General features: G+C 36.3%; 10 protein-coding genes and 1 pseudogene across 17 annotated transcripts in view; 4 read left to right on the top strand and 7 right to left on the bottom strand.

Annotated features, from left to right (window-relative positions):
- The window catches only part of LOC117630762 (ATP-dependent DNA helicase RecQ-like), a 9,708-nt gene extending 4,512 nt beyond the window's left edge, over positions 1-5,196 (top strand). The window contains exons 11-20 of the mRNA XM_034363527.1: positions 138-274; positions 865-973; positions 1,792-1,834; positions 2,041-2,212; positions 2,681-2,751; positions 2,883-2,976; positions 3,796-4,008; positions 4,099-4,308; positions 4,466-4,858; positions 4,956-5,196. Coding sequence (XP_034219418.1) covers positions 138-274; positions 865-973; positions 1,792-1,834; positions 2,041-2,212; positions 2,681-2,751; positions 2,883-2,976; positions 3,796-4,008; positions 4,099-4,308; positions 4,466-4,858; positions 4,956-5,081 — 1,568 coding nt within the window. The 3' untranslated portion in view covers positions 5,082-5,196. The remainder of the gene's footprint in view (positions 1-137; positions 275-864; positions 974-1,791; positions 1,835-2,040; positions 2,213-2,680; positions 2,752-2,882; positions 2,977-3,795; positions 4,009-4,098; positions 4,309-4,465; positions 4,859-4,955) is intronic.
- Positions 5,197-5,419: 223 nt separating this feature from the next.
- LOC117630763 (calcium uniporter protein 6, mitochondrial-like) lies at positions 5,420-8,241 on the bottom strand. 2 transcript variants are annotated; one of them, XM_034363529.1, is made up of 3 exons: positions 7,881-8,241; positions 7,078-7,742; positions 5,420-6,211 (listed from the first exon to the last, which is right to left on the bottom strand). In XM_034363529.1, the coding sequence occupies exons 2-3, from the start codon at positions 7,570-7,572 to the stop codon at positions 5,726-5,728; spliced, it is 981 nt and encodes a 326-aa protein (XP_034219420.1). In that variant the 5' UTR covers positions 7,573-7,742; positions 7,881-8,241; the 3' UTR covers positions 5,420-5,725. The 2 variants fall into 2 exon arrangements, with proteins under 2 accessions (XP_034219420.1, XP_034219419.1); XM_034363528.1 differs by having other exon boundaries at positions 7,078-8,241.
- A 4,018-nt stretch (positions 8,242-12,259) lies between these two features.
- Positions 12,260-16,215, bottom strand: LOC117633087 (TLC domain-containing protein 4-B). 4 transcript variants are annotated; one of them, XM_034366765.1, is made up of 10 exons: positions 16,036-16,214; positions 15,794-15,864; positions 15,481-15,626; positions 14,623-14,711; positions 14,366-14,504; positions 13,485-13,559; positions 13,079-13,200; positions 12,922-12,997; positions 12,718-12,777; positions 12,260-12,626 (listed from the first exon to the last, which is right to left on the bottom strand). In XM_034366765.1, exons 3-10 carry the CDS (start codon positions 15,595-15,597, stop codon positions 12,489-12,491), a joined length of 816 nt encoding a protein of 271 aa, XP_034222656.1. In that variant the 5' UTR covers positions 15,598-15,626; positions 15,794-15,864; positions 16,036-16,214; the 3' UTR covers positions 12,260-12,488. The 4 variants fall into 4 exon arrangements, with proteins under 4 accessions (XP_034222656.1, XP_034222660.1, XP_034222657.1 ...); XM_034366769.1 differs by having other exon boundaries at positions 15,794-15,861; XM_034366766.1 differs by having other exon boundaries at positions 15,794-15,858.
- A 3,343-nt stretch (positions 16,216-19,558) lies between these two features.
- Positions 19,559-22,537, bottom strand: LOC117630802 (CBS domain-containing protein CBSX3, mitochondrial). Of its 2 annotated transcripts, none has more exons than XM_034363588.1 (6): positions 22,440-22,537; positions 21,208-21,474; positions 21,016-21,097; positions 20,267-20,340; positions 20,064-20,124; positions 19,559-19,949 (listed from the first exon to the last, which is right to left on the bottom strand). In XM_034363588.1, the coding sequence occupies exons 2-6, from the start codon at positions 21,463-21,465 to the stop codon at positions 19,807-19,809; spliced, it is 618 nt and encodes a 205-aa protein (XP_034219479.1). In that variant the 5' UTR covers positions 21,466-21,474; positions 22,440-22,537; the 3' UTR covers positions 19,559-19,806. The 2 variants fall into 2 exon arrangements, with proteins under 2 accessions (XP_034219479.1, XP_034219478.1); XM_034363587.1 differs by having other exon boundaries at positions 21,208-21,470; positions 22,440-22,531.
- Positions 22,538-27,441: 4,904 nt separating this feature from the next.
- Positions 27,442-31,503, top strand: LOC117632616 (probable protein phosphatase 2C 6). Its single transcript, XM_034366155.1, has 5 exons — positions 27,442-27,953; positions 28,853-29,242; positions 30,006-30,123; positions 30,247-30,470; positions 30,550-31,503. The coding sequence occupies exons 1-5, from the start codon at positions 27,672-27,674 to the stop codon at positions 31,090-31,092; spliced, it is 1,557 nt and encodes a 518-aa protein (XP_034222046.1). The 5' UTR covers positions 27,442-27,671; the 3' UTR covers positions 31,093-31,503.
- Positions 31,504-38,704: 7,201 nt separating this feature from the next.
- On the top strand, positions 38,705-40,395 carry LOC117632346 (scarecrow-like protein 18). The gene has a single exon (XM_034365793.1). The coding sequence runs from the start codon at positions 38,971-38,973 to the stop codon at positions 40,393-40,395; it is 1,425 nt and encodes a 474-aa protein (XP_034221684.1). The 5' UTR covers positions 38,705-38,970.
- A 4,120-nt stretch (positions 40,396-44,515) lies between these two features.
- LOC117629823 (peroxisome biogenesis protein 5) lies at positions 44,516-54,715 on the bottom strand. 2 transcript variants are annotated; one of them, XM_034362449.1, is made up of 15 exons: positions 54,340-54,715; positions 54,077-54,208; positions 53,832-53,994; positions 52,491-52,684; positions 51,775-52,026; positions 51,011-51,133; positions 50,258-50,425; positions 49,285-49,478; positions 48,445-48,691; positions 48,135-48,219; positions 47,825-47,934; positions 46,837-47,061; positions 46,021-46,086; positions 45,106-45,200; positions 44,516-45,009 (listed from the first exon to the last, which is right to left on the bottom strand). In XM_034362449.1, the coding sequence occupies exons 1-15, from the start codon at positions 54,457-54,459 to the stop codon at positions 44,931-44,933; spliced, it is 2,253 nt and encodes a 750-aa protein (XP_034218340.1). In that variant the 5' UTR covers positions 54,460-54,715; the 3' UTR covers positions 44,516-44,930. The 2 variants fall into 2 exon arrangements, with proteins under 2 accessions (XP_034218340.1, XP_034218342.1); XM_034362451.1 differs by lacking the exon at positions 52,491-52,684 and having other exon boundaries at positions 54,340-54,456.
- A 795-nt stretch (positions 54,716-55,510) lies between these two features.
- On the top strand, positions 55,511-59,092 carry LOC117629822 (COP9 signalosome complex subunit 6a-like). The gene is made up of 9 exons (XM_034362448.1): positions 55,511-55,930; positions 56,038-56,126; positions 56,418-56,511; positions 57,376-57,437; positions 57,529-57,607; positions 57,737-57,829; positions 58,090-58,190; positions 58,339-58,394; positions 58,855-59,092. Exons 1-9 carry the CDS (start codon positions 55,585-55,587, stop codon positions 58,934-58,936), a joined length of 1,002 nt encoding a protein of 333 aa, XP_034218339.1. The 5' UTR covers positions 55,511-55,584; the 3' UTR covers positions 58,937-59,092.
- Positions 59,093-59,548: 456 nt separating this feature from the next.
- LOC117629598 lies at positions 59,549-60,380 on the bottom strand (annotated as a pseudogene). The gene is made up of 2 exons (XR_004586125.1): positions 60,077-60,380; positions 59,549-59,975 (listed from the first exon to the last, which is right to left on the bottom strand). The product of XR_004586125.1 is annotated as a putative 4-hydroxy-4-methyl-2-oxoglutarate aldolase 3 (transcript).
- A 961-nt stretch (positions 60,381-61,341) lies between these two features.
- Positions 61,342-63,988, bottom strand: LOC117631064 (F-box protein At-B). The gene is made up of 4 exons (XM_034363996.1): positions 63,469-63,988; positions 63,158-63,363; positions 62,983-63,073; positions 61,342-62,859 (listed from the first exon to the last, which is right to left on the bottom strand). The coding sequence occupies exons 1-4, from the start codon at positions 63,652-63,654 to the stop codon at positions 61,480-61,482; spliced, it is 1,863 nt and encodes a 620-aa protein (XP_034219887.1). The 5' UTR covers positions 63,655-63,988; the 3' UTR covers positions 61,342-61,479.
- A 110-nt stretch (positions 63,989-64,098) lies between these two features.
- LOC117631065 (putative 4-hydroxy-4-methyl-2-oxoglutarate aldolase 3) lies at positions 64,099-66,447 on the bottom strand. Its single transcript, XM_034363997.1, has 2 exons — positions 66,164-66,447; positions 64,099-64,760 (listed from the first exon to the last, which is right to left on the bottom strand). The coding sequence occupies exon 2, from the start codon at positions 64,751-64,753 to the stop codon at positions 64,253-64,255; it is 501 nt and encodes a 166-aa protein (XP_034219888.1). The 5' UTR covers positions 64,754-64,760; positions 66,164-66,447; the 3' UTR covers positions 64,099-64,252.
- Positions 66,448-67,753: the final 1,306 nt, after the last annotated feature.

The raw sequence follows: 67,753 nt of genomic DNA, 5'->3' as shown, positions 1-67,753 counted from the left end.
AAATGTTTTTAAGCTACAATATTAAAATAAAAAATAATTGTTTTACAGCTATAGCATCATATCAGTATTCCACTATAAATAAGCTTTCAGCTTAAATTGAACCAATTATTATGTGATTGATTGAATTGTTCTTGTAGGCACTTGTGATAACTGCATTTCCTCAAAGAGGGAGCGGGACATGTCTAGAGAAGCATTTCTTCTAATGGCCTGCATTCAATCATGTGGGAGTAAATGGGGTCTCAATATGCCTGTAGACATTCTTCGTGGCTCTCGAGTAAGTTTTTATCTGTTTTTATTTTGAAACATATGTTTATCATTGATAAAGGTGCATAATTAGTTCATTCCTTCTTTTTGATTGGCTTTTGGTCTTTTTCATTTGTTACTTTTAGTGGCTTAAATCAAGAATCTCAAATGTAAATGTTTAGCTTTCAATGATCCAGGAGTTCAAAGAGTTGAAAATGCTTTAGTATGGATAAATTTTGCTTTGGCCTTTGATCTCATGGTCTCATTCCTATCTAAGATATTTCCTCAACTCTGCCACCCAAAAAAAATAGATAAAAAAGAGAAGCTCGGAGAAGGAGAAACTTATGTTTTTGCTAGTGATCGAGTTATGTGAGTGACAGTAGCTGACAATTGTAACTTCTTTGTTATTAAAAAAAAATAAAATAAAATAGGAGTGGAAGTTTGTAGTGTTTGATAGGCATTGCTGAAGTCTGGTTTAATTGTCACAGTTGTATACAATTAGCTTCTGTCAACCTCTGTTCTCTCTGAAAGCTCCCATTATTTTTCATTTCCTGTTTCTTTTTCAACTTTTGCGTGGTTGTTGTGTTACTGATGATAGTGACTTTTCCCTATGGCATACAGGCAAAAAAAATTATTGATCCCCAATATGACAAGCTTCCACTACATGGACTTGGGAAGGACTATTCTTCAAATTGGTGGAAAGCACTTGGTTACCAATTAATTTCATCTGGTATATGAGGACACACTTCTCAATTATAGTGAACTGTAATTAATGCACAACAAGATCTTTACAAATTATTAATACTCTATCAATGGGTCTCATTGCTCTAAGTATAATGTTTGACTTTTTAATACTTTAGTCGTATGAATGCTTAAGAAATTCACCAATTCTTATGTGTTACGTCTAGGGGTAGTTTTATAAGTTGGACTATTGGGTGTTAACGATGTAATGGGCACATTGCCTAGGATTGTAGCTTGACATGAACTTTCTACCAGTAGAATGTGGAACCAGGTTCAGATTAGTGGGTTCTGCCTTCCATATATCTGTTTATTACTGTACCCTTGGTGAGTTCCATTGGGTTATTTTGTCATTCAGTTGAAAGTTTTGTTACACTTTTGCTCCATAAAATGTAGAGTCTGGGTTGTATGACTGACATGTTTTGAAACTTGATACCTCATATATCATTTAAATAAGAGTTTACTAGGTTAGCGCTATCCTCTTTACCATTACATTGAGGTGACAATTTCACATCCCTCAGAATCATTGGTATTTGGATTGTTTTAGCTTGCAAAGGGTGTGATATAGCTTTTACTAGGACATACATATATCTATTGATGGATTTAATTTCATTCACTATGCATCTGTAGAATTTTTAGAAGTCTTAGCTATGTAGTTACAACTGATAAGTAGTGAGACTGAGAAATAAGCAGTTTGTTTTATTAACTACATAAGTTCATTGTCATTGATTATTCATCTGATTTATATGTTGAGGCTTCATGTATTCAGTTCTTGCCCTAAATGGAATTTAATTTCTCTGCATAATACAGGTTATTTGATGGAAACAGTAAATGACATATACAGAACTGTAAGGTACAGTGTTCTCTCATTTATACTGTTTTTGTAAAACGTAAAACTTTATAATGATTATTTTCCAAGTCTATGCTTTTTAATGATATTGGATGCCATCAGAAAATGACACTTCTCTGTCATCGATAATATGTTCCTTTCTCTTTTTTTAAAATTACTTTTACAAAACTCAAAAAAAATTTGATAGAATTTTTTTTCTCATGCATCAGTGTTAGTCCAAAAGGGTACCGATTTCTTAGTTCTGCTGGGCCTGATCATCAAGCACCCCTAATCTTGCCAGTGACCAGTGAAATGGTAGATGATGAGGACAATAAACATGCCTCAGGTGAAGTTGGAGAAATTAAAAGTTTGGCTACTGTGGAATGTGAAGGATTTTCAGAGGTTGGTAATTTCAGCACTATTATGTTCATTCACCTCAAATATTTGATCTTTTCATCGTTGTCTGTTGTCATCCTTGACTGTATAAATTGAGTCATTGAGAAAATGTTGGCATCAGATCTGCCCAAAAAAGTTTCTTGTTTTGCATGCCTTAACAAACACGCTATAACCATGGAAAGTTAAAAATATGATCTCTTTTCTCGACAAATCTAGTAAATCATCCTTGTCCTTTTTATTCAGTAGTTTTTCCTTTCCTTCAGCTTCCTTTGAAACGTTGCCAGAAAAATTTAGATGACTGAACCAGTGAGGCATGTGTACTTGAAAAACAACATAAAGTTGTTATGGTTGCTCTTGGCATATTGATAAATGTGGGTCCGAAGTTTTTCTTTCACATGTTTGTTTTGCATCTCTCTGTTTTATTATTTGGTCATTCATACTTTTACCTTCTTTATGCATTTTTATTGCTCTCAGGCTGAGAAACAACTCTACCACCTGCTTCTAGAAGAGAGAAGGAAGCTTGCAAGAGCCATTGGAACTGCAGCGTAGGATCTCTTTTTAGTTATATAATCAAGGCGACCAATCTAAATAATTTATTCAATAATTTGTCTAGAAAGCTTTTTTTTTTTTTTTTTAAACCAAACATTGAGTTTCATCCATATTTTTCTCTTTGCAGATATGCTATTTGTGGTGATCAAACTATCAAAAAAATTGCTTTAACAAGACCATCTACCAAAGCAAGGTTGGCAAACATTGATGGTGTCAATCAGGTATGTCTTGTAGGGGGCAATAGCAAAGCTTTCTGTATATATGACTATCACCAGTGCGATAGCAAATCATTTCTTAACCAGGATCTTAGCTTTGAGTAGCAAACTAATTAAGCCCTCGTAGTTAAACAATTTCTTTTCAAAATTGCAAATTCTTAACTATGAGGTTTTGATACATTATCAAAGTTTCACATTTATGTGAAACAGGTTTGGAGACTGATACGTCTTTTCAGTTCTGCCACACTTTTACTTATGGCTTCTAGTGCTATCCGGAATATTTACTGGACATGGGCACAACTAACTAGCCAAAAGTTTTTGGGCAGGTTTGAACACTACAGTGCCTTGCCAAGGCAAATAATAATAATTATAAACTCACAGTATATTAAATAATCTTACTGGAGTAACATGGAATTTCTACACACGCTTTAATGCATGGTTCAATTCAATACTAGAAGCATTCTTTCGGCAAGAGTTGAATTTTGTAAATGCCTGAATGTTTTTCAAATGCCTCAAAAGCAGATCAAATGTAGAGAAGTGTTGTACTTCTAAGCAAGAGAGTACATAATATGCACTAAACTTCTGCTGGTCCTTAACAATATCCTGGTTCTGTTTCCTTCACGGAACAAACAGTTGGTTGGGCTCTCATTCCACCTAGTCATAGCTTAGTGCATCCTGCAATTTTTATATATAATTGAAGATTCAATGACTTCATCCGAGAAAAAATATAAAAGGAACACCCTTTTTTTTCATTTAACTTTTCCTGCTCTTTCAACTTTTTCTAATATATATGAAGGCTAAATGTCAACTTTATATATGTTGTAGCACCTTGTAGTGGCACATGGAAACAATTTTCTGCGTATCATCCGGGATCTATCACAAGGACTAAATCTTACGTTGGATGGAGAGGCAACTGTACAAACAGCTTTTACAAGAAAAGTCTATCCAGTATCCAACCAACCAAAAAAGTTAACGCCAGCAAAGTTTGAAGCTTGGAAGATGTGGCATGAAGAGGGTCTCTCAATTCGGAAAATTGCTGTATGCTTTTCAATATTCAGTATTTACTACGGTTTATTACCTTTCTTTCATGCTTCAATCCTATGTAACTTTCAATTTTTTCAATCATAGAACTTCCCTGGTAGACCAGCTCCTATTAAAGAGCAGACTGTTCATGAATATCTGATGGAGGCTGCTCAAGAAGGATGTGAAATTGATTGGATCAGATTATGTGATGAGGTTGGGCTGACGCGTAAAATTTTCTCAGATATTCAGTGTGCCATTTCAAAGGTTGGCTCTAGTGAAAAGTTGAAGCCTATCAAGGAAGAATTACCAGAAGATGTGAGCTTCAAAACCTTTCCCTTGTTTTGGGAGTTCTCGTTTAATTATGGTGATTAATGTGTCTGTGTCACTTGAATCTATTTTTATATGCACTTAAGACTTATATATACAGGCCATTTAGTTCCAGAATCTGATTGAAACTGTTTGACTATGCCAGATAAGTTATGGACACATCAAGACTTGCCTGGCAGTGCAAAAGTATGGCATATCTCTGGACGTGATTCCATCTAACCTCCACAATGCACAAAAAGCTGGTCAACTTTTGAACAAGGAAACAGAATCGTCACCATGTTCTACTCGTACATCCCCCATGGAAGGACCTTGTGAAGCTGAAACCTTGGTCCAAAACTCAGTTGCAACCTTGGGTGAAAATGAAGAAACTGCTTCTGTTCCCTTAACCTGGGGACAAACAGTGAAGCTACCCAAAGTACATTTTGAGGATGCACTCTCAAAGAAACGCCAAAAACTAAGTAGTCCAGATGACGGAAATTCTATTGCATTGAAGGCAACAGAGAGTTCCTTATTCAATTGGCTTAAGAACAAAGATGGGGTAAGTCAACTTAGTCAAATGAAAATATTTATCATCCTCACTCGTTGACAGCATGGCAATGTAAAAACTAAATAACAAAAACGTGAATGCTTTGCAGGTTACTCTCGCAGAGATTTTGGAGCACTTCAATGGATCTGAAGAGAAATCTGTCATTGATCTACTCAGTTGTCTTGAAGGTGACTTTCTGATATATAGAAAGAACAACATGTATATGATCATCTAATTCTCCTTTTTTTTTAAGGTTGTCAAATTGCTTAATGGACTTGTCCTTTGAAACATGTTTTGGTTACTTGATAGCGAGAGACAATATGATTATAATTTATTTGCAATGTTCAGCAGCTGCTGTTCTTTCTTTCCCTTTTCAGTAGACCTGAAATTTGAACTTGATATGAAAATAACACAACAATCTAAAGTTAGAAAAAGGTAAACTGTTTGAATCAGATTTCACATCTCTAAAACTCATCTGATCCGTATCCGTACAAGTGGTCATACTTGTATCAAAGATGTGGTTCATAATGTGATCCCCTATAATATTACCCAAGGCAAGGAAAAAAATAATGATAGAAAGTAATGAGCAATACTGGATTTGATACAGGCAGCATTGTGCATTCTTACCAATAAGAGAACACAGTGGATGCAACTAGTTAAGCAAAGCAGTATCCATTACATTCTTCCTAGTTAAAGCAGAAGCTGCATGACATTTAGTGCCAAATAATTGAAGGGTAGGTCAGAAACAACGGGTTAAATTCAAAAATTATGGGCCCTACCTACATAAAAACAGGAGAGGCCAGATTGGAACCAACAGAAGTGTTAATAACCTCCTGCGTTTTTTCCCAACCCCCGCCAAAAAAATCAAAATGGAAAGTGTTACTCCCTATGCAAAGCATCGTCCAGCTCCACTTCCATGCCTACCCGATTCTTAATCGAGGCACTCGCATGTAGAGGTGTGCCGCATTTTTTCTGTATCTCTTTGAATCTTTCAACATCAAAATTATGCCTCTTGATGAGTTTCCTCTGCCTCCTGAGAAAAAGCCTCTTCATCAGATCTTGGTAAGTCGGATCTCTTGAAGTGATCAAGAAGTAGGCATAGCCTATGCCTATGCAAGTTGTTGTTGTGAAATATGCAAGTGGTTCCACTACATCCCACGAGAAGTCCCAATAGGTTAGCCTGAAAAAGAGCCCGAGTTGTGCCACAACTAGCACCAGACCGGACCAGAGAATGCGCCGAACCTGCTTATGTGCCTGCACATCAATTTCTTCCTTCTTCTCCTGCAGCACCTTTAACTCCTCCCACATGGGGTCATCTTCAGGAGTCAGGACAAGGGGTACTGCTCTTTGAACCAGCTCCACAACCTGAACATTTAGGAATGAAATGGAGCAGCACGAGTCAACATAACGTAAGGCCTTCGAAAATATATATTTGTATTTAAGAAAACTCTCAAGACTAGCTCAAATTCTTCTCATCTTTTAAAAACACTAGACCACAACATGGACATAATTGGAATCTCTGCATTAGACTTGAAAGATGAGAAGTCTAAACACCACATAAAACTGCCAAAGTACTAATGTAAAAATTCAAAATCACAATCACAGACGTGGAACAATAGAAGCTAAAAGCACATAGATTGAACCCCAAAAGAACTATCAAAATACTATGTTGCGTTTGGTGAAGACAAGTTGCTGGGATCTGCCCAAATTCCGAAGCACAGGGGGAAACAATAGGAACCTCTTTATAGTCAGAGATTTATTTGAGCTTTTTGATGGGGTACTAAGACCTAACAGGGTAGTTAATTTACACTAAAACCTGGTGCATCTCCTCCTACGCTTGGTAGTATTGAATTTATAAAGTTTTCATCTTTGAAAATAATTCTCATTTAGTTTCCTTTTCCTTCAATTTGTAGGTCTAAAGAGATAAAGACCCAACATGTGATCCTCTGTGCACTTGATAATCCCGTAATCACAGCTTTAAAATTTAAAGCATCAACGTAAAAACCGAAAAGGTCAAGGGAATACTGGGGAAAAGAATTGAAGAGGGGCCAGCCGGAGGGCCAACCAATGCAAATACGGATAAACGTGTCCCAAACCTTTTTTCCAAGAGGCGAAGGCATCACTCAGTGTTCTTAAAACTAAAAGGGCCAATGAGAAAAGCATAATATGACATAAGTTGAAAGTTAAATTTCGTTTAAGCTATAAATTAGAACTAGTTGGAGGTGGCATACCCTATTAGGATGAAGGAGGACCTTGTCCCGAAAGAGAAGGATTACACCAGCCTCATCAAGCACTCGAGCAAAAGCTGCAGCCTCCTCTGGAGATCTGGCAACCCCAATGCTTTGACAGGCCTCAATAAGATCAGAATATGGTATGGCCTCTTTTCCTTCAGCACCAAGCCTCATCTTCAAAGCCTCCACATTGACAAGCCTCATCAGCCTCTTGGCCTCTGCAAAAGATATGGTCTCTCCTCCTCCTCCTCCTCCTCCTCCTCTGTTGATCTCTCCTGCTCCATTAAAATCATCAGAAGATGACAGTGTCCTTCTGGGTATAAGTGATGATGAAGATATTGCCGGATTTGTCAACAACCCACATTCTTGTTTTGCAAAACCCTTTAATCCAAACACCTGCCCAATACATGGGAAGGGGCTGTTGGGCTTCCCAAGGTGGTTGCTACCAACCACTTGCTTCATCACCATACCACTGCTTCTCCACCATCTCCACATTCTGTCCAAAGATTTAAGCTTTCACTCACCTGTCTGTCAACTCACAGCTATATATATGTATATATATCGCCTATTGCCCTATTGCCTATTGCATATTTCCCAACTTATGGCTACCAATCCATCAATTGGTTTTGGGATTTTCACGATCTCCGATTTGGAGTTTGAGTGGTCTGAAAACAAAGAAGGAAAGACAAACAATCTTTAATTAAAACAAGCCATGGGGATAGTTGAATAAATAATAAAGAGGGTAGGCGAGTAAGGTAAGGCAAAAACACTGCAGTTTACAAGGCAAGGAAGCAAAAACGGACCGCCAAAAACGTTGGTCCATATGTTTTCCCCTTGCAAAGAAAAAACCTAAAAAATTGGGTCTTGCTTTTATGATTTTTGTTTTGGGTGGTGTGTCGATAAATCTAGCAACCAATATGGACTCTCTGTCTCTGTCTCTCTCGCTGGTTCAACGTTCCAACTAACAGCCTCGGCCTCTCACGCACAAATTACACACAAAACACACTGAAACTGTGACTTTTTAATTGACCCAAATCGTATAGGAAGATGTATTGGATTCGGATTTGGACAGATGGAAAGTTGGAATCTTTATCTTATGTGCGCAGTGCACCGACCAAGAAGTTTCTCCTTTTTTTTTCCCCTGGGTTTGGGTTTTGGGTTTTGTGTGTTGTGGGCTCTGCTTTTATCACCCCTTCTTTCTTATTACGCGGCGCTTGCAACCGACTTCCCCTTTCTTACATCACATGACTTGCCGTTTTCGGTCGTATAATTATTAGTTTTTTCCATATCTATAGGAAAACTCTTCTTTTCTTAACGCTTTCTTTTTCTTTCTCAGTCAGAACTTTCTTAGTAATACTAACTCTTTCAATTTCATTATTTTATGTGCTAAGAGCAAAAAACCCCTCAAGGTTTAGGGTCATTCTTAATCTAGACTCCCGGGTTTTAATTTTATCAATTTACACCCTAACATTTTAGGATTCGATCAATTTACATATTCTGTTAATTTGACCGCTAGTCTTTTGTTAAATTGATGATCAATTTACATATTCTGTTAATTTGACCGCTAGTCTTATGTTAAATTGATGATGTGGCAAGTGAGGAATCCGTTTTTGTGCTGATGTGTCATTAAAATAATAATATATCCATAAATAATACAACCATAATATTATTTTTTTAAACTAATATTTTTTTTAAACAAAGCATTTTGTCAACTAGTTTCTCTGCCCCAGTCATCTTCTCCGACCCACCCCACAGATCCACCGCCGACCTTCCTCGACATCAACCTAACCCCTACAGATCCACCCTTCCTCGACCCACTCTCTCCTTCTCTTCCTCCCTCTCCTCCTACAAAATCAACCCATTTCAACAACAGATGGTTAAATACCCTCCAAAAATGTACAATAATAAAAAAAATCAAGAATCAGCCTACACCTAAAAATTATCAGAAAATAGCTTCCGCAGATCAATCTTTTAACCAAACATTAATCAGTTTATAAATGCATGTGATTATGAGAACCCAGTAACCAAAATAATCAAACCAACATGAAAAGCAAGAAAGAGTAGCCGAAAGTTGGAAGGTTGGTTAGAGAGGAATTGGGGATTCTTCAAGATTCACAAACAAGTCAAATTAATTTATCCGCGTATTAAGAAAGTGAGTGAAGGAAGAGATTTCCCAAGAAAGTGATAGACTTTTAAAGAAAGAAAGTGAGATTGAAAAAGCAAGTGATTTATAGAGGAAGAGTTAAACTTACTGTGATCGGTAAGATTCGTTAAGTTTTTTTTGTTTTGATATGATCTTTGGCGTCCTTTGTGGCTCTCTCTCGGACAAGAGGACGAATAAAAAGAAAAGCAGATCTCCCAATTTTCCCAAAGCCAAACCTGACAACTCTCTTTCTAATCTCTACCTCTTGCCAAACAAGCAGATAAGGAGAAAAGGAATCGGAGGGAGAGAAGGAGAGAGTGGGTCGGAGAAGGGCGAATTAGTGAGGTTGGGTCGATGTTAGGGTGGGTTGGCGACGGATCTGTAAGGTGGGTAGGAGGCGAATCTTTGGAGGGAGTCGGAGAAGGTGGCTGGGAGAGAAAATGCTTTGGTTTTTTATTTGTTTATGTTTAAAATATTTGTTTTTAAAACAGTATTACTGTTTCATTATTTTAAGGATTTTTAAAATTATTTTTAATGACACATCAGCACAATAATGGGTCCCGCATGTGCCACATCATCAATTTAACTGAAGACTATACGGTCAAATTAACGAAATATGTAAATATATCGAATCCTAAAACGTTGGGGTGTAAATCGATGAAATTGAAATCTCGAGGTCCAGATTGATAATTACTCCAAAACTTGAGGGGGTCTTTTGTCGTTAGTCCTTATTTTATCATCTAAGGAAAAAGAAAGTGCAAACGTGAGTTAAGTCAGTTGGTCAAGATTAATTCTTTCAGTTTCATTGTTTTCTCAACGACATAAAAATGGAAAATACATATATAGGTTAAGTCAGTTGATGAAAACAGTAAATATGCCTTCTTAATTTATAATAATTTAAACAGTCGCTTGTTAAAAAATAAGGGAAAGTAATAGTTAATAATAATTGAGTTAGAGATCCCCTTGCTTATAAATTCTACTTAAATCTTGCCCTTCTTTTATAAAAGATTTGATCGGCCCCACGTGCATATAAATTATAATGGAACCTTCAAAAGTGTAACCTTTATTTACAAAGAGATTTTTTATTTAAACCCTACTCTTTTTGGTAAAGCTGTTTTCTTTCTGTAGATACAAAACAGTTTAGCTCCTTTATCAGCAAATTCCTACAGTGACTGGAACGGTTGCAGATTAAACCTTGCAAGCAAGGGCGGAACCACACTAAGGGCTACAGCCCACTGTAGCCCAATGTGGTTTTTTAAGAAAAAAAAATATATATAACCTATTTATTTAACTTATTTGAAATATTAGCCCAGTTAATGGCGTTGTACAGATTACCTTATTTTCATTTTCAACATTTAAGTAAATATCTTTGTCATTTTATTTTTATTTATTTTTATATTACTCCATTTACTTAAGTTTACAATGTAAATAAGGAAGTGCCCCCGTTTGGATTCAAATAAAAATATTAGAAAATCAAATTCCCACCAAATTAAAATATGAAAAATCGGTTTTAGTGCAAAATACGATTTAGGCTAAAAATGATGGCTCATTAAGTCAATATATATTTCATACTAAAATCCCATAAAATCAAATTTTCTTATTTGATGTGTGAGGAATAAAAGCCGCAAAAAATTATTTTGAGAAAATGATTATTCCGAAAACTCATTAGTCAATATTTTTACAAAAACAACTTTTCATGCATGATATGAATGCACGAAGGAACCTAAGGTCAATCTAGGTAAAAAGCCCTAGATGTTCAATCAACTATGGTGTTAAATCCTATTTGGTTTATGTTAAAACTTATTGAAAATTAGTCTATGGAGCTATGAACTAGCTTGGTTTATATGATTTAATGTTTACTTTTATTTTTAGAAAGACTATAGATATTGTAAGTACCAAAAAAATTAATCATTAAATATTAAGCTAATAACTTTAGCTAGCCCACCCGTTAAAAAATTCCTGGTTCCGCCCTTGCTTGCAAGTTGTTCTCCACCCCAGATGCAATTTCTCCAAGAGGACAGGCATCCCGTATATGAGGACTTGTTTGAGCTCTTAAAACGTGTAGCATCTTTAGAAACAAAGTAACTAAAACCTGTAAATATTATGACATTGTTTTTCTTGAAACAGGATTTAGCAAGCAAATGCTGGATGCATTAAAATAATTCTCAATATCCGATCAAAATGGGATGTTGATAAATTCATGTGATGTTCATAAGTCTTTGTTGATTCCTTTGGCTGTTGATTGCATTTGTTTTTTTTGTTTTTTGTTTTTTTTTTTTTTGCACTCTTGGTGTTTCAATGTCCGACCAAAGCGCATTAAAACAATTCTCAATATCCAACCAAAGTGCCTAAAGCTTCAGTACATAGTGTTTCAATGTTTGAAAATTCTAGATGGCATTCGAGGTACATAGTGCTTCAGTACATATGAAACTTCCCTTTGCAACCTCTTAATCCCATGTGTGTTTACAAAAAACTAATTTAATTACATACTATTTCTCATGCGTAGAACGTATCTCCTCCTCTAAGGGTAGCTTGTGGGGTTTAAATAAAAATTTTATTTTATTTCTTATTTTTTTCAGTTTGAGGTGTATTTAAAGGTCGTTTGGGAAGATAGTGGAGTTTTCTTAGAAATTGTGAAAATTTAAATTAAAAGTTGGGATGAACTTAGAACATGGGGTGAACTAAGAGAAGTGCGGGGTTTAAATAGAAAATCTCTTTACAAATATAATCAAATAGTTGTGTTTTTATGCACTAGGGGAAGAGACGTTTGAGCACCATTGACTTTGCTTTAGAAATGAGTGGAGGATAGTTTTCATAAAACAAAGGCTACCAATCTTGGCACTCACTACTTCTGGTATTTGAATGAGTATTTCAGGGGAAACCACATTTCAAGCCCTGGCAGGATGAAAGCCTTCAATGTCATGAAAGTTGGCTGATCATACATTCAACATCGTGACTTTATCAATTCTCTTAAACATCCATATCCATGCATCCCCTTTTGTTCTTTGACATCATATCAGGGTCATGTTCCATTGAAAATGTGAAAACCAATCTTGCAAATCCAATGAATGTTGTGATAGAAGTTTATGTACAAAATCAAATATCACACAAATGAAACCCCTGTAAAGATAATCATATTTATCCACATGTATTTGTTTTTCTATTCATCTATCAAATTCAATCAAGAAACATAATGGGAAAAAGACACTAGGGACTATATAATGTACATTTGGGTAAGTCAAGTTCCCGTCTTCAAGAGAGAGTAGGATCACTGACTGTGAGTGGCCTTCGAAACAGTTTTAATTAAACCTTTAACAATCTTCCAAAACCAAACGAGATTCATTACTGCTAACACAGGAGGCACCAGGAGCAAGCTGTAAAAGCCCAAAGGGAAAATTGTCTTGACCTGAAACAATTCAGAGATAATAAGTACAGAGCTTTTGTTTTCCATATCTAGCTCTTTCTTTTCATAGGAGGACTATACAGCAATAACTCACTTGATCAAAATGGTTAAACATGTGGATGAAAAAGTAAATGAACAAAAGAATCCTTGCAACCTGAATGGCATGCATCGAAGTAAGTTGATTGTGTTAGACATAATAAATTATGTTTAGTTGAAGCAATGAAGTAAACTATGAATACATGTATTCATCACAATGCATGACAGCTAAAAGGAACCGATATTTTAAGTTAGACGTTACCAGCCACCCCAGGAACAATGCTACACCATTGATGACGTACAGATTAGAGTTCTTCTTACCAGCAACATCTAAGTACCTGAGTATGCAATTACATAAATTATCCAATATTGACAACCAAGAACAAGAGAATTTAGGGATATCTCAATGTTAAACTTACCATCTCAAGTTCACGAAAGGAGTTGTGCCCTCAGAGAACAGAACCATCAGTATGTAAATCTGCCCTTTTCCACTTACAAGGGAGAGAAAGATTGAGAACATAGATAGTGCATGGTGCAAAACCTAAACAAGATGAATCAGATGAACGTAATGGTACCAGTTTATATGGACTTCGCCTTGCATATTAAAATTTGATAGGTAATATAACTAATCTCCAAAAATTGATCAAATCATGATACTTATTCAACTGATGCATCAAAATGCAATTTTCTCCCAACTTCACCATATGAAGTTTGGGGCAAGAAATATTGTTCAAGGTTTGAGGGAAATGCCCTATAAAAGATAATGGCGCAGAGATTATTATTATGTATATCAAGCAGGCATTATCCTTCCGCCTATGTACTTACATACTCCAGTCCACCTAAAGCAGGAAAATGCCAAAATATCATTCCCAAGTCTGCCAGAAAATATCCAATGGAGATCTGCAAAAAGTACCCAAAAATAGAAGAAGAAAAAAAATTCAGTTACAACAATACGAGAATATCACATAGTGTGTGACACTATCTCACATCCAACAAAATTGTAAATTACCTTAATTTTGGTCTAATCTCAAAATAAACAAGGAAAAGAAAATGAAGAAACAAGAGCCTCTTATTACTTCCATAATATGATTAGTTGGTTAGTCCTCTTCACAGGGATACATATGAGTCACTTATGGTTTGAGGAAACTATCGTCATGTATATAGCAATGAAGATTCAACATGAAGAATAGGGACTGCAAGTTTTGGCACCACCTGAAAACTCAACTCAAACCAATCTTCCAGTAACAGGTTCATTGTTGGCCTGATTGTATTTAGGTTTAATTTTGGTCAACCAACCCAGCGGATATAATCGACATAAGATGTTAATCTTGAGCTGCCTAACCAATGTGCACAAACATGCGTAGACAAAGTAAAATGTAATTTTTCTGCATTAGTGAAAAAATTAATTATAAGTTAATTTACCTAAAAGAAAACAAATCAAAGTAATCGAATTCGGTTTTCAGTCACACCAAATAAAAAAAGGAAAAAAAAATCAAATTGGGTTTAAAAAGGATGCAAAGAAAACCAACACAAGGTTGAAATGGGTAGACGGTCGCAGATACAAAATGTAATTTAGTATAAATGATATGTTGCAGCACATCCAATCTATTAAAGATTCATAAGCAACGACACCTAAAATTTGGATGAACATGAACAAATTATAGAAATTAAGCCATGAATGAATGTTTCTTTCTGCATCTGCTTACCCCTAATGTTGTATCTGACAAAGTAGATCTTCTACTAATGATTAGCTCATCACGATGATCCTCATGAAAAGTATCAGACAACAGTAACAGGTAAAAAGATGAAAATGCTACAGCAATAGCATGAACAGTTGAGAACCCCCTGTACATGGACGAAAAACGAAAGAAAAAGCATCAATACTTGTGTTTTTGAAGAAAAACAAGTTCAATGTGGTGAAATCTAGGAAGATATAAATATGTGACATGCAAAAGATATTCACCGGTTGTTCCATTCAACTCTTTGTGCTTTGCTCAGTTTGTGATATCCCTCGAAGCTAAGAAGGCTGATAAGACGTGTTAATCTGTAAACCTTCAAGGGAGAAATTTCATCAAATGGAAAATTAAGAAGGAAAAAAAAAAGGAAATATTATTTTGGATAATTATCTTTGAAATTGAAGTTTGATTTTAGTGAAAATTAAAAAAATGATATTAAAATGTCAAAAGTCATAAGATGCATTCTTATTTTCGTTCAAGATAAACAAAATCCAAATCCGGAGAAAAGAGAAGAAGAAGAATACATTGCACATATAAGATCAAAATAACTACACCTACTTAATAAAAAAATCTTAGGAAAAGAACCTAGTGGTTGGAGCAATCAAAACATAACAACCAGATCTAATCTATCCTCTCATACAACACTCACATTAAAACTTATACAAAAGAATCATCGAAAACTTGTTCTTATTTTTATTTCCCATTCCACATATTGAAACCACAGTGGGCAGCTGGGTCTACTACATTACATGTATCTAAATGCATGCTCTTGAATCATGATTTCTTCTTTAATCCTTAAAGACAAGAAACCAAACTTTACTTTGAACATCGAAAACAATGACACTACGAAATTCTCCCTGAAATGCTCATTGAACTTTTGCTATATTTTAACATAAGCCAAATCTAGGAATATGGTCAGAAAACTAAATGCAAATGGATTTGAAGGGTCATCATAGACAAATTAAAGCCAGATATCAGTTCACTTTTGAATTTGGGGGCATGTTCCAGCGACTGTTAACCAAAGGGTTTGAAGAAAGAAAAGTTTCATGCCAGCAGTAAACACTAACTCAGAGATTGGTACTTACAATATTGCAGAGAATGATGCCAATAGAGGCAGATGCCAGCCAGTGAAATTCTTCGCTAAGGCTGGCATAGCCAGTGATGGAGGATATTAAACCAAGGGGAAAAGGAAATCCCACCATACTGCCTTGTTGGATTATCCACTTACACTCTGCCAAACATGAAGATGAGTCGAGTTAAGATCAAAACCAATTTCACATACACAACAAAAATGCAGGTGGACTCCTAGTTCTTGATAACAACTCTAAAGCTTTCAACTTTTAAAGAATTAAAAACAAAAATAATAAAATAATAATAACCCTTTAAAAAACAGCTTACATTAATTTCAATTCAAAGGCTAAAGAAGCTCAGTTAGCAATTAGCAGCAGCAAAGTCGTCTTCTTCTGCTTCTTACGAATAGAAATCAAGAGGAAGGACCAACCAATCAAACAAAGGCCAAAAGAAATAATAATAATAATAATAATAATAATAATAATAATAATAATAATAATAATAATAAGAAAAATATATGCAAAAAGAAAGAGCCATATATTATTCTTTGACTAAGAATTGAAGGGTACCAGAGAAAAGCTGAAGTCTTCAAGTGCTGTGAAGAGCTGTGAGCTCTGCGGATATTGGGTTGGTTTGATTGTGCGCCTGTAATTTCTCTTAAGGTAAAATTTTGTTCAGTGTTTCTACTTTGTACGGTTTCCTGGCCTGTGGTGGGTTTTGATTCTTGAAGCATATAAAAATGAATTAATTAGTTAAATAAATAGTTTAAAAAAAGTATAAGAAAATGGAAAGCAATGGGCTTTTCCCGTTGGTTGTCCACGTCCGTCCGATGTGGGTCTGTGCATAATAAGGACAGTTGAGAAGCCAGATGACGCGTTTTAAGTGTTCAAAGTCGTTGTAGGCGAGTTTTATTATTACATTTATTGACATTACTGTCTTTGACCTATTTCATCAAAACAAAAGGAAGAAATACATTGTCTCTTGACCAATGAGCATTGGGGAGAAAGTTCATGTTATTTACCCAAAATAAAAGTTATTTAACGTCTTATTTATTTTAATTCCATCCATCCACCTTCAACTTTTTTTTTTTTTTACATGACAATACTATTCACCCAAAAAAAACTCTTCAATTCTTTTCTTCCGTTTATTCGTGAACAATGAAGGAAATTCGAATTTGAACATCTTTCAAGACTGGAGAAGAAAAGTGACATCTTTCAAGTTCTAATGAGAAATTTCATAATAAATCAATTTGAGAGTTCAATTTTTTCTTTCTTTTTTTTTTCTTTTTTGTGGGAATGTTTGCCTTTAGTTTACTTCGTTCTCTCAAGTGCTACTAAATTCTATTACTGCACACATTATTTGCGTCACATTTCAAACAACACTTTACATGAAGAATACTACCACTTTGCTTATTGAGAATTTATCAAAAATAGCCAAAACTTGACCCTTAATTTCAAAAATGTCAGTTTTTGTAAAAAATTTCAAATATATCAGAAAACTCATCTAAATAAACACAAATGCCCTCAAATTTAAAACCAACATAAACCTAAAAAAGAAACCTTATTAAATAAAACTTTGGAATATTTCCTCCAAAACTTTTCCAATCACTTCTATTTTATTTTATTTTTGTTTCTTCTTCTCTCCATCTCTCTCTCTCTTTTCTTCTTCTCCCGTCTGCATATCTCTTTCTTCTTCTTCTCATCTTCTTCTCTCCCATACAGACCAAAAATTGACAATGAAACCACAAACATTAGCTATAAAACAAAGTAGAAATTAATACAGCTTTAAACTACATAACAAAAATGAAATTAGAAATAGCATAGAGATATGATCTGTCTACAATGATATCAAATATCAACTTTTATATTACTACTATTTATTAAGTTATAACTAAATGTATCAATCCATCACAATATCAGTGAAATAACTAATACTTAATAATCTGCAGTATGCAATCTGCAGCATACAAAATCTAGCCTTCCATACTGTATAATAATAGCCTACACACTAGCTTTGCAGTTCTATTTGATGTATTCTAACTCCGTAAACTGGCTTTCTCCTGGCACTCAAAGTAAAAGCAAGAACTTTACATTTGAAACAGAAAAATTACAAAACTTAATGGATACCAAATAAACCTTAGACACATCCAAGTTAGTCAAAGGTCCATACTGATAAACTAATAACATCAGCATGTAATTACATCTTCTGCTACACATATGTCAGAATCATCATATTACTAGACTCGATAATTTTCCAAGCCTATATGCACTAACCTTTGATGCAGGCTCAAAGTGAATTGACAATATTAAATCATAGCACTTTGAATAGGGCTCAAAAGTCCATTAACAAAAATGTCGCAACCATGGACATTAAGTCAGCAAAACTAGAATTGAAATTTTATAAATATAGTATGAAGAATAAACGAAGAAACGAAGAAACGAAGAAGAAATTGAACGAAGAACCAAGGAAGAACTGCACTGGCAGCAATATGTCTGCGAACAAAATCTACATACAAAGATTCCCAATCTAATAGGGTTTTCTTTTTTAGGTTTATGTTGGTTTTAAATTTGAGGATATTTTTGTCTATTTAGGTGAATTTTCTGCTATATTTGAAATTTTTTACAAAAATTGACATTTTTGAAATTAGGGGTCAAGTTTTGGCTATTTTTGATAAATTCTCTTGCTTACTACTATACTCATAAATCTTTGTTTGAAATTGTTATTTTGGTTGGCAAAGAGTTTGCAAAATCACCATCTTGCATTTTTGTTACAATAAGTAAGAAATAATCTAAGTTTCTCACATTCTTTCAGTTAGTAAAATATGAAACGGGAAAAATATGAATAAAATACGTACGTGTTTTATTTGGCAATATTTTGGCAAATTACAACTGATAAGTTCGGCCAATATATAATATTTTAATATAATTTATTTAATTAATTAAATATATATTATTTTTATTCAATAATATGCTAAAATTATGTGTATAATACCTGTATTTTGTGTGTATAATTGAAAATTTTGAAAAAATAAGTGTATTAAACATGAAAAATATGTATGTATGTGTACAATACAAGTATTAAACGTGAAAATACTAAATTCTTTATATGGATAATAGCTTTGAAAAAGTAAAAACTCAAAAGGGAACAATAGAGACTCGGATAATGGCCTAATGGTAATGAATAAGGCTCTAAACTACCCTTATCGATAAACAAAAATTGGAGAACCATTTTTTTTAAAAAAAAAATATCACAATGTCTTATGTAAAGAGTATAGCCGACTGGCTATACTATTTATCAAAAAAAAAAAAAAACCGCCGCCCGGCTATACTCTTTTTATTAAAAAAAAAAGTGTATCCGTGCGCTATACTATTTATTTATTTTTTTTAAAGGGACCCGCCTAGCGCCGCCATGTGTGAAAGAGTATAGCCGAAAGGCTATATTATTTTTTAATAATAAAATCCTTAGTGTAGCCGAGCGGCTATACTATTTTTATTATATAAAAAAATCCGAGTATAGCCGTTCCGCTGTACTATTTATTTTAAAAAAAAACCGCTGGCGCCTACGCCCACGTTGCCATGTGTCCACTTTTTATAATAAAAACCGTGGTATAGCCGGCCGGCTAGACAATTTCTTTTTAAAAAAATTCCGATTATAGCTACTCGGCTATACAATTTATAAATAATAAAAATGACACGCTGGCGCCTTACACCCATTTCGCCACGTGTCAAAAATAATGTAGCCGCACGGCTATACTATTTTTAAATAATAAAAACCATTGTATATCCGCACAATTATGCTCTTTTTATTTAAAAAAATCACGAGTATAGCCGCCGGCTATACTATTTGTAGACCACCCGGCTTGGCCTTGAGCCCACTTCGCAGGTGTAAAAATAGTATAGTCGAGCAGCTATATGTTTTTTATAATAAAAAAAAGTAGTATAGCCGCTCGGCTATACAGGTGAAGTATATTATATTTAATTTGAATATAGCCGCAGGGCTATACTATTTATTGAAAATAATAATAATAATAAGATGAACCTTCTACATAACAATGGCCCTAAGCCATTTGATATTATGGTTTCGACGCATGTATAACATAATAAAAGGGTCATTGATACGCATGTGTGAAAATTCACCATTGAAGATTTTAGCAAACACAACATTGCTAATTATTAAGCACTTGATAGTCCACAAGTTTGTAATTAGACATGGGGAAATACATAACCAAACAACCGGAGATGCACAAACAACACACGATATATACAAGCATTCAGGCTTATTACTGTTGGTCATTCCGGGATGTCAACTAAACAGCATCTCATCGTCTTCGTCATCATCATCTAGTAACCTCCTTGAATATAAGCATTCAGGCGGTCTAGCTCCTCCCGGTGCTCACTCACCACAGCACGAACCACATCGCCAATGGACACCATTCCAATCATTCCCCTGTCATCTATTACTGGAATGTGCCTGATTCGGTTATCTACCCATGAAACACATGAATGTCAAGCTTACATTAACTTCCTTGCTTTCAAAAATATAATAGAGAAAGAGCCGCAAGTTAGAAAATCCAATAACATGAAGGAGAAGATAATACCTGTCATCAATTGCATTGCCCGTAGAACTTTGGTGTCAGGGGTGACAGTGATAAGCTTGTTCTGCAGTCACCACGTTTTGGCATTCTCCATCAGAAGTTGTTAAACATTCATGAAGAGAAATGTAATAGAACTTTAACAAATGTAAATCGTAGTGAGCACAAAGTCTCCTGTGAAGAGAGGATGTAACATTAACAAGTCATACCTCCTCAGTCATAATATCCCCGACCTTTGTTGACTTGGATGATCTTCCCTGCACTATGATCTTCCTGAGATAATCTACAAATTATCCACCAAAGCAGAAAACACAGTTAATTGTGAGGAACTCAATTGTGACCGAGAATTCAAAAACATTTATAATTTGGCAATGAGTTATGACCTATCATTCAAGAAAGATTCTTTTGATCATACAAACCCCTTTACTCCTAGCAAACCTTTTTTTTTTTTTCTTTCTTAAAGTTGCTTTTGAGTAGCAATTATTCTAATTATATCAGGTCAGCCATTAAATTGAATTTAAAATGAAAATCATCTTCTAATCAAGGTCCATGAAAACCATACAAAGTGATTGTTCTTCAAACTTTACCTCGTAGTTGCCCAACTGTTATTTTCTTCCGATGTGGTTTCCTATAGGTGCTCACTAAATTACTACTCTATTTTAGCTTATTTTTCTGCAAGAAGTGCATATATGAGTTCATACATCCTACTCAATGCTTTTTCTTCAACCTTATTAACTTATGAATTTGTTTCTATAGTCAAGACTAAGGCTCAAATTCAACTCACATAAGAGTTGAACAATGAGCTTCCAACTTTCCATTGGTGTTTTCCTCATTCAAAGTGATCTACAATCATTATTGCCTAAAATATTCTCAGGAAACAATTATAGAGTCAAAACAGGCATAGAAATGTCTTATGTATCCAGTAGATGAGCCACAGAAGCCTTTAATATAAAAGTACCTCTCTCTGTTATGATTCCTGCAATAGATTTTTGCTCTCCAGGTTTCACAACCACCAAGGCCCCAACGTTGTGCTGGGTCATCTGAAAAGGAAATGATTGATTAGTTACGAGTCATAACATAAATCCTCCATGCCAAAGCTTATCAAATCATTGCAATTAAACAAATTTTCATCAAGCTCAAATATGCTTACCGACTTAACAGCATCATAAACAGAGTCATCTGTAGTGCACCAGAGCCAGGAACCGTCAGCACCTTTACCTTTCCCCTTCAAGATGTCTGCAATTCTGGTGCTTTCAAAACCATGCTCTTCTATGCGAGCAGGCGTAGCAGACTCAAAGCGTGAAAATGCAACAGGCTGAATTAGGGGATTCACAAGACGGATGTGTCGCAAAACTCCATTCTTCACAATGTTTCCATGTGATGAAAAAGCTTTAAATGCTCCTTGCATTTTACCTGTCTGAAGAGATAGGTTATATTTTCCTTCACAATGGATTTAGTAATAAGCCTTTCATGCATATGCTAGGGTGATATTATGCTATTGACTCCATTTAATTTGTATTCCTTCTATTTAGTCTCAATCAGTATAGCTTTCCAATTTGGGTTGGTTTTGTTGATCAATTGGTCTTAGTCTCTGGGTTTTGGATCCCTACATAAACACATTGCGCTACGATAAAGCTACAAATTTGGTAAAATAAAGAAGGAAAATAAATCAGCATAAGGTAATTTCTTGGAAGCCAATTACCCTACAAAAAAAAAGTCTCATGGAATTGGGTCTACCAAGCATACACCAAACCAAAATAAGCAATTCCCAAATCTACTAATCATTAAGGACTTTAAAGTTCCAAGTGTGCAGCCAGCCAATCTCGAGTTAAGTAAGCATGACTTCTAAATCCATGTGATCAACCAAAGTCATCCAATGCAATCAAGACTTTTAATAAAAAGTGAATACCAAACTGGAAAATGTCAAAATCTTCAGAAACAATTTTTGACACATTGATAAAAACATGTCCTAAAATTCCTCTCTTCCATTAAATTAGTATTGATTATATAAATCCACAGATGGAACTTTCCCTTGTAAAATCAGCTTGCAAAGAAAGAGTGTCCAGCAGCTTACATAATCACTGCTAAGTTACTAACATACTTAGCCGATATGGGATCACAGCAACCAAATAACACTTGATTCGATCAGATAAAGTCATATATGAATCACTAACTTTAGAACCCAAAATCCAAAAAAAAGAAAAAAAAATTGAAAATCAAGCACAAGCACCAAAGATCAATCTTTGATAAATGAAAAAAGAAAAGAAAAAACTTTAGAATTCATTGGTTTATTTCAACCATATAAGTTTCAGATAAGACTTGGTAAGCTGGCAAAAGGTTGAAGAAGGAGGAGGAGGTTGTGTGAGAGAGAAGGACAATTACCTGAGGGGGCAGGGCAGCTGCAATTTCTGCTTTCGGATAGAGATGGAACTGTTTTTAAGGATTAAGACCTAGTTTTGACTTCTTATGCCACTACTGAGCTCAGGCAGTGGGTCTTAAACGGCGTTTGTTATGGATAAAATCAACCGTTAGGTAACGTTGATCCACTTTTCCTTTGACACGCGTCGGAAAAGGCGCGAATCTAAAGTTATCTAACGGTCGTTCTTTTCCACCAAAAATAACGGTTATTCTCTTGATTTTGTTTGTTAGGATTTTTAACCCGGTATTATTTAGGGGTTTTATCATATAAAGAAAAATAGGAAGGAATTAAAATAAAATAGTCCGGCCCCTTAAAAATTAGACAAATCGGTTCAGATACTGTTAGGCCCCGTTTGGGATTTTTTTTTTGTTGCTAAAAACTTGCTTAACTTTAAAGTTAAGCAGTTTAAGGAGTTTAGTAAAAATAAAATATCCCGATTATTTTAAAAGCAGTGGCTTTTTGACAGCAGCTTTTAAAAGCAGACTCTGGGTTGCTTTTCAAAGCTGCTTTCAAAAGAAGCAGAGATGAACATTTAATGAATTTTTTTAATTCCCAAAATTTCATCATTCATTTTTAAAAATGACACCACCTCCACTTCCACATCCAACTCCACCACTTGCACCACCACATTCACTACCTCCTAGGGGTGGGCACGGTTCGGTTTGGACCGGTTTTTGCCTCAAATTAGAACCGATCCGATACTATTCATCCGGTTTGGTTCGGTTCGGTTTTAATAAAAAAATTTCAAAAACTGTCCGGTTCGGTTTGAACCGGTTTCGGTTCGGTTCCGGTTCCGGTTCGGTTTTGAACCGGATTATAAAAATTGTTCTTTTAAATTGTTTTTTAATACAATTCTCAACTGAAATATTATTTTTTTACTTGAAAATTAACAAATTATTCAATTTCATATATAAAATAAATATTAAAGTGAGAAAAGAGAGATATTTGACATTGAACTTGGATAAATATTAGGTTTTTTTTTTAATGAAATTAAAAATATAGCATTAAATATAAATATATATTGAAATTATATATATTTTTAGTTTCACCGGTTCGGTTCGGCCCGGTTCGGTTTTTGAAGACATGAAACTGGATCCGGAACCGGTCCAAACCGGTCCGGTTCGATTTTTGACTTTTTGGTCAACTCGGTTTTTTTCCGGTTTGGTTCGGTGTGGTTCGGCTCGGATTTCCGGTTCGCCGGTTTGAGTGCCCACCCCTACTACCTCCACAACCACCGCCGCCGCCGCCACCACCACCACAACCACCACATCCTCCTCTTCCTTATCCTCCGCCACCACCACCACGACCTCCACCATCACCTCCTCCACCTCCACCTCCTCCTCCAACACCACCATGGCCACCACCACCACAACTACCACCACCATCACCGCCTCCTCCAAAACTGCCACTACCACCACCACCACCATGCTGCCACTACCACCACCACCACCACCTCCACAACCACCATCCTCACCACCACAACTACCACAACCACCAACTTCGCCTTCATCTCCACCACCAACTCCACTCCATCACTACCACTACCACCACATGATTAGTGCATAACACTTTTAACATCATGTCTATTTTAGTTATTATTCACAGTTACAACAATTTTATATTAAAATTTACCAAACGGTTTTAACACTGCTTTTTGTACTAACAGCACTTTAAAAATAGTGTTTACCAAACATGGAGCTACTTTACTTTACAGCTAATTATTTTTAAAGCACAGCAGAAGCAACTTTTTTTAAAAGTGACAGCAATCCCAAACTAGGCCTTAGTGATATGAAATAACTCTTATGTCACTCACAAAAAGTGACATTGAACAACTCTTGGGTCACTATCCAATAGTGATATAAGAGTTATTTCATGTCACTGACGTACAGTGACTGGACCAGTTTGTCCAATTTTAGAGGAATTGAACCATTTTAACATTTTGTCTTATATGAAGGATTTTTTTTTTTAATCATTTTCTGTATTATTTATTTTTCTTCTGAATTATATTTTTTAGTTAATGACGCTTCTCACATTCCATTTTATCTACTTGCAATTCTTCCTCTTTTGTTTGTATTTTTGATAATTGAGTAAGCAAAAGGTAAATCATAGTATAATGAAACTAGTGTAAAAGGACAAAATAGGATCAATACTCTATTTTCGTTAATTGATCTTATTAGTTTTTTTTTTTTAATTATCAAAGAATTGATCATATTAGTTCAATGATGGTTAGTGATTTATGTCCCCCTATTTCTCTAAAATGATGAAACTACTTGCCCTTGTAACTATTTTAAGGGGTTATCCCTTGAATTTAAGGTATGTCTTGACTTGGACCTTGGACTCTACATTTGTGACTTCGAGAGTTTGGCATTAAACTTGAGATCTCATGACTTTAGATTTAGGACGCCAAACATGAGACTTCAAATTTGAGGGGTGTATTCAATTAGGATTTTAGAGTATTTAAAAAGATTTTAAAAATTCGAGTGTATTTAATTTGGATTTTTACAAACTTTTAAAAAGTCTATAACAGCTTGGGTGTATTCAATCTAGACTTGTTTGAACTTTTAAAATGTCCATCTAAATGTGGGTGTATTCAATTAGGACTTGGAAAAAGTCCAAATAAATTTACCTATATTCAAAAAGAGATAGATTTGGAAGGATTTTAATTAAGTGTTGGAGTTTGGAGAATTTGTAAGGTTTAGGTATAAATAATAAATGCCAACATAAGTCCAACCTCCACCCCAAAGATTTCTACAACATGTGTTTTTTTTCCTCTTTGCGTTAGAAATTTTTCCATCATTTGGCAAACAATGCACTAAACCATGCACTGACCTTGGGAGGTTACAAGCGTCATGTATTAAGCAAAGCTCCTCCATTAGTGATTTCTTCAAATCAACCAGTTGGAGTTGCTGGGCGGAAAGCTCGGCTAGAGATTTCTCGATCTCCGATAACTTCACCTGGAGATCATCTAGGCGTGAAGCCAACTCAAGGAGGCAGAAGGTTGAGATATATTTCCATCACCCATAACACTACCAGATGATAGGGCCCTTGCTTTTTGGACAAAAGGTTGTTTTTTTTCTTTTAAATTGAATTTTTGGACGAAAAGTTTGCTGTTCGTGAACAAAATCAAAGGGAAATTTCCAACTTGTGGAAATTTCAAAGAGAAATTCATTTATTTAGGTACGAAAGTTTCCAACTCGTGGAAATTTCAAAGGGAAATTCATTTATTTAGGTACGAAAGTTTCCAACTCGTGGAAATTTCAAAGGGAAATTCATTGTTGTGCACGCAGGTAGAGGAAGAATTTGAGGAAAAAAAAAAAGGGATGGTTGACTAGTGGCTAGGTCAACATAGTTTAAAGAAAATAGTGTTGGGAAGAAAGTGATAAAAGAAAATAGTATTGGGAAGTCTATGCAAATATATATATGAATCTATAACAACAGTTCTCCAAACCTAAACCCTACAAGTTGAAATATTTGGGGTAAAACCCTACGAGTGGAAATCTTTTATTTCATAGACTATAATAAAAGCCTATACAAGTTTATTAAAAATGTGGGTAAAACCTATAGGAGTTATACAATTCCTGAAAATCAGTCACTTAAAAAAAAAAAATCAAAATCGTATACAATCCTAATTGAATACACCCCTTAGTATCCAGGAGTTGAGATTTTGAAGCCCCAAATCATACACTCATGTCTCGAACCCCAAATTTAAGGCATTGAACTCTAAATTTAAAAAATCATATCAATAACTCTAAATCAAACACTTGGGACCTTGGACAAGAAATCCAAGATCACAATTAAGGACCTCGAATCTTATGGATCAAGAATTCTAGACTCATGACTGAGACTTAAGACTCGAAACACCAACTTACACACCCAACACCCACCATCCTAGAATCCAAATTCTTGGATATTTGATTCTATCATGATGGTTAACCCAACATTGAAATGGAATTAAGCATTGATTCTTCAACTAAATCTCAATTTCAACCAACCAAATGGAATTGATTACATTCTCATTCCATTCCAACAATCAAACACCACCTTATATTAGATTTAGATGCAAACAAAACCACTATTTTAAGGCTACAAGTGTTCTATTGGGGGGAAGGGGGAGACATATTCAAAAGTTGTAATTGGTTTGTACCTCATCTTTGAAACATCGTTAGAACTGAGAAAACATGAAAAATTATTGATCCAACTGTAATTGGAGTATCATATGGAATTCTATGTGGTGTGCCCGGTGCTTGTTTGATAGAGCTTCAACCCAAGATTTATATAGAATATGCCAGCTCGGAGAAACAAAGGCACGAAAGCTTTCATATTCAAATCAAAACCATTTACTTGTTCTTAGCAAATAACACCAAGGAAAGCACAAAACAAAACCATGTTAAGGAAACAATAAGAGTGTCATATTTCCCTCACTGCCCCAACAGATTAGACAGTCCATGAAAGAAGAGAGTTAACTCTTTCGGTTGTGGACGGACTTGACGATGTCAATGTTGGATCCAAAACTAAAACCCTAAATTATTCACTTTAGAAAGCTGTGAGACTTGAGCATTTGATGTTGCAAAAGTGGGTTATTTTATTTTATTTTATAAATTAAAAAAAAAATCTGATTTTTTCTTATAATTTTAAAATTTAAAATTTAAGATTTGAGGCAGTGGGGTAATAGCAATTAATAGTGTCCTTCTCATGCTTGTCACATGATGCGACCGATTATTAAATGTTTTTGCAATGGACCAGAGGTGGTAGTAGATGAATATTTATGCACAACTTTATTTTATGGTATTTATTTATTACTTAACTTTGATCTTTCCAAAGGTGGAAATTAAAGAAATGAAAAAGAACCCATTTTGAATAAGAAGAGAAAGAAGGTGAATGAAGGTTGAAGAAGGTCAACAAATTCTTGCAAAATAGGTCACTGTGTACAAATGTCATGAAGCTTTTTTCATTTTAATTTTAATTATTAAAATTATTAAAATTATTATTTTTATTTGTGTGGGTTATTAAATAGTCTGGCTCTGTGACTCTGTGCCAAAGTTTTGTACCTACTCAAATACTCATCTCCCTACAGTGGTCTTATACTAGTTTGAATTGAATCTGTGAGACAAACAAAACCCACATCATAAGAATCTGTGGATCCGATTTGGCAAGTTGGGATTTTGGTAAAGTATCGAAATAGTATCGAATATCAAATGGGTTCTTGTTGTTCTACGTCCAAAGGCATGGGAAAGAGGATTGATACGGTGGAGCTGAGCACAGTAGACTCGGCTGATGATGCTTCTCCAAAGACCAAGAATAGCTCCAAAAGGTGGAAGAGAAAGAAGACAGGAGGTGACCAAGTTGGTTGTAAAGATTTGGGTCATGAGATTGATATTCCGGGTAGATTGATCGCCAATGGAGGTAGCAAAGTTGCCTGCTTGTATACTCAGCAAGGCAAGAAAGGGACCAATCAAGACGCCATGCTTGTCTGGGAGGTTTGTCTTCACCTACTCATACTGAAAGTTTCTAACTTTGATTGCTTATCAAAACCCCATTTCAGCAATCCTTACTGTTTCTGTACTTATGAATTGTCTCATTACATTTGTGGGGACAAAATGCATGTTTTTGCAGCTTACTTGGAAAAACCCATTTGGCAAATGTATTTGGTTTTGGACAGGATGATTTGTATAGTAGAGGGTTTTAATGGAAATGGGGATAGATAAATATGGATCATGTTGTTGCTTCAATTGCACTGTTGCTAGGTTTCCTTTCATAGGTGCTATTTTATCCAGGTTGACTTGAATTGTGAGCTACATGAGTCTATTTTTAGATTATTATTATTTTTTTAGTTATCTATCTACCCATGTTCACACTTCAGATCATAGATGGCTAATTCAGTACCTTAGTATGATTTTGGAATGATCCTTGTGAGGAATCACGGTACAAATGCCCTGCATGTTGGCACACTGAACTTTGTTGCAGATTTACATTTTTTTAGTTAGTCTGGTATTACTTTTTGTGCTGCAAGGCCCCTTCTTCATCCTGCCATCCCTGTGTGATTTGGTTAGGGTATGGCTAACTAACATTTCAAGGGTTGGGAGACTTGAAAAAAAAGAAAAAAAAGAGAGCACTTGCAGAACATATTCAGGCCAAGTACTATACCTGAATCGATATAATACTACTAATTTTAATTTTATTCAAGCCTTGGAATTTGTTATGTTTACAGAATGATGATGCTTGTCTCCATAATGTTGAATTCCCTACGTCAATGAATTAGTATAGTCAAATTGCAAGAATTTTGAAAGGGTGTTCCTTTATATGACATATTTTCTATTTCTCTTGTCATTAGTTTGAATAAGTTCGTACTGATTTGGTTACTATGTTTGTGCTACAGAATTTCTGTACAAGAAATGATACAATATTTTGTGGGGTATTTGATGGCCACGGTCCATTTGGTCATATGGTTGCCAAGAAAGTTCGGGATTCTCTTCCTCTTATACTATGTACTCAGTGGAAAGCTAATTCAAACGGTGAGCTGAGCAATCTCGGTACGACTGAAAATGCAAATGGAAACTCTAATATTGAAGAAACTGCATCTCCAAGCATCGATGATGAATGGTGTGAGCCATTGGAGGTTCAGGAAAATGAAAAACTACCTGACATGTATCTACCACTAAAAAGGTCATTCTTAAAGGCTTTCAGGTTAATGGATAAGGAATTAAAATTGCATCCAACAATTGATTGCTTCTGCAGTGGCACGACTGCTGTTACATTGGTAAAACAGGTAAACATTCGCGAAACATCCTCAATGGTTTCCTATCATATACCTCTACACATGTGTGTGTTATATATGCATCTTTCTCTTTGTGTGCTTACATGCATACATATATACATGTATATATGATAGTAAAGAAACTTAGACTTTGTGAAAATACTGTTGATGCAATGGAGAACTTAATTCTTATAAGTATATGCTGTGTATAACTTAAAAGACACCCCCTCCTGAAAGGAAATAAATATGCGAAAAATTAAGTTTCAAGAAGATTAAATGCTGATGCTTTTTGTCATCAAGCGTAACCTAAAATAAAATGGAAAAATACAGTCAAATAAAATGGTAAGAAATGTTGGAACTTAGTTTGAAGATGTTTTATATTTTATATCTTTCATATAAGTACTCACTCTGTAGTCAAAGGATTCTGCAAACTTTGAGGTTATAGAGTTCTATACAAAATTTCTTATTTTTCTTTCTTCCTAACCAAATTTTCTCTAATATGATAATAAGAAATCTGATCATTGGGTAAGTGATTTTAGTTTTTTTTTATCATTATTATGAGTCTATGACACCGAGAAGTTTAAAGTAAGTCATCCCTGTTCTATTCTTCTTTTCTTTGTAATTTTTATTTTTAAGATGGACATTCTTTATCATAATGGCATTTGTTGGAGTGATTAGAAGTGGTCTAAGTTGAAGGCTAAACTAGACTTGCCGAAGATGATGAAATTTAGTGGGAGTTTTGAAAAAACTAACTTGTAGATGTATGGTTTTTCAGGGTCAGAATCTTGTACTTGGAAATGTTGGGGATTCGAGAGCTGTGCTGGCAACGAGAGACAAAGACAACTCTTTGATTGCTGTACAATTGACAGTAGACCTGAAGCCTGATCTTCCTGGTATCTCTCTCTCTCTCTCTCTCTCTCTCTCTCTCTCTCTCTCTCTCTCTCTCAGAGTAGAGTCACACAGGAGTCTTAAATAAAGGTCCATTGATCAAAATTTATTGAATCTTCTGTAATTAGCGGAATCTGCTAGGATCCATCAATGCAAGGGAAGGGTATTTGCTTTGCAGGATGAGCCAGAAGTTGCTCGTGTATGGTTGCCTAACAATGATTCTCCTGGTTTGGCAATGGCTAGAGCCTTTGGGGATTTCTGTCTAAAGGATTTTGGTTTGATTTCTGTCCCTGATGTTTACTATCGTCAACTTACAGAAAGAGATGAGTTCATTATTCTGGCCACTGATGGGGTATTTTCTTCTTTCCTTTCTATATTTTGTGATTTCTTGCCCCCAAATAAAGGAGAGAAATAAATTGCACATCGTACAGGTCTGGGATGTCCTTTCAAATAAGGAGGCTATTGAAATTGTAGCTTCTGCCCCAGGTCACACCACAGCAGCCAGGGCTCTTGTGGACTGTGCCGTTAGAGCCTGGAGGCTCAAATACCCTACTTCCAAGAATGATGATTGTGCTGTTGTGTGCCTCTTTCTAGAACAGTTGTCTGTTGGTGCTGAGGTTGTGACAGAAAATGACGTGTCAAAGATTAATGGAGAGGCAATGGAGAGGATGGCAATAACAGATGAGAAGACTGAAGATTTAGAGATCAGTGATTCTCATGCCGTTGTTCTTGAGCATTCGGGTACTGTACGAAGTTCTGATGAAATTGTGCCCATATTTGAGTCAACAGAACAAAAGCTTCCTACAAAGTTCGAGGGCCAGTCGAAAAGAAGCTTAGCAGAATGTATTTCAACTACAGAGGATGAGGACTGGTCAGCCTTGGAAGGTGTTACCCGGGTTAATAGTCTGTTAAGCCTTCCCAGACTCTTATCTGGCGACAAAAGAGCTGCCAGTTGGAGAAAAAAGTGGCTATGAAGCATCTAAAGGCTGTCAATCCATTTCAATCTCAGCAAAAAAGATCATAAACAATACCTGTGTCACGGCCTCTTTCTCCAAAAGCTGATTGTTCAAATTCACATCCAGTAAGAGAATCTAGAGGCCTCAGGTTGCCAGATACGATATCCACAGGTATCGAACAATCCCTAGATAAATGAGTTAGCCACTATATGTTAAGAAGCTTCTATTTTGTTGACCATAGTGGTGGCCGCGCAGATGTTGTTGGTGATATTGGCCTTTGGAATATGGATGGACAACCATATTGTAGTCTAGTGCAATTCAGCTGTCGTTTTGTGTTACTTTGTCATTTTCTCTGTAGACATTTTTGCTTGCAGTACACTCTACAAATTTGATTTATTTGGCGGGGAAGGATTGTCAACGCCTTGCACACCCTTTCTTGGTGCAATCCTCTTCAGCGTAGTTTTTTTTAAATAAAAAAAAATTTAAAATCCCCACAGAAACAAAGCCTAGCTAGCAGGCAGCTTGGCATTTGACATCTTTTTAATAAGACTTTGACAAGTTCTCATAAAATAGTTTAAGGATAGAGCAAATGGAGTGAAACTAATTGTGGATTATTCTTTTTTGGTAATTTCACTAATTTGGCCGAAAATGCCATTGGTGGGTCAAAGTACATTGGAGCCTGAATTCTCTGAGTTGAGGCAAGCCATTGATACTCAAAAGACGTACTGGACATTTCAGTCAGGCATTACCCTCTTTTTTTGGGGTAAGCATCTCAAAATGAAGCAAGATGCTATAAAGAGAGATCAGCTTTGCAAGGGGCTTATATGTCAAGTGATTAAGAGCATTTACCTCTGCATCAGAGGTCCTAAGTTCGACTCTCCTCTCTAACAATAGCGCTTGTATAAAAAAGAAAAAAAAGGAAGAAAAAAAGAAAAAAGAGAGACGTTTGGCTTTTGTAAGAAGAGGGAGCCCGAGGGCTGTACTCTGGGTTAGGCCCAATTAGGTGTTGATTCCAGGGTCCATTATATACTGAACTGAATAAAATAATTCAGTCATTTGCAATATTGGGTCATATGTACAGGAGAATGGAAAGCTACTTGTAAAATTATATGTAGATTGGACAAAAGCCTATGACGTTTGAAAACTAGGCAGAAGAATATCAATGATGATTGTTCATCAAGAGAAACAAAAAGAAAATAAAGAGAGAGTGAGAGAGAGAGAGAGAGAGAGAGGAGGCCTCTGTGTATATAGTTGATGATCCATAGTTTGTTTCTGCTGTTATGCCTTTTCCTATCTTCTTTTTTCTTTCTCCTTTGCAATTTTGAACCCTTGATGTTCTTTTTTGTTGCTGTCACAACTTTGTTTATGACTGTTTGGGACTCTGCACAAAAGTGCTAAGACGGAAGATTCCTCTGCAGGTTGGAGCATGATTTTATGCTATATACTCATTAATCATCCTGGGAAAGGCATAAAATTATAAGAAAATTGTACTTGTATTAAGATGCCTTTTAAATTTAATATATATTATACATTATTGTTAGTGACTATCAGAAGACAGTGGAAAGGCAAGAGAATTGTGGGTGGATATTTGCTCAACCAAAAAAGAAAAAGAAAAAGAAAAAAGAGAATTGTGGATAAAGTTTTGTGTTACGATGCTTTCTACATATATCTGGGAATGAAAATTGGAGAGGAAAATTAAAAAAAAGAAGCAGCAATTATGAAATATCTCTTGTCTTGTGCGAGCAGACAAAGGATCTTCATCAGAACCTCTAATTGATTTCCACATAGAGCTAGAGAGTGCATACAGGGATAGCGAGCAAGTGTTTCTATCTTTGGCCTGCATGTTATAAATACTATTGTTTGCTAGTGATTTGTTTCTAACCCAGATGCCTTTTCACCTCAGCTGGCATATCATGCTGAAATGTATGCATGCATGACGCAAAGTGAATAATGTGAAGCAATAGAAACTCTCTCTTTCTCTTGTTTATTAAATCTTGGTTCGGAACTTTAAATTAATAGTCTAATAACATCACATGTGAGACTGTTGAGTAAGATAACAATCTTTATCAATAAATTCGGACGATAAGTTAGAATAAGCGCATAATTATGTTGTTAGACCGTCTAGTAAGACAAAAGTAATTATTTATCAACGGACTAAGTTATAAGAGAGTTTTTGTAAGATCCTTTTACAATAAGGAAAGGTGTTAGATCCTTTTACTATGGACTTTTGGTAGCTTGTCATTTCTGAGTTATAATTTTTAACGCAATTGAACAGAAGAGAACTGTTGCATGCGCAGATTCTGATGCTCCATCTAATCTAATGACGTTCATCTTATGCTAGCAGCTGCTTAAGTAATAATCAGCAAAAACCAAATAAAACTATATTTCCGCATGTGCGAGGGGGGATGTAGGGGCCACACAGTTGGGACAGAAAGAGTTGAAAGGATTGCTTGTGTAAATCATTGATCATTTCTGATTCTGTGAGCCCAGTTGTACCCATTGAAATACTGCTGACACCAAATATATATATATATATGGGCTTCCAGGCTCCAGCAAGGAATTTGAGCAATTGATTGCATCACCTATAGGGAAGAATTGAACAGAGCTTTTTTGCTATGTGGGGCTTTTACTCCTTTTGCTTCTACAAACTTTGTGTTTTCCTTTTATCTGACTTCAGATACTTCTCTCTTCAATTATTTTTCTGAACTTTGAGAAGTGTAATCTCTCACTGTTTCACAAGATAATAAGATTATGTTATATAATTTGGATCATCAAATCATGTTTTATTTTTTCACATAAATTTGTATATGATTTAGATTCACAGTATGTCTATATAATATTTGAAAATAGAGTTTAGAATTTAAGTTAACGGAGTCTAATTCAGTAAAAAAAAAAAAAGCATTAACTTGCAGATGAGTGATCTTTTGGTAACCTCCTCCCTCTTACTAATGTGATAGGCAAGTCATTTTTAAAGTTAAGATAATTATGTTATTAGACTTTGATTTAAACCATTGATCATGTTGATTTTTACCTCAATACATAAGCACTATTTGACAATGTACATAAACCCGATAAGAAAACACTACCAACTAAACTTCAAACCTTAAAATGTTTAACTCAAACTTCAAAACTAGGATCGATGCTATTTCATTTTGTTAATTACTTGTTTAGTATCTCTTTTCGCATTATTATATTACAAATTATAGTATTGGCATAGTGAATAATAATGAAATGAAAAGGAAGGCATGCAGCCCCATCCACATGGGGCATGATGATGCTGAAGACCCATCGAATCCAACAAAGAGAGACAAACAAGGAAACACACAGGTGTCAGCTTTGAGCGAAGATCAGGGTTAAGCTAGCTAGCTAGCTACCATGTCCACCAGCAGCAGCATCAGAAGCAGAAGCAGAAGCAGCAGCTGCTTGTAAAAGCAATATATTCCACATTTAAGGCTTTGCGTGTTCACCTTGTTTGTTGTAACTTTGTAAGGAAGGAAGGATAGAAAAGGAAAAGGAAAAGAAAAAGAAGTAACAAAAACGAACTGCTCCAATTGTTTTGCCCTAAAATTCTACCTCTCCTATTTACTGATTCATACGTTGCAGATGCTTCTCTCTTTTTTCTTTTTTCTTTTTCGGTTTTCTTTGCTGAATATTTATATGTATATATTATTAATATTCTAAGGTCTTTCATTTCATACTTGCATGTGTGCACAATCGGCCTGCAGAACCGGTACACATTTATTATTTACTTGCACTGTTGATTTCACATCTCACTGAAATAATTTTTTATTTACTTTTCAGGATATCAACAGTGTCTTCCTTGTACTTGTCTACATTGGAACTTCTTAAATCATATCATAATTAATCAAAGAATGATTTTCAGAAAACATGTTTTCTTTAATTAAGGGCAGTTTTATTGAGTTTCTAGAGTTTAAAGATGTTCAGAAAACACGCAAATATATTTCATAGGGTTTTTTCTCAAATAATCTTATCTATGGAAAGATAATAATGATCATAAGATACGTGATAACTCCTAGTTTTTCATATAAATACCCAGATGACCTAATTATATATATAGGGCACAGACTAGATTCTTTTATATATCTTTCTATTTTTCTGGCCATAGCAATAATATAGAAGATATTAGTAAAAAGGAGGGTAAGATAAATTTGAAGCTATTTCGTACATAACACACTGACATTTCTTGTGGTGGGTCGTGGGGCGTGGGGCTCAACTAGGTACCTTAGGAGTTTTGTTATTTAAAATTTAAATTTAAAAAAAAAAAAAGAAAAAAAAAAGGAAGAAGGTATGATATGAATGAGGTGGTATTTTCTATTTTGACAGGACGGTGAAGAAGCCTCTTGCAGGGTGTTTTTCTGTCAACAACTTAACACTTTGGGAAATATGCATAGATCTAAATCGAAAACACACTTGATTGCAACCAATAAAATAAGAGCAACACAAGGAGATATATTTTTTTTTTTTTTTTTTTTTTTTTTTGGAGAAGAGAAGAGAAGGCTTGGCTTGTTGTGTGTCCCTTGAATCTTCATTGCCTAAACAGAAGTAGCCTTCTTCTATATCTCTGCCGTTATATATATATTATTATTTTTTTCCTTTTTCTCAAGATGCCAATCCGTGCTATATATTGATCATATATATCCAGGGCTCCACCCCCAGGTGAAATGAACAAAATGGAATCAATTTAAGGGGATTGAGGGCACTCTATATGAGGTAATTAAGTTTCATTCTTTCGGTACGATTGAGAGGGTAAGCAAGGACGGAACTATGAATTTTTTAATGGGTGGGCCTGTTAAATTTTTTAGCTTAATCATTTTTTTTCATTGATTAATTTTCATTAAACTTTATTATAAGACAAATACGTATTAATTATAATCAAAACATAGATACTATCAAAATGAATGTATGGTCAGCAAATATAATTCAAAGTGTATCTATTCAAGTTGTGTCCTACGATCATTGAGAGAATTGAATTTTTTCTTATTATTGAAAATAAATAATTAAGTTTCACATATATATTAGTTGTAAACACAAAAAGAATATAATTAGGTTAACATACTATTCTGTTTTTGAAAGCTTCTTCCCGCTATTTACTGCGTCTGTAATTGTGGGTTAAAGAATTTGCAAGGGATTTTATTGAGTCTAATGTTAAAGAGATTTCTTTTTTATTTTTTATTTGGTGAAAAAAGGATAGCCTTTGCCAATTAAAACAAAAGAACAAAAAGCAGCACACTTTATAGAAAAAAAAATAATACAAACAAACAATGTTAAGCGATTAGGAGGAGAGGATTCGCTCAAAGCAAAAGGCAGTAGACTTGGAGGGCCATATAGATATAGGTTTATTTATTTATTTTGTTCAAAGCTTAGGCTATAGCCCACCATAGCTCTGGCTGCAGTTCCGTTAGTGAGGATAAAGTTACTCAGTTAGTCCAACGATCGAACCCGCATGTGTAGAAACACTCACATAATTCCTTAGAAGATTGTCCGGTTTTTGTATGTTTATCTAATAAAACTCTATTGCTCTCTTTTGTCCAAAAATAAAACTATTTTTCGGTTCCTTGTTTTCTTTCTGCAAAGGGTTTTTTATGTTTTCGAATTGGTAATCATACAAAACATAAATATAAACAATATTGAAATCTTCTAGCTGGGTAGCCGAGTGTACTGTTGCAGACATTCCATTAAACTACTGGAGCTGCAGCCTGCACGCACATAATAACTAGTAAATATTATTATAGCTAGCTAGCTCTAGCTAGCTAGGCGATTGGTATATCAAAATGGGACATCAAATACTTTTTTTTTATTATTTTTGATTTTTGATTTTATAACTAATATAGTTTTCTTATGCATGCATGACAAACCTAGCTACAAGAAGCTGGGGAATATTATGTTCACCTCATCAAGATTCAAAGACCTGGATGCATGAAAGCCATGCTCCTATATTGACACCTATATATTTATGTACCAATAATTCCTAGAAAGATTCTTTCTCTGCACAGAAACTGACCAGAAATTTAATTTTAAACCATGAATATGGTTAATTTCGAAACTTCACATTGGGGCTTAATTAGTTTTTCCATTTTGGTGATCCAATTTCTTTCTTTTTTTTTTTTTAAGGAGGAAGCAACTTAATTGCACCTCCAGTTCCACCAACCTGAAAAATTATAGAATATTATAGTAGTACGATCACAAACCTATATATGTGGCTACAAAAAAGTTGTAATAATTAATTAACGGCCATTTTCAACAAGAATATCATGAGGAACCCCAAAAGCAAGAACACGACTTTCTTTTCTAGAAATTGTTCATATTATAAAAAGAAAATCAACAAATTTTGTTCACTCCAGCTTTCATGAATGTACGTTCGATTCGAAACACAAACTCCTGCATATGCGAATTTGAAAGATTCAGGGTCATCATGACGAAGGTGAAAGTAGGTCATAGAATTTGAGATTAGAAATTACATATTCAAGTACAAAACTAAATAACAATATGGTAACTCTGTGTGGTTAGTCTGTTACTGTTAGGTAACTTTCAATGTGTACAAGTTTAGATGTGTGTGGCCAATTCATACCATAAACAATTTAGCTATAGCTAGCCAGTACTTTAGACCATGATTTGTTTACTAAATAATCCAAGGGATTAAGTTGACTTCCCAGGTCAACCATTGATCCTCATTGACCAAAATCTATCGAGGCAGATGGTTCGATCAAACTTTGAAACAACAGGAGCCTCGAATATAATTCAATCTGGAAAGACCAACATTTTTTTTTTCCGTCTCAAATTGAATATGGTCCTTTATATACGTATCCTAATTCAACTTGATTATACTGCATAGATATACGAAGATGTTCTTTTATCAGATACATTGATATATTATATTGCGTTGTTAGACTATTAAATTATCAATTCAATTGAATATTATCTCATTAACATTGTCATATATATATATACACACGTATATGTATTTCATTTGGGAGATATTGTGGATGTCCACCATTGCTGGATGGAGTACTCGATGTGATCAACAATGTTAATGTGATTAATAACGTTGAAAGAGACATCTTACACATCGTTGTTGCGCAGAAAAAAACAGATTAATTAGATAAAAATATATATCACTATTATATATATTGTTAATCTATAAGTGGGCTGCAATATGGGATCGATATAGATATCTGAAAAACAAAGAACACTGGTTTGCTAGCAATATGCAAGAACCAAAATGTAATTAGAAAAAAATCTATATTTTTTTTAAAAAAAAGAGAAAATAATAATTCGTGAGATGAGAGGGTAATGTTTGTGCAGAGGCACTGTTACTGACTGCTGCAAGCATTTCAGTTGCTGCCTGTTTCTGGTAGATAATGCTTCCTCATGGAAAGCTGCTCCACAGCATCAGAGATCATCATATATATAATATATATGTATATCTATCTTATTAATTATACTTTAAATGCAACCAAAAAAAAAAAAAAAACCTCTTACTCATAGAGAGTAGATCTGAATCTGCTCATGATATATATATCTTCCTTCCTCATTTTCATTTTCAACAATTTAAAGAACTGATTAGATCGTACAATTGATATATATATATATATATATATATACCCTCTCTCTCTCTCTCTCTCTCTCTCTCTTCCAAACCCTTGTTCTGCAATTAATTTGTTATATATCCCATTTATATAGAATAATATGTGTGTAGGAGAGAGACCAGTACCCCCAAATATACCTGGTATCACAGTTGCTGCTACTACTTATTGCCACTGCTGCATCTATATATGACTGCGCCTTTACATTCTATACACTCAGCAGCTAGCAGATGCCAAGTTCTTGAAGAAAGCAGCTTGCTAGAGCTAAGCCAGCTGAAAGATCAAGAAGTAAATGCTCATGGGCTCATTCAATTCTTCCCATCTGCAACAACAAGAAGAACAAGTGCCTCTTGAAGATCAACAAGAAGATCATCCACATCATAATTACCAATTACCCAACATCAGCAATATCTCAGATCTGCAACTATACCACCACAACCACCACCATCTCCATGCTCACCAGATTTCTCACCAGCCATTTGTAATGCCAAGGGGCTTGATGACCACCTCACCAACCCACATGCGCCAATTGCTCATTACCTGCGCCGAGCTCATTTCCCAGCTTGACTTCTCCTCCGCTCGCCGCCTCATTTCCCTCTTGTCTTCCAAATCCTCCCCGTTCGGGGACTCTACCGAGAGATTGACCCACCAGTTTGTCAAAGCCCTCTCCCTCCGCCTCAATAATCCTAACCCTAGCTCTAGTGCGGCACTCACAACTGCCGCCACTGCGGCCGCATCCTCCTCCTCCAACTACTTATTGTTGGAAGAGGAGGACGACAACAACAACGAGGAGGCACTTCACTCGTGCTACCTAACCCTAAACCAGATAACTCCATTCATAAGATTCAGCCACTTGACAGCCAACCAAGCCATCCTCGAAGCCATAGACTCATCCCATCATTCCATCCACATCCTCGACTTTGACATCATGCACGGCGTCCAGTGGCCCCCACTGATGCAAGCCCTCACCGACCGCTCCTACAACAGCCACAGAACCGTCCAACATCCGCCTCCCATGCTTCGAATCACCGCCACGGGCCACAGCCTGGTCCTCCTCCTCAAAACCGGTGACCGCCTCTTAAAATTCGCCAACTCCCTCGGCCTCGCCTTCCATTTCCACCCACTCGTCCTAAACGACGCCGTCCGACCGTCAGACATAATCAGCCCTTCAACCCTCGGCCTCCTCCCGAACGAAGCCCTCGCCGTCAACTGCGTGCTCTACCTCCACACCCTCGTCACGGACGACTCACGTGAGCTCTCTCTCTTCCTCCGGAAGATCAAGTCATTAAACCCAAAGGTGTTGACGATCGCCAACAAAGAGGCCAACCACAACCACCCTCTCTTCTTCAACCGGTTCGTGGAAGCTCTGGAGCACTATGGCGCCGTTTTCGACTCGTTGGAAGCGACGCTGCCGCCGAACAGCAGGGAGAGACAGGCGGTGGAGGATGTGTGGATGGGGAGGGAGATTAGGGACGTGGTGGGGGCGGAGGAGGGGAGGAGAAGGCAAAGGCACGAAAAGTACGAGACGTATTGGGAGGTGATGTTGAGGAGGGCAGGTTTTGAGAACGTGGCTTTGAGCCCCTTTGCTCTCTCGCAAGCGAAGCTGCTTCTGAGGCTTCATTATCCTTCCGAGGGTTACCAGCTGAGGATAATCAATGACTCTTTTTTCTTAGGTTGGCAGAATCGTCCCCTTTTCTCTGTTTCTTCTTGGCACTAATTATAATTAATTAATTAATTAATCAATTAATTTGCAAGCTATATATATCTAGCTAGCTAGCTAAAGCTATCCTCTCTTTCTTGTTTCATCGTCTTTTATATATATATAGGCATATATGAAAAAAAGGATGCATTTAAGAAGCAAGATATGAGTTGCCATTATAGTGGGTGTCCAGATAAGAAACCCACTGAAATTCCAATCAAAGAGAAGACTCTCTCTCTGTCTCCCCTAACTAAGCTGATGAATGATCAGTATATGCATATAAACATGCAAAGAGTAGAAGTACCATTTAATGTGAATCTCTCTCTTTGGACGTTGCAACTTGCATGTGAAATGAAGACACAGCAAGCTATAGCCTATAGCGAGAGCTTCTGAATCTGAACCATCACAGTTTGTTCTTTTTGTTATCGACTGAGATTGATAATTGATTCATTCTTAATGTGTTATATAAATCCATTTAGTGTTTTTTCTTCGCTTTATTTAATTGTATGACCAAACTTGGGCCTTTTGGAAGCAAAGACAGTGGCGAAGTGGAGCATATCTTATTGATTTAATATTTATTAATTTCAATATCTGAAGTACTTTAAGCATCATTTTCTTCTAGAGGGCTGTTTGTCTCCTTCCTTGTATATATATATTCTTTCTAATGGTAATTAATTAATTAATTAAGATGCTTCAGTTTTGGCTGAAATGACAAATAGTTTATCCATCATGCACTCCCACCTTGCCACCTTAAGTTCCTCTTCTAATTAACTAATAATTACTGAGAAAGGGAAATGTTTAAATTAGTAAAAATAATGGATGCTGTTTGCAAATGAACCACTCCCTTGTTCCCCAAAATTCCTTTGTATCCCTTCCTCCAATGAATGCTTTTCCAAAGAGTTTAAAGGGGGCATGCAGGTGAATGAGCATATATTCTTGTTTTTAGCACTAAGTAGCCGTATATACCTGTGGCTGTCTTTTGATTTTGCACCATTTATTGCCCTAATTTATGCCGTCTGTCCCCTCAACAACACCATCAAAGTTCTCAAAATAGACCATTTCATGCTCTCCCCTTGCCTCCTCTACCACCATACATCCCCAAACCCACCTGCTAGCTAGGGATCTCTCCTGTCCTCTCTCTCGTCTTTAATTAATAATTAGGACCACTTAATTAATCTCTTAATAATAATATATGATCTCTAGCTAGCTAGCCCGAGCCTATATATATATATATATATATATATACACACACACATATGTATAGTTAGATTTTCTCTTATACGGACATTCAGACGTTATAATCGTGTAGACGTCATGTATTTTCTATCAAACCTTCCTGCTTTCCTCCATATTTACAATGACATTCACACAGTAATAATGTCAGGTTGTCTGCATAGAAGAAGAATTGTATATATAGCTTCTTCCCATATGTTATAATAAACAATGGGAAATTAAATGTAATGGACCTTCCACTTAATTAAAATTAATACGGTACCAAGATTATTATTGTTTGTTAATATATAAGCTCTACATGTATATCTGGCTAGCTAGGTTCCAAGTCTAGTTTGGTGTTTGGTTGCTTGCTGACATGAGTGATAAGATGGTTACAAGGCATGGCAATAAGGCAAAGGCTTACTCACCTTAGGTTGGGCTTGCGTGTTGAGAGTTTTATATGAGTGAGGGATCAGGGCAGGGCTAGCTAGGGTTGGTGCAACATGGCATTGACAGATAGATATATAGACATCCATCCATCATTTCGTTTCCATCTGATTCAGACGTAACCTTTTGGCCAATGTAGTGTTGTGTTTGTTTGGACGAAACCCAACCTTTTTTTGGTCATTTCTTCTCTTCTCTTGATATATTTGGCATTGAATTGAATTGATGCCTCTCTCTCTCTCTCTCTCTCTACATGCCGATTAATAATGACAATGGCAGATGGAGATGATCCATTAATTAAATAACTCCTCATTTGGACCATCAGAAAACCATATAATAATAAAACATACTTTATCTCTTTTTTTGGCTGGGATTTTAGTGAAATAGCCACTAAATTTTTTTGTTAATTAACAGAGAAAATTAAGTATGACCAGTTTTCATGTTTAATTTATAGCTAAAATACAATATATATATATATATATATATATGTATATATATATATATTTATTTAAACAACCGCACTAGAAAAATAATATTATCTTTTTGGTGCAAGAAAATGTTGTAACTAGTATTTGCCTCGAAATTGTTGTATATAAACTTGTTATTCTATGCATATGTTTTATTAGCAATTCTATGCATGTGTCCGTTAAGTGATTCGGAGAGAGAAAGATGAGCTACCGCAAATGAAGGATAAAATTGACCTCGGTTCCTACTCTTCTTCTTTTTATTCCGTCACTTTTTTTTTTTTGGCTTTTCAATTTCCGAGGAATAATATTGACCTACTTTATCTCACATAACTTGATGGAAAGAAGAAAAAAAAAAGTCAAATCGTCCCCAACCTCACTGTCCACTGAATATATAGTTGCTTCTAGGATATGGCTATGGGTTACTGTCCGAGTCTCTGAGACACTAAAACTTTAACTTATATCTCAAAGAATATGTGAACTCCTGAGATTTTTTTTTACCTGATCCTTATCTGTGGGCCAAAACAAGTTTGCACAACCCTATTTTTTTTTTTTTTAATCAATTGGTTTTTGTTTTCTTCTTCTTTATTATTGGGATTCTAGGGAGGGAATTAATATTTTGTATTTTGTTGTATTTTAATGAAAAGATAAATGATAATAGTGATGGATCGATATTGATGTAGTGGCTATAGCTATAGGTCATCAAGTAGGTATTAGTAATAAGACCAACAAAATATGTCAGGCCTTCTTTTATCACAGTATATGATGAGTAATCTCTGTTTGCAGGCATTAGAAATATACGAAATTGACCTACTTGTTCAGTATATTGTCTGATTTTGATTGTGACGCTAAAACCTTTCTCTTTCTTCCATCCCTAAAGAAAAAAAAAAAACAAAATGAAAACTTGTGAAGCTCAGCTGCGTAAGATATTCATGTAAGTCATAAAAAACTAATATATAGAGAGAAGAATGGTGTTTGATTCTTCTCCCACACAGAGAGAGAGAGAGAGGATCAGCTGGAGAGGGACAGACAGATTCGACAGAATCGTGAGAAATATATAAGTAGATATAATAATATTACTACAACCAACCAGAACTATTAAATTATTTTAAAGGGTAGAGAGGTAGAGTGCATATAATTAATGGTGGGGATGGGGATGGGGATGGCGTAGGTGGGGTTAATTCTATAGAGGATATGCCAAAGTGTAGGGTTGGGATATTGTGGCCGTGCACAACAAGTTAAAGCAAAGAGAAGAGAGCAGCAGCAGCAGAGACACTGCTTTGAGCTTTGCTTTGAGTGCATGTTTCTCTGTGTGTGTGGTTGGTTTTCTCCTTCTCTTTCTTTATTTATTAGGTTATATACACACACATATATATATATATTTATTTGTATATATTGTGGTACTGCATTATCCAGCACAAAATGATTGATTTAGAGTGAGAGAGACCACTCTGGCCTTAGCTTTGGTTTCAGCACACACGCAAGGGATTGGATCATGGATGGATGGATGGATGGATGGATGGGTGTGAATATCAAATCATCTCTCATTTAGGACATGGGTGTGCAGGTTCAGTCTATCTATATGTGTAGCCTTGTAGGTGAAGAATAATTACAAGCATTGTCTAGCCCTCCCTCCGTCACGAGTCATCACAAAGTATACAATTATGGGATGTATTACTTTATGATTACGAGATCGAAAAAGTCCCCTTAGCATTTTGGGATTTACAAATTTTCTACAATCATTAGTTCCCACATCTTATTATGATGCTAAAGGAATCTTTGGGAACTTGTGGACAAAATAACCCTTTCAATCCTTGATTACTCTGTCATTCATTTAGGAAGAACTTTCATATATGATAGGGATGCCACAGTCGCAGTACTTCAAGCTAATCACGCACTACCATGTACAGTTAAAACAAATTTAGGAAGAACTTCCACGAACAGTGTCATCCCCGGTGTAAGTAAGTTTCTCCTCATTTAGATACAAAGATTCACCTATTTTTTATGTTCTTTTAAAGTACGGGGTAATCTCAACTTTTATACCTGAAATTTCTTCTAAGAATTGACAAATCATCTGTTTTAAGTTCATCAGCTATAACATTATAGCCAAAATAACTACAGCAGCTATAAACAAGGCCTACCCCCATTATGCCCTTTCTCATTGTAAACTATAACTATGCTTTGCTGTGTTATACATAAGAAACGTTACACATTGACGTATTATTTTTTGAAGTACTTGAACTTATTTCATTTGGATGAGTTCTTATTGCCCCACTTACTCTTCTGACTCTCGGATAATTTTACCAAAACCGGCACAGGATGAACCATCAGCGTGAACCCGTGTTCTTCATTAGGAGCCTCTGCATATTTCGGTTCTCAATTCAGTGTTGGACCCAGTTATTCTCATCCAGCAATTCAAAAGAACTATAAACATTATAAAGGAAACTCCTTCTGCAGAACATCTAGATTCCGAGAATCGCAGGCTTCCAACATGTCATTCCTAGAAGCACAGCTGCAACAAAGGCAAGAAAACAAGATATTTAAAAGGAACATTGCGAAGAGCGACTTCAATATATTTTTTTCTTTTTGAACTTTTATATTAACATACCTCAAAGAAATTCTCAAATATTGCCAACCGTTCTCTGCCTTCGGATTCATGGTAAGTGCTCGGACATAGTAACGAATGGAATCCTCATACATACCCTAGATGCGTTCACAATGGGGAAGAAAGTTAATTGGTTAGACAAACGCTATAAATCCCAAGATATTTGGGGAACTTTGATCACTTATAGCAGAAATTAAATAACAAGCCATAATTAGTTGAAATCAATACCCACATGAACAATAAGAATTATGCACTTGTAGCTCTACTAATGCAATTACCTCGAAGAAAAGATTTCAGGCTTTTGAGTTTGTTGGTAAACTAGTTGTACAGGTTTAAGTAGGATGGAGGAAAGGGACCTACGCATATTTTAGGGAGAGACTTGGAGTTTGGATATGTTTTAATGATATTTTATTGTTAGAATCCCAAGGATCTAATTAGTCGCTATTGTTAGGTAATTGTGTAACTTTATTATTTCTGGACTGCTACATAAATAGTTAATAGTGTAATTGGATTTTCAGTTTTGTCATATTGATTGGGAGTAGTCATCAATTCACCTTGTCTCTCCCCTTCCTTCTCATTCTTCTTTTTCTCTCTCCTATATATTCCTTTGGTCGTGCATCTATATAGTTAACCACTTGCTTTTTACTCATTCTCAGAATCTCACTTCCTTTTCCATTGCAGTAAACATCAAAGTTTCAAACCAAACATTGTACACAAGTCATTCTAAATGGATGTCTCCGTACTAGCATAGCTCAAGGTTTGTTTGGCTCCTGTAGTCTAAAGTACAAATGAGAAAGAATCCATTTCTACAAGAATTTTCTCAGCCAGTTATACAAGAAACCCAAAACAAAGTAGGAATAATAAATTCAGTTCCCATCTAAAATTTCAAAGTGATAAGAGTCAACCATAAGAACTAACCTGGTTGGCATAACTGATACCCATATTTGCCCACGCACGAACATAATTAGGCTTCAAATCTAGTGCCTTCACGCCGGGAGATAAAACCAAAAGTTAGTACTAAGTTGATAATATAAAGTTTTCAAGAAAGCCAATTAAAAAAGAACTACAGATATGCAGAGTATATTAATTAGAATTGTTAATTCAATTAAAGAATACAGTGTAATCTATAAAGAACAATCTATTGAAAGGCACTGAAACCCAGTGGTAAACCCAAGCTCTAAGATCCATCTCTGAATTACAACCCACACATGATTCCCAATTGATGCACTAAAAAGACACGGGGTAATATAAATAAAAAATCTTAAATCATGGAATTGTTTATTTTGTAAATTAAGAAAGAAAAAGTACAGTTACTTTCTTGTTCGAGGCATGACAATAAGACAGATCAAGCATGTGGGTTAAAAATTAGCAGGTTTCTGCTATGTTAATTCTCTACAAGCCACCCTACTCCAATCCAGAATGCTTAGAATTTTACAAAATACTAAGTCTTGTTTACAAATGCTTATCAGTCAAACATAAGAAGGGCTGCAGGGAAATTGTACGCTACATCTTTGCACAATGTTGGAAAGCCAACTTGTTCAAGCAGCATCTGAATGACCATTTTCCCTTAACACTTACTAACAAAAGTTTAGTTCAAATATTATAAATTGCAGACAGTTTTTTATATGCTATAGTGACTAAGGTGACTATTCCGTTCTACATTCAGAATGCAATGATTATTTTCTCCCTAAAGATTAACCGTACGAGTATATAAGGATTGATTACACAAATTACCTGTTGATAAGCCAATATCGCATCAGCACTCTGAACACTGTTTGCCTGTGTTGCTCCAAGCTTGTTCCAAAGAGAGTAATCTTGCGGCTTTAGTTTCAAAGCTAATCGGAAGGACTCAATGGCTTTGTCATATTCTCTTGACAAGTTGTAAAGGACACCAAGTACTATATGCACATCAGCATCTTCAGGTGACATTTGAGCAGCTTCATTGAATAATCTAGCAACCTGCAGATTACAAATAAAGTTTATTCATACCCTATCTTATCGAGTAGCAAGCAAGTGGACTGAGTAACAGAAATCTAATACGGTCAAAAAACCAATTTTGGGAACAAAAGTTCCGGAAAATGATGTTCTTAAACCATATGTAGTATGATGGTCACCGATACTTAACTAATGACTTGAACAGCAATGTCTTCAAGCCCCACTTTATAGTGCAACAGACCACATCCAAAATTTGGAATGGAGAGTGCAGCCCCAACATTCTTGGGAATTTTGGGCACCGTGAAGGTCCAAATGGAACTCCTCTTTTGCATATATGCCAAATTTGTCTGTGCCCTTTGTCACTATTGAACATTATGGGTCCCTACCCACTCACTAGTCCTTTCTTCTGTACTTGTGTTACATATTAAAACTGAATAATTTGTTAAGTTGGCCAGGAAACTTTTTCTACCAGAATAGTCTATTAGATAATTTTGTAGGTGTACGAATGAATGCTGACGGCAGAATCTTAGTATACAGAGAGGAGAATATTCTCTCATTGTACTGGGATTGTATCCACCTGCTCTGTTTTCTAATAATAAGGATAAGAAAACTAGAAAAGTACACTCTCAATGCACATGGTTCCATTTCTCGTCACTACTTGCTTAAGATTAAAAAATGACTAGATCCACTGAAGTAACCATATACATAAGATATTCAAAAGTCAAAGGAGTATGAATTTCAGCCTAGGGAACCTAAAAACATGAAAATTCTAAATCCGAACACTTACATCAGCATAGTACAAAGAATCTGACAGCTCTGGTCGGGCAAGCACCCCATACTTTTGGTGATGGCGTAGCCATCCATATAAATACTTTAAAGCAGCAGCCTGCTCCAATTCTGCATATTTGAAGAGTCTTATTAGTTTCTACGAACTCTAGAGAAGCATATTGCTCCGCTTCAGAGAGTTTTTGTTTCTAAAGGAAAAAACCACATTTATTCACACAAACTAGGTTAATTCCTTAAAGAACTTTCAACTAATGATTACTCAAATGAAGTTCTTTTACTTTACTTATATACATGGAGAAGGAACAACTTACCATTTGTATGACTCACTCCAAGAGCAAGAAGCACTTCGAGATTTGTTGGATCAGCCTCCTGTGCACGCATCATAGCTGCAATGGCCTGCAAAGATTATAGTTCAGAACAGTTATCATTCTATGAAGTAAACTCATACGTATGACACAAGGTGAAAGAAAGAGATGCTTTGAGCTGAAGCACTGTATGAAATTTGCAAAACTAATGGACATATTATAAGGAGTTAACACAGTAGCATATATAGTTGTGTTATAGGAAGTATGCTGAAAATATACAATTTGTAAACACTAAATATCAAGAAAATAGGATTACCTGTTGATCATCATCATTTTCTGCATGTGCTATTCCAAGTAGCCTCCAACCTTCAGCATTTTCAGGGTTCTTGAGAACTTCAGCTTCTAAAGCAAGCACTGCTTCACTCAAAAGACCCTTGTGGAACATGTCCTGGCCTTCTTTTAGTGGGTTTGGGTGACCGACATAAGGATTCATATCAGAAAACACATAGACCCCCCTTGAAGCATCAGAATGTTGTTTGGAAGCTACTTGCTCATTTAGGTACCTGCTTGATGATTATGGCAATTCAGTTTCTTGAAGCAAGAAAATAATAAATATCATAAGGGTAAAGCACATGATAACCGCAAACACACATGGAAAAACTATATAACATTTTAAAACTAAACAAAAATTCTCACACAACCCATGCTCATGAACTGCACAGTCCACTCTTCATCACTCAACTTTCCCCTTTTTCAACAAAAGCATATTAACAAAGAATGTTGAGTGACATGTGCATAATGAACAGTGAAATTCTCTCCAGCTAAGGAGCAAGCACCTGCCTGGTATGCAGGAATTAAAAAGATTATAATGTGTACCAATTTAAGAACAATTTATCACTTGATTCCTCACAATGTGAGCCATCAGCTCTATGCGTATAAGCCCTAGGTGTCAATCTAAAGGCCAAAATCACCAACAGAAATGCGTGACTCACTTAATTGATATAACTGAAAACTTAAGAAGTTACAGTGGCTTTAACCTTACAAATCTAGGCCACAAATTCATTAACCATTGAATTAGACATCAATAAACAAAAGTAGAGTATAGAGTAAACAAAGTAGCACAAAACTTCTCTCAAAGAAGATTGATTTGACTTACTCATCATATGCATTAGCCCAGGTATCAGCTGAAGTATCCCCCAAGATTCCTTCACCAACCTGATTTCCAAATTCCTCTGCCCAGTCATCAACGTGCAACTTAGAGAACTGATTGACCCACTGATCATCAACTGACCCATGCTGCTCTTGTTCAGAAGCAAACTCATTTGCCCATTGATTGGGTCCATGAGATAGCTGGAAACCCATTAAAATTAGGCAGCATAAATTGGAACTGGACGTAACCTCATTGCATAAAAGTTCAAGGTATTAAAAATATGCACTTATATATGAGTTTGGTACGTTTGAACAGGAGGTCCTTGTAAATCAATATTAGTCTCAATTTTTTACAACAAATTGCCCAAAAAAAAAAATAGTACTGGAAAAAAAAAAAAAAAAAGGTAACACATGGACACAAAGCCCATCTCAACAGAGAGTTCATATCTTCGTAGACATCCCATGCCACAGATTGCAGCTTTGCTGCCAAAAGGTATAGTTTCATTTGCCTTCAAGTATGAATTGCTAGCCTTGTTGCATTAAAATAAGATATTTTGTTTTATTTCTTTTGTAAATCTTTTCGTATTTTTACGTTTCAAAACAAATGATTAGTTGATCGCTCCAAGATATAGAAGCATCTTCATTTATAAGGGCTCTGTGAAAAAAGTTTATAGCATTTGAAATATTATTACCAATTTCAATTAAACTAGTTTTTGTATGTTCAAGTTTCTTTCATGTGTCAGCCAATACCATAAGTCATGCCAGAAACAAACTCAGCCCTTCATTCCCTTCATAAATCAGAACCATGAACAGCTCACCCCCACACCCCACACCCTGCAACTCTCAGGAGAACAAGTATTTTGATAGAAATGCTTAAATACATAGGAAATGTTCTTAGAATATGGGTGGGTATAATTCAGAAACTGAAGGGAAATATAAAACAAGTGAAATAATATTTCATGTTCAGACCAGATTCATACCTCACCACGGGCATATTCGTCAGCCCAATTAGGACCCGCATTATACTGTTGTTGATATTCCCCTGCCCAATCCCCAGATGCAGATGATGTGGCAGGCTTGACTTGATTATCATCGATAATGAGTTCACCACGACTCATCTTTGACACAAACTGGAGAAACCTCGACTTCTGCATGCCCCAATAGGTAAACATATGAACAATGATGATGATGATGATGATACTAAAAAGACAAGTATGCGATGTGAAGCAATTTTTAATGCAATACAGATTCCCTATGACAAATTACATGTGATTGGGCCCAGCATTTGTTTATGACCAACGTCCTGACTAAATGTCATGTTAATTAACCGCCCGAAAAAAAATAAACAGTCGGTTGGAGCATTTCTTGAGATTTTTATGAGACTAAGCGATGAATCATTTTTTGGGAATTCCAAAATTAGTCTCAAAATGACAAATTTCAAACAATACTTGCATTTGCTCTTCCGTAAAGCATAATTTGGAGATCAGTAACCTGCTAATTTCTGAAACCAATTGACCCAACAGAATATGAAGTGCTTCCATAACAGATTATGTGACTAATGTGGTTCAATTGGTTCAGCTGAAAAAAGATAAGTCAATTACAAGGTGTGCATTAGCATTGTTGGAAAGAGTATCATTGATTCCAAGGTTCATTTGTCGATGACACTAAAAAAGTTCAAAATTTATTTGAAAACTAAGGAGGTGCATGCACACACATGTAGAATTTGTATAAACCTGAAACTTTGGGTCATCATTCTGAGCTAGTGTATTTGCAAGCATACGAGTCTGCTCCATTGCAGCTAAGTTTGCCATATTTGCACCTCTCATATGATCTGCAGACATCAACTGGGACTGTTCCTGTAACCAGGAGAAAGAGGAAAATATCTATCATTTAGCTATATCCATTTAACTTGATTCTAACTTCGGAGTCCAAATCCTATTACAACTAGGAGTATCAAGCAACATATACACATTGTCTTATTCTTTCAGATCAAGGTGAGCACATGAACAATAATGTGATGGAACCTATACTAAGGTGATAAGCCTTGCTATTAAGGTGTCAAACCTTGGATATCTCTTCTTCTTTTTCATTTTTTTAAAATTTATATTTCAAGCATACTCCACCATGTATCACTTGTTCCAAACCTCAAAAAACATCTGTAAGGCTCTTTTGTCATCACCACCAACAAGCCCCTGCTTCCAGGATTCCCAAAACTATAAATATTCACTGCCTACAAATAATCCCCAAATCCAAGAGACATCTATAGCTGAAGAAAATTGCAACTTACCCTAAAAAAGCCTATTACTTTTCTACCACCAATTTAACCTCATCCACACATTTACAGATGTCTTTAGTTCAACTATAACAAAACCATGATAGCAAGAACTACTTGCAACTGTAGTTCTGCAATACATTACAGAGGTCACTGGTTGACCAATAGCACATAAGTCTAGAATCAATGGATATGATTGAAATACCAACTACAATGCTCCTTTACCTGCTCAAATTCAGAGGCCCAACCATTGGCACCATGTTGTCGCTCAAATGAGTGAGCCCACGCGTTAGGATCACCATGATCCACTCTGTGTTGGTTAAATTCAGTCACCCATCCTTCTGTAGCATGAGCACCAGGTTTCATTATAGCCTGGGATTCATTCCAATAATCCTCGAGTTCCCGAAACCTTGCAGGCAGAGGTCCTTTACTGTTGACATCACTCTCGATATCTAAAGAAGATAGAAGTGCATTTACCTGGAAAAGTAAAAAGTGCTAAATCAACCGAAACTGTTGAGAAAATGTCTTGCAGAGAACAGGACAAGGCATCTTTAACATGAACAACTCAACAAACAAATTGCTCATAAGATCCGAAGACAAACAAGAAATGACAATGATCCGGAAATTTTTTTACTCTAGGGTGCTCATAGAACAAACCAAAATGACATATTTTACTAGAAAATAAATAAATTTAAATTTCTAACTGAGAAATTCTAAATATGTATGCAAATCGCAGTAAAGAAAATAAGAGAAATTTAGAGGGATAATGATAAAATGTTCAGTCAAATCTCAACTTGTGAAGGCCTGAACTGTTGACAATGGTGTTCATCCCTACTTAGCTTACTCCATGAAGGAATATTCAGAATTGGAGCAAATAAAAGCAACCGGAGAACTTTTGAAGCATACGATACAATTGAGGTAAGAGAAATAAAGTTCCAAACCTGCCCATTAATAAAATCTTCACTTTTATCTGCAAAAAAATGTCGGGCCATGATGCTGGTGCGATCACGTATGCACCGTTTGTCACCAGCGGACAATCCTAACACTGGAAGTGGAGCCGGACGGAAAGGCATTCCACCACGGCTACTTTCAACAAATGAGTGCAAAAAGCTTGACAACACCCTTTGTGGTGGCCCTGAAACACACAATTAGAAGGGAGATAAATCTCAAAAGTAATCTTCAATCCTTTAAGCTGAAGATAGATACTGCTCCTGGTTATTTGATCAGAAAGAGACCCTCGTGCAATTGAATATAAAAGAAATAAACTTCTACATGTTAAATTCCTTTTTTTTTTTTTTTTCAATCTACCTGTTAGCGTTTTGGGGGAAAATAGTTGTTTTTCGTGTGGTCCATATGCCACATTAGGCCAAATGATGATTGGTCATCCCGTATATAAAGTTCATTTACCACTTTCAAAATGTCCTGTTGCTTCATTAAGTCCATAAACACCAGAATAAAGATAAACAAGCTGCTTTCTATGTCCAGAAATTCTACTTGAACTTAGAATGTTGTGCCCAAGACTCCCTCTCTCATCCATAACCCTACTTTTGAGTGGACATACACATGGACAAGTGAACTCTTCTTTGGGTGACCTGGAGCGCTTAGGTAGTCCCTACTAACATGGAAAATATGAGGCGGTTTGGCATCATATTGTAGTATTCAACATAAACGCGTAGGAGGATAGGCACAAAAGGTGCATATGGCCAGCAAGATTGAGGCACTAGTGCACAAAGCAAGAAGCTTCAAGCAGACCTTTTGCCTTATTACAAAATACTACCGTGAAGCTGGAAGAGGATACACAACTTATAACTCACCTGATAATAGAAATAACAAAAGATCATTTCTCTTTCCACCATGAACTATAAAATCTCAATAATGCATCGCTAAGATTCTTGAATGTATAATGATCGCTTCCTGGACTCACTTGGGCAAAAGAACTGTTTCACACATTAACTGGCAATTAAGAAAGTTTAACTAAACTTTTCAAGCTTCTTCCTTACTTCAAAGTTAAGCCCTTCAAGAAATATCATAAAGTAGCTCTGACATCCAAACCTTCAAAAGTATCCCATAATGTGTTTTCTTTTCTTTTCTAAAGGCCAGCTTTTGTCTCTTAGTATTCTGCCAAACACTCTTCCTCAAGTAATCTTTAATGTTGGTAAACAGAACCCAATTCTCCTTTCTTGAACAAGCATCTTGTGATTTATATATTCTCTAACGTTGGAAAGCAGTTAATAAAATGTAGGAAACAAATAGTATAAAAACAAAAAATTTGAGAGATTTACCATCCAAAGTCGGTTGAAGCTGAGGAGCAGCTCCAAGATCATAAATGCGATCAAGTTGAGGAACATGCATAGGCGGAGGTTGAGAACTCTGTATCTCATCCCACGCATTGTCAAGTAGTCTATTGCCATCAACAGAGTTGAAGTTTCGAAGAAAGTCCGAGCTCTGAACAAAACGACAACGCAAATTAAGTACAAGACTAGAAGTGAAGGCAGTGAAAAAAGATTAGAGATTCGATTGCCAGTACCTGAGTGCCAGGTTGCATAAACGGCTGCTCAAACTCCGAGCCAGGAAGTTGCTGCAGGTGGCCATGGGCGTCCGGATAAAACTGCTGCTCAGAAGCTGTGGGCGTGGATTGAGGTATCTCCTTCAACCTTTCCTGCGCGTGAATTGAACAGAAGCATGAGAAAACGACGCCATAGAAGCCACTGATGATGAAATTGAGGATCGAAAATTCAAAACGAAGAAGAGAAACTGAAATTGAAAAGAGCGAAGAGGGAGACGACGAACCTGTGTCTTGGAAGAAGAGCCGATAAGAGCGTTGGCGAGAGCACCGAAAGGATTGGCGGAAGAAGATGATCCTGGAACCGCACAAGCTGCACCGCCAGTCACAAGCTCGCGCATCGCCATGGTCGATGGTCTTCTTCTTCTTCCTCTTCAATCCACAACAGAATTATACAACAACCACCACCACCACTGTTTTTTTTTTTTTTTTCTGCGTTATTAAATATATATAAAATAAAATAAAAATGAATAAATTTAAGTCGGTTGGTTGGGTTGGGAATTGAGAATATGTAGAGATTAGCCTTTTGGGGATAACAGCTTTTGATGGCTTCCAGTTCCTCTCGGTTGTCTTCGCCTGCCAAAGTTATCAATGAATTTCAATTTTTTCCTTTTTTCTTTATTATTCTTATTATTATTTTGGTTCATCTTCCTCGTTGGTTCGTGACGCTGCTGACGTGGGCGAGAATACACAACTTGCCTTTGTCCATGAGCTCTCTATCTATAGTTGGGTAGAATTTTATTTTTAACAAAAAAAACTCCAGATTTCGTCCAAAAATATAATAATAATAAAACTCTAGTAAATTTCAATTTTTTTTACTTGCAAATTGGGAGAGTGAGAATTTGAATCTCTGTGTGTATAAGTAACTGCTTGTAACTATTAAAGTTACATTTTTGCTCTAAACTTTAAATCATTCAACTTGATTTATCAAGACCACTATAAAGTAAAACTTAAAAAGACCGATCATTTATACCATAAAATTGTATTGTGGCAGTATGGTTGAAAGAGTGATTTGTATTTTTTATGAGTTGTGTTATAGTCAATCTTACATGCGCGTAAATGATTTTTTATGTATGTAATCACGATGTATAAAATTTAGGCACATAAATCTTGTGTTACCCTTAAGTTACATATAGTTGAGTGCATAGTGGGCTTTTTTTCCCCCCTTTTAATAGGGAAGGGATATCAAAAGAGTGGTTTCTATCAATTATTTTTAGTTTTATTTTTATGTAAGGAAGGGAATATAGGAGTTTATTATGTTGTGGGCCTAGAAGAATTTGTGGCCTTCTATTTTTGGGTTGGGCCAGATCGCATTGAATCGTTCCAAAACACAGGCTGAGGCCCAACCCCTGAAACGAACTGAGCGAGTCTGAGTCAGCAACTCAGAAATTGGAAGAATAACAGAGTCAAAAAGCTAAAGAAAAACGAAGCAAAACGAAGGGCCAAAAATCCCCAAATCGGAAATCGGGAGAATGGCAGAGTCGTCGAGCAGCGGGCTGACGTTCAAGCTTCACCCTCTGGTGATCGTGAACATATCGGATCACTATTCTAGGGTTAAGTCTCAGATGCACCCGCCCATCACCAACACAGCGACAACAACAACAACGCCACCACCCAACAATGGCGCCGAAGGAGCAGTAGAAACAGCGCCTTCTTCTTCTTCTTCCTCTGCCTTGGCCTCGTCTCCAAGGGTCTTCGGCTGCGTTATTGGGGTTCAGAGGGGCCGCACAGTCGAGATCTTTAACAGCTTCGAGCTCCTTTATGATCCTGCAACTCACTCCCTCGACCGCGCCTTCCTCGAGAAGAAGCAAGAGCTCTGTTGCGTTCTCGTTCCTTTATGAGTTTTCATTTATTTTTGTGTGATGGTTTTAGGGTTTCAATGAATGGTTGCGCTAACCCAATAATCTTTTTCTTTCTTTTGTCAGATAAGAAGGTGTTCCCGCACTTTTACATACTGGGATGGTACTCTACGGGTACTGATGCTCAGGAATCTGATATGAACATCCACAAAGCTGTAATTTTCATCACCTTTCTCATTGCATATGCTTATGTGCAACTTTTACCTTTTGGAATCCCTAAACACTATATTATGTGACACTTTCAAAGACCTAATCACGTCAACTATACCCATCAAGGGTTCTTTCTTGAATTTGAAGTTCTATTGCCAAAGTTTCAAGTAATTGCACACTAGAGCTTTGTGCGAGTGACCAATGCTGTCTGGATGCATGTTTCTTTTTAGTTATGATGATTAAGATGCATTTTATTTTCGCATTGATAATAATGCTGCGTGTTTACTTTGTCACAGTTGATGGATATCAATGAAAGCCCTGTTTATGTTCTCCTCAACCCTTTGATCAACCCTGCCCAAAAGGATCTCCCAATCACTATTTACGAAAGTGGTATGTCAGCTGCATTGTTATCTTACTATGTATATGAGCTTTTGTGAGCATTGCCAATTAGTTGTACACCTAGGATTTTCCCCATTTTTTGAATTACCTATGATATCTAGTGTCACTGTGTCATTATCTCTAGCTGATGTGTGAGTTTGCACGTGTTATCTTCCTGCAGCATACATGCAGTTCATTCTTGTTCCTATATACTAGCATGGATCACTTATTTCTGTTTACACTGGTTGGTTGTTGTTTGTTTGACGTACTGTATTGGAATCATCCATTTTTTGTGCTGCCTAAGCAGCAATGCTTGAGAAACTTTGGCAAACTAAAATGCTATAGTGCCAGTGCCATTTCTTTCTAGATACTCTTTAAGATAAGGTTGCCCATTAAACTTCGTTGTTGTTCAGGCTTGGTCGTTTTGTAATAAGTAGGCTGTTCTTTGCGTCTTGGCATGTTTAGAATTTCCATAAATAAATAAAAACCCTCACATTGATGATGTGCTGCTACAATTTTATCAATTTTGGGCTCTCCTTTCTCAATGTTATATAGGAATTTTTTTTTTCTTCGTTTGTTGTATAATTAATAGTTCTTTTAATTCTCATTAGTTCTGTTAAAGTCATGGTCCCAAGTGAAATCCATGTGCTGAATTTTGTGATTTTTTTTAACTAGTATAATTCGTTAGGGTCTCTCCCCTTTTGTAAATGAAGGGTCTTGGAAGTTCTTTTTCTTTTCGCCCCCCAAATATTCTAGGTTTCATTCTTATGAGAACTTATGTGATTTGAACAGATTGCTTGCTTCATATAGTTTCTGTTTATATGTTCACTGTCTTAACTTTTTTTTGGTTTTGTGGTGTTAACGTTACAATTCTAGAGCTGCATGTCATCGATGGGATTCCACAGCTGATTTTTGTCAGTTCAAGTTACACGATTGAGGTTAGACTTATTCATCTACCTTAAATCTTATTAACTATTATCAAGCAGGGTTACTAATGCATTTTATTTTTTATTTTTTTGTGTTTCAAAGACGGTAGAAGCTGAACGTATCTCAGTGGATCATGTCGCTCATCTTAAACCATCTGATGGAGGTTCAGCAGCAACTCAATGTGAGCTCTCTCTCTCTCTCTCTCTCTCTCTCTCTCTCTCTCTCTCTCTCTCTCTCTCTCTCTCTGTGTAATTGTGTGGAGGTATGTGTTTCATCTATTTCTGATTAGAACCTGGTCTATTTTGTGCAGTGGCTGCTCATCTTACAGGAATTCACAGTGCCATCAAGATGCTAAATAGCAGAATTAGAGTGCTTCATCACTATCTTCTAGCTATGCAGAAAGGTGTGTACATGCTTTTAGTAGAAGATGATGGATTCATTATTAACATAGATATCACTATGTGAGTACATTAGTTTTCATAAAGAAGCTAAGGCGAAGGATACAATCAACCCCCAGAACTTTGAAGGAAAAAAAACAGATAAGAAAAGCCCCAAAAACATAATTTAACCCCTCTTTAAACTGAGTCAGATGCCTAAATGAGTCTTATACCTCAGAACTAATAAAAGCAATTGTAATAATTGCTGTTGTTTCCTTGTATGCAGGTGATATACCTTGTGAGAATTCTCTGCTAAGGCAAGTATCAAGTCTTCTGAGGAGGTTGCCTGCCATTGAATCGGGGAAATTTCAAGATGATTTCTTGATGGTGAGTGTTGCTTGTTTCAAGATGATTTATTTTCAGTATTTACGTGTGATGTCTGATTGCAGATACTGGCTGCAGATAAGCTGACATCTTTATCTCATTACTTGCTCTGTTGCTCACTCCTTTGTTTTTTCTTTTTTTCTTTTTGTAGGAATACAATGACACATTATTGATTACATCTTTAGCTGTGCTTACCAACTGCTCAAGGTATGAACTGAACTGAACTTTTCAATGTCGATCATTCTATTACAATAGAATCCTGTAAGAGCTATTTAAAAAAAATAGAAGATAAAGAGTATAGCGTCAACGTAAACTATTCTATGTGAAACCATTTTGGTGCTAGGTATGAAATTGTGTTCTTACACCTGGAATATTGTTTATTCAATGGGAGTTGTCATAGGGTTTAGCATACAAATAAGGTTCAAATCTACGATCGCAATTATACTAATGCACTTACCAAGTTTGCACTCAGAGCAGGTGTATATTTTGTTGATATTCGCATTGAGGAATTATTATACTACAGTAGTTGAATGACTTTTTATCACCTTTTCATTGTTACCATAAGCAATGCATTAGTCGAATATGAAATTGTAATTGTCATTTCATAGCTTATTAATTTCATAGCTTATTATGATATTGTAACGAGATTTTATTTTTGTTTTCTCAGTACAATGAACGAGCTAGTCGACAAGTTCAACACTGCATATGACAGGCATACTCGAAGGGGTGGACGGACCACTTTTTTCTGAAAGCATCTTTGCCAATCTGGCCGTCTTTAGTTTCTTCGAGAACTTTTTGGGTGCTGCTATTTTGTTTTGACTCTGCATAGCACATAGAAGCTTAGAAATTATTGCCAAGACCTAGACAATTCAGAAAGAAATATAAATCTCATCTCTCTCTCTCTCTCTCTCTCTCTCACACACACACACACACACACTATATCAATGAAAAATTTTCATTAAAATAGTTCCTTATCCAGACATCAGTGTACGGATTGAAAAAGAAAAATGGAAAAAAAGGACATGAGTGTAGGAGCTGTGTGCATCTCTGCCTTTAGAAAACCCATAAAGTCTCGTTGACCGGTATCTTTGAGACGGATTTGGCATCTTCCTTTATCAAATTAAAATACACTGAAAAAAAAAAAAAAAAAAAAAAAAAACAAAAGCCCAAAGAAAAGTTAAACATAAACCAACCAAACTCTAAACGAACTGCACATCACCACTTGAAGAACCGCCGCAATCCGGCCAGCAACAGCAAAGCAAGAAAACAGTCTACTTTGCATCAAATTCCAAATGCCATATATTGGCTCAGCAATTTAAGCTGTGACCATCACAAGCAACCTACATTAACAATGCCCTAACTAATTAGGGTTCAAATAGACAGTTCGGATGAGGAGACAAGGATGCCATTGCCATCTCCATCCGCATACAACCATTCTCCCTCGTGAATCAAGACCCCTCCAATACTTACAGGAACATGCTTTTGGCCAGACCCATCCCATAATCTCAGCCGACCGAGCCAGCATCCCTCCGGTGACAGCACGTCGCATGCTTCCTCCTCCATCAACCACTAAAACCCTACCCTCGCCCTTCGTGGAGAGAAGCTCTATAACCAAAGTATTGTCCTCAAACACCTTCAGCGTCACGACAGGGCCTGCGAATGCCTGCCATTTTCCATATTTCTGGAACACTTGCGGCACAAGACGCAGGTCTCCACTGGCCAGAAGGTCAGGATGTGCATCGCAAATGTCGGTTGTTGCTAAAGCAGCGGCCCCAGGTTTCTCCTGTACTCCGAGGACACGCCAACAACCTGAAATCTCTTCTCGAGGTTGAGCCAAAGCTCACGCGACGAAGCGAGTCCTGCTGTAAATGGGAGGACATGTTCAGAACATGTTGACCTCATCCAGGTTAACATGGCCTGATCCTTGTCGTGCCAAATCTCAAAGGCTGGATTAATTTGATCAGTGAGATCATTTCCTTCCTTGTCGGTCAAGAACTGAGCTGGAGAAGGTTCGCTGCCATCAATAATTCCCATGAGCTTGGAACGACTAAAGATTTGCTCGAAAAGTAGCTTCCAGGAAAAGTAATTCTGGCGCTGCAGCTTTGCAGGTATCACTGTAGCTATTTTCTTTAGGGTGACAGAGGTATATGAATATCCTTGAATTCCACGGCTAGTAGGAACAGATTCGATCATTGTAGTTTCAATGTGTTTAATTGATTAGCTCTAAAGTGTGTTTGTTTGGCTAGAAAATAGGAAAGGAAAATTTCTCTTGATAGAGAACTTGTGATGCCCTACTTGAGGCTTTTAATTGGTTGCAGCTGCTGGAAGATCGAATCTGGGTAAGGCCGCTCAAAAGATTTGATAAAATTTAATATTTGTAATAATATTGGAGAGATTATATAAATAAGCCACATTTGTTTTCTTTTCTCACAAAAAGTTTCTCATGCATTGAAAACGAGACCAACTTGAAATAGAATACAAGCCACATGACACATGCGGGGTTCAAAATATTTTTCCTTTTCTGTCGAGGTGTAAAGTATATTGTATTGATGAAAGGTGCAATAGTGCGTTGGTCTCTTCCACCTCAACTCACATAGGAAGAGATTTACAAAATTCCAGTCATTCAATGAATATTTGTGTAAACCACCCTCTCCAATTGCTTGTACGCAAAAAAAGCGCTCTTAATCAAGGCTTCATATTCAAAGTTCCAGTAACGAGTGTTTTCTTCCAGTTTATTGTAAACAAAAATATAGCCTAAATTAGTTGTGCACCTAGGGTTTTCCTGATTTTGTGAATTTCCTATCATATCTAGGGTCATATCCATGGCTGGTGTGTGAGTTTGTATACATGCCCATTAAACTTGGCTTTTGTTCAGGCTTGGTCATTTTGAAATAACTAGGCTGTTGTTTAAGCTTCTTGCTTGGCATGTTGAGAATATCCATTTGACTAGTTTTCTATCAAAGACGACCCCTCACATTGATGATGTTGTTGTGCTACAATTTTATCTATTACAGGCTATCCTTTCTCAATGTTGTTTATAATCAAGAAAAGACCAACTCTATATCCAAAAATAGTTTTGGTTTTGGATATATGCAATGCAATGATAACTTCTGGATGTCTATAGAAGCACTCAAAACAGAAACAAACCAAAAACAATTAAAATTTAGGTATATGAATGCAATGATAACTTTTGGATGTTGGTGTTACAGCTTCATATATATGGATGAATTCTTACAATAGAATGGGTCCATCAAATAAGATAGAGAAACAACTCTTCGTATAAGGGGGGCTTTCATTGAGGATATCCAGCTCTATGGAATTGCCATCCATCATAACATCCCATTTCACAGCCCTCCAAACATATTGTCAGCCATGGCCTCTGGCTATGAATTTTGCTAAGAGTATGATATCCTTTGCTAGCAAGAGGTGTGCCCCCAATACCAAGCCAGTGTAGTCCAGGGAAGGAAGGCCTCTTAAGAAACCTCAGGGAATTAACAGACAAACCAGTGCAATTCAGAAGGTCAAGCCTCCGAAGTAGTTTACATTCGTCCCGAAACGTTTTCCTCATTGCCAAACAATCTAGAGAAACATCAGTCACAGAGCAATGCCGGAGACACAACTCGGTAATCTCAGTACCAGCCATGGCAATTGTAAAAACGGCTTTATCTGATATTCTAGGCATGTGTCCTAAATCCAGGGCTGACAATGTTTTGCGAATTGTGCCTCCACCATGGAACAAAAAAGAAATTCCCTCATCAGTGACCCTCTCACAGTGTCTGAGACACAAATGTGTTATGGATGGAATCCCCTGGGCAAGAACCGATAAGCCATAATCGGTAATATCAGCTCCTGCGAGATTCAGCATACTTAAGCTACGAAGGGATGAAATGGAACCGAGGCAGGAATCTGCTATGCTCCTACACCCACACAGGTCAAGCACCTCCAGGACCCTAGAACGGGTCAGCTGCTTCACGGTTTCACTAGTTATAAGACTGCAGGACAGCAACTTCACCTCAACAAGGGAACATTGGAACTCAGTAACATCAAGAAAGGCCAAGTCTGACAAAAAAAAGGCATTCCGAGCTTCAAACTTCTTCAACTTCAGACACGAGTGTAAGATCGATGCATAACCTGCATCACTGACTTTGGAAAACCCACAGAGTCTCACAGACTCTAGACCTTTGCAGACCTCAGATAGAAGAAACATGCCCATATCGTTTACCCTTTTGAATGAGACTTGCTGGTTATGTCTACTTCGTATAAGAGACAATCCCATCAAATGATGGAAGGAGGCCAAATATTGAAGCCCGGTGTTGGTTAAGTCATGATTTGGTAATGGTTGCTTAACTGGTCTGTCTTCAAGATCTAGCTCTACCAAAGTGGGGAGATTTCCGGAAATGGCCATGATTAGCTCATCGGATATAGCATCTAAGACAAGGGACAAGCGCTGCAATGTGAATACAGATGATAATGGAGAGACGGGGATGCTGACATGAGATGTTTGCACACTGTTCCTATCAGCACCAACTCTAATCTTATCCATAAGACGAATTACATCTTGCTCAAGCACTGACTGCAACTTCATACTTTTGAGAGCACTAGGCAGGAAGAAATCAATGGACTGAAAAGCATTTGCTCCTACATCTCTCCCTCGAATCTTAAGAGAAAAAGACTGTTTGATTACCAAAGAAACAAACTTTAGCTTTTATACATTCCTTTTCTGATGAAACATGTTTTCTCATATGAAGTTTTACATTATATATCAAAGAGCAGCATTCAGACACAATAATATTACCTCCAAGCACAAGCATCCATTAAGCATTTGGTCCAGGTTGGTCTTAAATGCTTCAGTTGAGCACTGGTCTACCAATTCTAGCACAAGCACCCTAACAAAAACCTTCTCGTTACAGAAAAGATCAAGATGCAATCTTGGGTTGGGCAAAACTAGACAAAATATCAAAATGGATTACCTGAGATTGGGGCAGGCCTCCCCGATGGAAGTGAAGACTTGATAGGACAGCAGGGAGCAGCTTAACAAATTCAGTTCTTGAAGATGTGTGTCCAGAATAACTCCGAGTGACAAATTGTCAAGGTGGAGACAATTTAGGGTGAGGCTGTGGAGGCCCCTGTAGCCACCAACGATACTATTTAGAATCTGGGCATCAGGAGAAAATGCCTGCATATACAATTGCAATTGCCATTCTTTTTATAATTTTTAGTTCAAAAAAGAAAAGGCAAATAAAAGAAACCCAAGTAGAATTCAGAAAGAAAAAGACTTTACAGAGAGATTGATAGACGAGAGTAAAGGCAGGGCCTGAGAAACTGAGAAGCTCATGGCTTTGTTAACGCACGAAACTGAGCACAGAGTCTCTATTTCCAACTTGAGCAGAACTTCCTCTATCAATAAGCTGCTGGGCAGTCTCTCCAAACCCATCCTCCTTTCTTCTTTTTGCTTCTTCTGCTCCATCTTCTCTAATTTGGGATCAACAACTGCTCAGTTTCGACCTATCTGTATGAAGAAGAACTAGTTTTGGGACTTGTCACCATTGGGTTTACAAGGCTCTTTCTTTACGGGCTAACCCAATAACCCATCACCAATGCAAAGCAATTTAACAAAAACGCAAAGCCCATGAAGTCACTAGTCCATTCATGTAGATTTACATGACAGTTGAATCTTGAAGAAACCTAATGTGTTGCTACTATTGGAGAAAAGTCGCAACAGGGATAGTAACGTTTTGCCATCCCCGATAAATAATGTTATGTCACATGGAAGTATTATCACGCATGTCATAGCATTATTGATCGGGTATAACAAAATAGTATTATTCCCGTTTTATGGAAGCCTTTTCCCTAATATTGGCAATATGGTGTCATAATTGAATAGTAATTGAAAATACTCGGCCCTACCAGCTGATAAAAACTAACACATTCTTTTGTTCATAAAGAAAATTTAATGCGTACACAGATGCTAACAAAAGTGAAATAACAAGTTCCAAATACAATTGACTTCAGAACTCAGTGCTCTTATTGGTTTGACAGTTTAAATGTGAAGCAACAATGCTGATTCAAAGAGACAGTTCAGATGTGGAGATGAGGATGCCATCACTATCTGCATACAACCATTCGCCTTCACGAATCAAGGTTCCTGCAATGTTGATCGGAATATGCTTTTCGCCAATGCCTTTTTTGCTTGATTTCACCGGATGAGATGCCAAAGCCCTCACCCCAATATCACATCCGTTTATCTCATCTACATCTCTGATGCAGCCATTTACCACAATACCAGCCCATCCCATGTTTTGAGCCAACTGTCCCAAATTCCCCCCAACCAAAGCACATCTCATGCTTCCTCCACCATCAATAACTAAAACTCTTCCCTCACCTCTGGTTTCCAGAAGCTGTCTTACTAAAACATTGTCCTCGAATACCTTAAGTGTGACAATGGGGCCTGAGAATGCTCGGCATTGTCCGTATATCTGGAATATTGGTGGCAGAACACGCAAATCTCCACTGCCTAAAAGGGCTGCATTCGTATCACAAGCTTCAGCAGTTGCTAAGGCAGCCATATTTCTCCTGCAGATACAGTCAACATATCATTAAAATGTGGTACAGAAAATAAAACTACTTTAGCACAAGTTCAACAAGCCTTCATAATAGTTTCTAGATTTTTATCTCCCTTACAATATTGCTGGAATACTTAAGAGAAAACAGAGGGCCTAAAAGAACCATATGTTATGCACACGCAAATATAGCACCGGCGTCATGCATAGAATTGTCCTACGTATCACTAGCTTAGTAAATTTATTGACCATATTTACATTTCATATATCCAAATAAGGAAAAGAACATAGCTTTTTGAACTTTCCACCTCTCATCTTCCACTTATCTTCATTATCATCTTCACCTCAGTTCTACATACTTCAAAACTATGGAGGCAAGGGATTTGCTACATTGTGCAACTTAGCTGAGGGACAGAGAGCTAGATTTGATATATGTGTGTGTCCTTCTGTTTCAGATCATCACACTTCAAAAAGGGGAAACTAATTTATCTATGGCTCCTGCTATCAGAGCTTATGTTGCATGAACACCAAAAATAAATATATCCACAATGTTTAATGACATGAGGAGAGACAAAGACCAACTTCTTTATGCACAAATGTGTTTCCAATTGCACTTCAACAACATTCGGGATTGCGGACATTCAGAACTATAAATTATGAAAGAATTCAGGATTGGCATCTCTGTTCTTCCCATCAGCAGCTTCAGTACAATCACCTAATTTCAACCCATACATCAAATTTGGATTTTGAGAGAGACAGAGTGACAATCATCCAACACCTCTGCCTTCAATGTTTTCTTTCCCAATGCATGCATCAAGAACAGAATCATAGAAGCATGAGTTAAAACCAATTGAAAGTCAAAGCCCCATCTTCAGATGAAATCTAGAGAAAGCTAATCAGGCCAAGCTCAAATCTTCCTAAATGCCCCAAAAATGGAATGAGCAGCAGAAGATTAAAGAATGTTTTGGTTAACAAAAGGAAAAAAGATCCATTGAATCCATTAGATCCATTGAAGATCACATACTGGGAAGGGATGAATACTTTTGATCTCAAGTGAGTAGATAGAGGCATAAATTGACAAAATTTTATTTAGAGATAAAACTTAACAAAGAAAACTCCAATGGAACCTGAGGGTAATAGGAATAAATTTACCAACAATCTACTATTAGAGTAATAGGAATAAATTTTTCATTTACAAACTTCAATAATTACTGCTGCTCTATTTATATAATGAACTAATCAGTAACAACTGACAAGATGCTAACTTCCAGAAACCATGAATATGATATTATCATTTAGCATTGAATTGAAACAAATAAATAAATAAAATAAAACCAAAAAACAAAAAATTCATCTTGAGATTCTTGACAAGACTTTGTGACAAGCAAAGCTGAAAAACAAGAAATTGAAGCTTACCCAACAAAGAATGAAATGGCTGTATGAAGGTGGAGAGCTTTGGGGTTTAATCTTCACCCATCAAATGTGAAAGAGGGTCTCTTTGAATTGTGATGGTGGTGGTGGTCAGCGTTTTCTCTTCTTCTATCTTTGCTCAGTCAAGTCTTCATTCTTTTATATATTGTGAAGTACAAAAAGAGTCAAAAGCTGATATCAGCCTCCCAGTACTAGTTAACAATTTCTTAGTAGATTATCCTCTTGGTTTTTGTGCCTCTGTAAAATTGCACCAGGCGCCAAAGGTAGTTTGTCCTATGTTTTCTGTTTTACAGAGAACGATTTCAATTCCCATTGACCCAAAAATAAATAAAAAAGACTGTAATTCCAAACTATTTTACCCCCCCTTATGTGGCCTGCATGGGCTTGACCCAGATCAAGTCAAAGGAATTAACTTCTAGGCCTAGGCAAGGTCTAATTTTTGGGCTTAGTTTTAAGCGTTGGGCTGCCCTGAAGTTTAATCTCATGGGCTGTTGACTCGTCTCACGGGTCAGGTTGTGTTAAGCCCAGGCCAAACGAGAGAATGTCGCTCAAACCCTACATGTAGTTCGACAAAAAACAAAGGGAGTTTGTATAATGAGAGAGCTATGTTGAGGGTTTCAATTTAGCCGTTCAATAATAGTTTTGTAATTCATCAGATGGCTATTAAGGATCTCCTTATTATAAAAAGCCTAACGAATGAGTAGTTTTTGAATTATGATTTAGGTCGGTCCAGCCCAACCCACAAATTTGACCCAGTATATAAAACTTCAAATTCAGCTCCACCAAGTCCAGTACCAACCAGGCCCAAATTAGGCCTGGCATGCATGAGCTTGGTTGTATTGTATCGTTATAATGAATTCAAATCAATGAAATGATATTTAAGGTTCATGGCCATTGCTTTCACTCTTATCATTTGGTCGGCTCAAAATGTCAAAGCAAAAAGGGTCAGGGAAGAAAACAAAATTTGAACTCTCCCATATTGGTAGGTATGAAGAAGAAAAAGTTTCAAGATTTGAGGGAGAAGCCTAGGAAAGAAACGTGGCACCCACGACTTATAACTTTTGAATGAAATTACCTTCCCTACCCATAATTATACATCATGATTACAGGTAAGAAACATTGGACCAGCCTTCAATCTGCTGCATTATTCAAAAGTCTTTAGCTAGATATGAGCTATTTTGTTTGTCTAGCCAATGATGCCAAAATGGTGAAATTAGTTACTCAAAGCCCTTTTAGGCTTTCACATGGCTCAAAAGTTATATATATCTTATGCAGCACTCAAAATCCTTATTTGGTTGGATCGAAACATATAATTAATCATTCTTAAAAGGATATTGATAGTGAATTTCAAATATTTAAAAATCTAGCGTTAAGTTGTCTATACATATATGACTGATAACTGTTGAATAATGTAAACTATACAAGGGATTACACCAATCAGTAACGATTATCAATGTAGACGAATTGACAAGACTCCCTCCATGTACGACTATTAAACACAAAATGGTAAAGCAATTGATTTTCAATAGTATTTTAGTGAAATCAAAAGTATAGATATGAATTATGAATATATAA

Source organism: Prunus dulcis, chromosome 6 (assembly GCF_902201215.1).
Source record: "Prunus dulcis chromosome 6, ALMONDv2, whole genome shotgun sequence".
In the NCBI taxonomy this organism is placed as follows: domain Eukaryota; kingdom Viridiplantae; phylum Streptophyta; class Magnoliopsida; order Rosales; family Rosaceae; genus Prunus; species Prunus dulcis.
This window is presented reverse-complemented; position numbering and strand designations above follow the sequence as displayed.

Excerpts from the sequence above, each read along its gene's own strand:
- LOC117630763 (XM_034363528.1), bottom strand. The coding sequence starts at position 7,572 with ATGTGGAGATGGTGGAGAAGCAGTGGTATGGTGATGAAGCAAGTGGTT. Across the intron at positions 6,212-7,077 it reads TCCTCCTTCATCCTAATAGG|GTTGTGGAGCTGGTTCAAAG; the intron begins GTATGCCACCTC and ends CTAAATGTTCAG.
- LOC117633087 (XM_034366770.1), bottom strand. The coding sequence starts at position 15,597 with ATGGTGGGATTTCCTTTTCCCCTTGGTTTAATATCCTCCATCACTGGC. Across the intron at positions 14,505-14,622 it reads AGAGTTGAATGGAACAACCG|GGGGTTCTCAACTGTTCATG; the intron begins GTGAATATCTTT and ends GTCCATGTACAG. Across the intron at positions 13,201-13,484 it reads CTTTAGGTGGACTGGAGTAT|GTTTTGCACCATGCACTATC; the intron begins GTAAGTACATAG and ends CATCTTGTTTAG.
- LOC117630802 (XM_034363588.1), bottom strand. The coding sequence starts at position 21,465 with ATGCAAGGAGCATTTAAAGCTTTTTCATCACATGGAAACATTGTGAAG. Across the intron at positions 21,098-21,207 it reads TTTATGATGCTGTTAAGTCG|ATGACCCAGCACAACGTTGG; the intron begins GTAAGCATATTT and ends TTTCCTTTTCAG. Across the intron at positions 20,341-21,015 it reads AGGAATCATAACAGAGAGAG|ATTATCTCAGGAAGATCATA; the intron begins GTACTTTTATAT and ends GATAATTTGTAG.
- LOC117632616 (XM_034366155.1), top strand. The coding sequence starts at position 27,672 with ATGGGTTCTTGTTGTTCTACGTCCAAAGGCATGGGAAAGAGGATTGAT. Across the intron at positions 29,243-30,005 it reads CTGTTACATTGGTAAAACAG|GGTCAGAATCTTGTACTTGG; the intron begins GTAAACATTCGC and ends ATGGTTTTTCAG. Across the intron at positions 30,471-30,549 it reads TTATTCTGGCCACTGATGGG|GTCTGGGATGTCCTTTCAAA; the intron begins GTATTTTCTTCT and ends CACATCGTACAG.
- LOC117632346 (XM_034365793.1), top strand. The coding sequence starts at position 38,971 with ATGCTCATGGGCTCATTCAATTCTTCCCATCTGCAACAACAAGAAGAA.
- LOC117629823 (XM_034362449.1), bottom strand. The coding sequence starts at position 54,459 with ATGGCGATGCGCGAGCTTGTGACTGGCGGTGCAGCTTGTGCGGTTCCA. Across the intron at positions 52,027-52,490 it reads AAGATTTTATTAATGGGCAG|GTAAATGCACTTCTATCTTC; the intron begins GTTTGGAACTTT and ends TTACTTTTCCAG. Across the intron at positions 45,201-46,020 it reads GTATCAGTTATGCCAACCAG|GGTATGTATGAGGATTCCAT; the intron begins GTTAGTTCTTAT and ends GAACGCATCTAG.
- LOC117629822 (XM_034362448.1), top strand. The coding sequence starts at position 55,585 with ATGGCAGAGTCGTCGAGCAGCGGGCTGACGTTCAAGCTTCACCCTCTG. Across the intron at positions 55,931-56,037 it reads CGAGAAGAAGCAAGAGCTCT|ATAAGAAGGTGTTCCCGCAC; the intron begins GTTGCGTTCTCG and ends TTCTTTTGTCAG. Across the intron at positions 57,830-58,089 it reads TCTTCTAGCTATGCAGAAAG|GTGATATACCTTGTGAGAAT; the intron begins GTGTGTACATGC and ends CCTTGTATGCAG.
- LOC117631064 (XM_034363996.1), bottom strand. The coding sequence starts at position 63,654 with ATGGAGCAGAAGAAGCAAAAAGAAGAAAGGAGGATGGGTTTGGAGAGA. Across the intron at positions 63,074-63,157 it reads GAGGCCTGCCCCAATCTCAG|GGTGCTTGTGCTAGAATTGG; the intron begins GTAATCCATTTT and ends GGTTTTTGTTAG. Across the intron at positions 62,860-62,982 it reads ATGGATGCTTGTGCTTGGAG|TCTTTTTCTCTTAAGATTCG; the intron begins GTAATATTATTG and ends GTAATCAAACAG.
- LOC117631065 (XM_034363997.1), bottom strand. The coding sequence starts at position 64,753 with ATGGCTGCCTTAGCAACTGCTGAAGCTTGTGATACGAATGCAGCCCTT.